Raw genomic sequence first — 72,089 nt, 5'->3', positions numbered from 1 at the left:
TCTCTAAGTGTGAGCTTCATATGCCCTGAAGACATCTCCTGCAGAATACCCATAAAAAGACCTCTTTTTGCATTGGCGTGGTTCCACAGTGTACTGCTCGCGCCAATGGGGGAAATCCTCTAAAGAGGGTGCGCCATTGGCACTCTGTTTCAGAGTCGCACTCGCGCCAACCGAATTGGGTAAAGTTTTTAACAAACAAACTTCTGAAGGTTCTCCTTAACCCATTCACCAACTGAATCCATGTTGAGATAGGATGGTTTGGCTTCGAATCTCCATAGAAGGGAAGTGGTTTGCCACCTTTCATGGAAGCTTCTTAGTGATAAAGCCAATCCCATGAATATTGTGGTTGATCCTATCTCCTTCCCCTCTATCTATAAAAGCTTGTTCTTTTGCCTTGAGCAAGCTAGTTCCAGGATAGTGATAGAGAATACGAAGAGTTCAAGAGTTTGAAGCTGCAAGAGCCTTCTTTGCACCCATAAGGCCAAATCTAAGTGAGGAGATTCTTGTCACCCAAGAGAAAGAGGCCTGTTTCCTATCCCAACAAGCTTTGCAAGACTTGTGTAGCTGACTACCCAGCCAAAGGAGGATTTGACGTCAGAACAATGGTTGTATTCTTCTTTGTTATTTATCAATAATAGATGACTATCATTATGGTTCCACTCTCATTGTCTTATGATTGATGTTGAGTTATATCTTTTCTGACTGATATATAATTGCATCTACTGGATTTTATGCTTGTATTTGTGTTGTTCTTTGCATGTGCAGGTGTCCAATCACGGAGATCGTGGGGATCGTGACCGGCCGAAGCAAAGGAACGAGAGCGACGTCTCTTCTACAAATATTAGCGTTGGAATCCAAGTAGGTTCTCATCATCCACTTTTGATTTGCAATTAGGAACTTGCGTGATAGCATTGTTTGATTGCTGCTAGACCCGGTCTAGGCTAGTAGGGTTCGTCTCTGTCCGTAGAGAGGATTTACCTCCACAACAATTTGGCGACTCCACTGGGGAGTTAACTTGTTGTTTGATTTGTAAACTTTAGACAGAGCCTGAAGTACGGCCAGATAGCCTTCGAAACGCTATTGCTTTGCATTAGCGAAGTAGATCAACGGCACTTCAGTCAATCTCCGGTTTGGTTTACGAACTAAACAACTTGGAGTTTGTCTTGTCTCGTTGGTTTCTCTTGTTTTGATTGCTTAGATAGCTTTCTGGGTTGGATGCTCTGTTATCTCTTGCTGCCTGGTCTATCTGGATACTGTCGACCAAGCCTTGGACTGCTTGTTTTTATTTTTAAGCTAGCAAACTTGATTGGCGCTCTTTTTTGCATGACAGTCACGCCAATTGGTGCCACTTGCCAGTGTATAGCCTGCACCAATCCTCAATTGGCGCTAGTTTTCAGCCTGACAGTCGTGCCAGGCCTGGCAACTTTTCCATTTTGCTTGTTTGCAAGCCTTCCGAGCTTGGATTTGTATCTTGTCACATCTTTTTCAATTACTGGAGTGTGTCAGAGTCTTGTTTGACTGGTTTTGAGTCTCTTTTTTGAGAAATTATTAATTTGATTTCCTTTGATCATTACTTGGAGGTTTGTCTCAGTCTTTTCACAATTTTGCATCTTTTTGCTTTTGTTTTTGCAAAAAAAATTCTCCCTCATTTGCTAGGGGGGCTAAATTGTGTATGAGTGTTAATCGCCTTTGAGTGTTTTTAGTTTATGATCTTTGGAACTCACACCCGTTTTTCTTGATTTTCACTTGATCAGTTCTTAGATTACATTAGAATCATCGTGTGTTTGAGAATTCTCTTGCATAGATCACACTTTCACAATTAGAATTCTCATTTTCAGGATATGAATGAAAAGTGTGCATAGATTACATTTGCATACTTTGGGTGTTTGCCATTTTCTATCGATTTCACGTTTTAGCCCTAGGACATCTAGTGGCTTTGCGTGTCGAATTTTTGGTCTTCTATCATTCTGGTCGACTTTTTGGTTACTCTTTTGCACTTTCTCAGTGGTTGTCAAAGCTTTTTATTGTTATTCAAGTGATTTGCTTCTTTTTCACTTGGGTTTTGATTGGCTTCGTTTGGGCTTAGATCACATAGCTCATAGAGGTCTTTGTGCTTTCTTCTTGGTTTGAAAGACTGTCTTGGTGTTTTGGGGATTTGATTGTGTTCTCATTGAGTGAAATTTGTCTCTTTTACTCGGTGTTATTATCTCTCAAAATTTGTTTAGTGCACTTTGCCATTGAAAAGAAAACGAGCAAGTCTCTTTTGCGTTGAATTAGTTAATGGAAATTAGAGCTTTTCATTGATTAGTGATCTTGGAAAAAGAAAAAGTTTTGTTTATTGCCATTAGCTGCATTAGAGTGGTTCTTGATTATTTGTGGTCATTTTGTTTGATTGAAAAATTCTTAACTCTCTCGTAGTTAGTGTTCATCGAGTGAAATGATATTCTTTGGCATATAGCTTGCATCTGAGGAATTGTTAGAGATTAGATATGGTAGGACCTGGAAATCGAAACCTAATCAAAGATCAACCATAAAATGAACTGAATGAACTTAAAAGCGCATTGGAACATAACGCTCACTGTTTAGAGGTCTAGGCTAGAGACGTGCTCCGGCGTCGTTAAACCTAGTCACTGTTGTTTCACATTACGATTGGGTGATTCCTCCTCTTGTGACTCGATAGTGGTCTAGCACGGACTTGAGCTCCCACGTACCGTCGTTTATATAGGGGAGACCCCACTAGGTTATCATCCTTTATCCACAGGAAGCCGTGTCTGCCGCCTTACAAGCCCTAACGGACCGAACAAAGCATTCATGAAGATTGACTGCCGTACGGGAAGTCCTTGGTTTTCATCTAACTGCTAAGGTGTATATGCAGTTTTACGGATTTGTTTGGTAAACCTTTTTGCCTAGCTCTCCAGAGTAGTCACTTTTGATCCTTTTCAGACTCCTTACACGAAAAGGCTCATCTGAGCATTTGTCACTTCGGGCTCACTAAACATTCGAAGGTGACTAGAGTCATCTTTTTGTCCTTTTCTCGACTCTTAAAACATAAAAAGGTCAAGTTGTGCCCTTGCGTCTTAAAATTTATTTGGCCGCGATTAACATTTACCCTGTTAGATCTTGTTTGCGTTAGCTTGAGTAGGCTTCTTTTCGTTCTCGATGGCAACTTTTCTGGGGTTCACCAACCCCGGGATCCCCTCTGACGGGAACCGTGGTCATTTCGCTCCTTTTGGAAATGTTGGTGCTCCTTATATGGCAACGTTGTCCCTCCCAGGGTTAACTGTTGGGTTGCCGGTTTGGTTGTTCTCAACCTCTTTGGTCCTTGTCGTCTCACCGTCTAGTCAATCAGTCCCTCCACCTGAACAACATCATGTTGATTCTAAGGTGGACCTCTCCCCTTCTACGCCTACTGCTACGTCCTCATATTCTACTTCACCTGGTGAAAGTGTAGATTCGAGTAACCAGGTGGCTAAGAAGAAGAAGAAGAAGACGAAGAAGAAGAAGGCTCCTAAGGGAGAGGTTACAAGTGCAGCTTCCCCCTCAAGTACACCTGAAGTCGGGCCCCCTTCCGCTCCTCCGCGGAAGGTCAAGTTTCCTTGTCGATTATGCAAGGAGGACCATCTTCTTCGCGATTGTCCTGGCATTCCCAAGGTACTAGAAGTATGGTCTCGCGATCCAGCCCACCCCTCATCGTCCTCTGAAGCTCACGATGATGCTACCTTATTAGTCGGGAATGGTAAGGGAAAAGGGAAGATTCGAATCCCCTGTAGACTTTGTGAAGGTAATCATCCCCTTCACTTTTGTCCACTCATGGATAAAGCCTCCGTTGTCTTGGAAAGTCTTACAGCTCCTTCACCCCAACTTCCCGCTGGTTATCAATGTCTCTCTGTAGCTGCAGATCATCCCCCTGCTGACAAAGAGATTGCTTCAAATTCTTCTCTTGTCCTGGCCCCTCTTCCCGAACCCGGCTGTCCCCAGCCTGTTCCAAACCAACCATTGGTCGGAAAGAGTGTCGACTCGAGTCCGCCGCTCGCTCACTCTGTTTCGAAAGAGAAGCACGCCCATGTTCTTCTCGTCTCTTCAGATTCTCCTAAGTCCTGAAATGACTCTCCTAACCTAGCTGCTCCTGAAGGTTCTCCTTCGGCTCCTTTAGCACATTGGGGAAACCATACGATTCCCCCACCAAGTTGTCTGGTCGCTTCCTTTGATTAGAACCGCCTAATCGTTGGTTGCCTTCCATCCCATATGCCTTTCCAGATCACAGTACATGCCTCTACTAGGGCAGTACCTGGCACTGTTTTTTATGAAGGGGCGTCTGTCAGTCTTATGCCGTACACTACTTGGCAAGCTTTAGGTTCCCCGCAGCTTGGGCCAGTCACTCAGAATCTGTTGGCCTTCGACGGAGGAGCCTGTCCATCTCTAGGAGTTCTACTAAAGTTCCCTATTACTTTGGGAGGCAAAACCATCTATATAGATGTCTTAGTTACCCAAGGTGTTTTAGACTTTAGTCTTCTCCTTGGTCGCGACTATGTTTACAGCATGGGGGCCCTCGTTTCTTCGCTTTTCCGTATGGTTTGCTTTCCACACGATGGAAGAATTGTGACTGTCGATCAAGTATCATTCGTTAGTCCCCCGAAGCCTCCTGCGCTATTGTCGTCCCCTCCTAGTTTTCATCCACTAGTTGCATCTACCCCACCACAGATCAACTACATGGCCACCTATCCCATGCCTGGATCCAGTGATGCCGCCATCGTGCATAGTGTCCTGGGGGCATTGGGCCCTGACTTCCAAGATGTTTCCCTTCCACCGGGAGTGGCAATCTTGGAAGCCCCGACTTTCTATTCATTATGATGAAGTTCGGGTGGAGCATAGTTCCTTTCCGGTGTCAAGCTCCTTAAAAAATGAAACTAGGCCTGGTTGGAGCATAGTTCGTTTCCCTCTGTCAAGCTCCTTAAACAATGTAACTAGGTGTCGGAGCACAGTTCCTTGTCTTGTGTCAAGCTCGTTAAAAAATGAAACAAAGAGTCTCGAGGATAGTTTTGATCTTGTGGCGACCTCGTTAAAAAACGAAACAATGTGTCCCGAGGATAGTTTTGATCTTGTGGCGACCTCGTTAAAAAACGAAACAAGGTGGTCAAGCATAGTTCCTGATCTTGTGTCAAGCTCGTTAAAAAAATGAAACAAGGGTTATGAGGATAGTTCTTTTACTGTGTCAACCTCATTAAAAAATGAAACAACTCCTCCTTTTCCAAATCGAGTCTTTGATTAAGATCTCGTAAAATCCAAGTCGAGTCTTTCCAAGATCTCGAAAGTGAACCTTCATTCCATCCACTTTGTTGAATGCAATGAAGCTTGGGGGGCATGTACCTCGTTTTGCGTTATTATGCTGGGGGCATGCGAACTTATAACAAGCATAGTTTTTCGTTTCAAGCTTGTGTAAACATGAAACCGAATCCAAGCAAAGTTCTCCATGGTTCAAGCTTGTGTAAAAATGAACCCATACCCGATTTACATATCGTGATTGCCATTTTTATCCGCTAAATTCTGTTAGATGAGCCTTGGTTGTTTCATTCCATCGCCACCATCTCTTTGGCCGATCATATGCTTTCACTTGGTTGTTTTTCCTTTCCTGAGGAACCGCAGTGATGAGTGGTTTTATTAGCCAGCCTCTTGACCATTACATGTTTTGAGCAGTTCCACCATTGCCGGAACCAGTTGCTACCCTTTATACCACTCGTTCCTCTAGGACGAGTCACCTTTAAGCTCTTTTCTGACTCGTAAAAGATGAAAATATTGCCGAGTATTTTTCCCTTTTTGACTCGTTAAAGAGAATAAAAATGGAGGTCTGTTTTCAACTCTTTTCTGACCGTCTAAATATGAAAAGATTGTCGAGTTATTCCTCTTGACTCGTTAAACGTAAATAAGAGGCGGTCATCTTTAAACTCTTTTCCGACCGTGTAAAGATGAAAAGATTGTCGGGCCCTTGTCGTTTCTGGCTCGTTAACGGTTACGAAACGACGTGATTTCGGTTGCTTTTTTACTTTTTCAGGTCGATGTCACTACATATGAAAAGTACTCCTCGATCGTAATGATCGGGCGGTTCTTTCGAGCATTGTTTTATACTTTTTCGGGCTCACGAGACACAACTTTACGAAAAAGGACCCCCCTGGAGTTTACTTTTCTGCTGTCTTTTTAGACTCTCTAAACATGAAAAGGCGCCGAGTTCTTCCTTTGTCAGGCTCGTTAAAACCTGATGACATCGGATCCCGTCAGAATGACGCCTCACAAGCATATGCTATCCCCGTCAAGCTTGTTAATAAAAATAACTGGGGTACTCGCTAGAAATGGTGGGGGAAAATGGAACCATAATTATTGTTGTGTTGGCAATATGTCGCTCTTGAACATGGCACTTGTCTGCTTTCGTGTCTAGGTGGGGACATCTCATCTCACGTTACACTAGCCTCCGTGGGTTTGGGTGATCCTGTTTGACCTCTCATCTACTCATTGCCTCGTCACCATGACCTTTGATCCGTTGATGTCAAATACTGCCAAGTCCACTGTCGTGCCGCCAATATGTTCAAGAGAAGTTGACCTCTGCAACATTACAACCTCCCTCTGATACCTCACATAATTCTGATTCACCACAACATCTTTCCTCTGTCTCGTGTCAATGATGTGGGAAACATTATTGTTACCGGGAAAAGTGTCTATTTAGAATGACTCTATCCCACTAAGGTGTGACAGTTACCTTAGAAACAAACAGAGAAAACTACTTTTTTATTTCATTTATGAATTAAAGATAGAGGGGGATAGAAAGAACCGACCTGTGTCTTGCGCTAATCCTTTGATCCAATCCCTCTCTTCTTTGACAGCTTCCAGCTACCTGCTTCCTTACTTGCCCAACTTCACCAAGTTCCTGTAAGATCACAGAAGAAGAAAACTACACAAAGACATGGATCTATATTCATAAACAGCTTAGGATTAGATTTAAGCTAAACATACAAATGTAACAAGAATCAATGATACACAAGCATGTAGGAAAAACTCAAATAGTTTTATTGATATAACAAGAAGATCCAGGAGGAGTTACAACCAATGATTCCTGATCCAGCATCAACCTCCCAGCAAAGAAGCCCCTATTCACCTCCAACAAAGCATAAATCACCCAATACTCTGATCTCTATCTCAAAATCAACAGCAATTCCTTGCTATGTACAAAATTCCAGCCTCTGGATCTCTGGGATGAGGGATCCATATATAGATGTATGCAAGGAGGATGAGTCAGCTTATGATTTGATTAGTGTCTTCTCTCTGTCAGTTCTTGCTTCCACTTGGAGACTGAAAGCCTCTTACTCATCCTTGGTCGAATTTAGTGAGGCAAGTGTCATTGGAGAAGATTCTGGAAGCTTCCATTGTCTTTCCACCTCGCGGGATGGCACTGCCATTTGTCATTTCCCGCTCAACGCACCCTGATATTGCATCTAGGTGTGTTGCAACGCACCTAGCTAGTGTATTTAGGTGCTATGCAACACAGTTAGCCAATGGAGCAGCTGAAATGATCCTGATTTGACTGATTCTGAGCAATTTTTGGTGGAGAACTTCTGGGAGAAGCTGTAATTTGTTGACCTTGTTCCTTTAGGGGTTGGAACAACACTTTTAGGGACTTAGGAGCCCTTGGTTTATGGACATTTCATGCTTGGTGCTGCAAGGCACAAAAATCTCTATAACAGTTGCCCCCTAAAGTGTGAGGCCGTTAATCGGGTGAAATGATTTATTATGAGGATCCGAAGTTCTTTCAATGCTGGGAGGAGACCTGTAATAAGATACAATACAATACATTATCTTCATACTGTTTTTCATGATCTAGCTGAGGCGGGCATTCCCATGCTCAACTTTATAAATTCATTTTTATGTACATAGGACAGACAATCGTCTGAGTGTAGACTGATGATTCTGATAGAGCCATCATCCTTTTGGTAGGATGATTATCTGTGCTGCAATGTTGTACATTCAATGTCTTTATATTCCTGAATATATATCGCAGCCCGGATGGATGAAACTAGATCCGGGGTCTTCAATCTCGTCCGATCTTCACTCGAAGTACAAGTCGATCCATGTGAGAAATGTTCTGAAGTCGAACATGGAAAGACATCGCTTGATTACCAGTCAATGATGTAAACTGTTAACAAGCGCGAGAGGAATCACCGATAATGATAATGACCCTCAAGGTACTACAGTACAATTCACGTGGTGTGAATAAAGGACTTGGCATCGAACACCACGCAAAATCTTTTGGTCGAAGGCCATTGATGTAAACCTGTCGCCGGAAGTGAGAAACTTGCCATTAAGGCATGTAAGCTTCAAAGTACTGAATGGGGTGTTCCTAGACCAACTTCTTGGATAATGAGCTGATGTCGACAAGAAGTGATCCGTCAAAGGAGGGCCTTAATGAATCCCACATCAATGACACGGAATGGAGCAAATGATTTTGATGGAGGTGAAAACGATCTGATGATGTATGGTTCAGGGTGGCGGTCATGAAAGAATGGAGTATAATGTATGGTAGTGGGTGGGACACAGGTGACTTCTCTGGATGACTTCTCTTGAACATGTCGGCGACACTTATGTGATGGATTGGTAGCATTAACCCCAAATGTGGATGGTATGGCATGACCATGGTGATGTGACCGGTGAATGAAACAACCCAACCCGACTTGGACACGGAGTGGAAGTGTCATGTTCAAGAGCGACTTGCTACCAATAAAGATTCTTTGAGTTTTCTTCCCAATTTTTCCCCAGTCATTGCTGACCAGTACCTCTTTATTTTTGTCAAGCTTGAGGAGGATAACATATGCTTGTTCTATAATTTTCCCTTCGGGCAAACCCATCGCTATGTTTTAACAAGCCTAGCGATAGTGAAACTCGTTCTCGTCTAAAGACAAGTTTGTCGCTATTAATGTTTTTAACGAGTTTAACGACAAAGATAACTCAGTCCTTTTCATTTTTAGAGAGTCTGAAAAGGTACGTAAAGGTAACTCCAAAATTCCTTTTTCATCATCTAATCCCTTAAGTCCGAAAAAGTATAAAACAATACAGAAGGGATGAATTTTCGATAGTTTTAACGAGCCGAAGAAAACAAGCGCTCGATCTTTTTGTGCAATAATCCCTCAGGTCCAAAAAGATTAAAATCTAGAGGAGGGATAGAACTTCCTGTCCCTTTAACGAGCTGGAAGGCCAAGGACTCGGAAATCTTTTCATATTTTACGAGTCAGTTGAAAAGAGCTTAAAGGAGACTCGTCTTTTGAGGAACGAGTGATAAAAAGGGTAGCAGCTGATTCCAGGTAAGGTTTGGAATTTTCCAATCACGGCAGTGTCACAAGGATGGCTAGTGAAATCACTCTTCGCAGCTGTTCCTCAAAATGGGTAAACAATCAAATGGAGGTGAATGATCAGCCAATGGAAAAGTGGAGGTGACGGTGCAAACACGACCAAGGCTTTAATGGCTGAAGTACTACATTCACGGTGGTTATTTACCGGGGAATAGTTCATTTTTTAACGAGCTTAAACGCGGGTGGAAACATTTGCTCGGTTCGGGTTTATTTTTTAACGAGATTGAACCTCGCGGTAAACACTGCTCGATTAATCCAGTCATATGATAAGAATGTCTCATATAAAAACAACAATTTTTAGAGTTTTGCCCCACATCCTTTCTTTATGCAAGTTAGGAAACGACTAATCCAAAAAACAGATAAATAATCGCTCTTTGCTTGCACTCCAAAAGGTTTGCATGCCCCCAGGTATAAAACAGAGTTTCAAGGTTACCCCTTCTTTAGTCTGTTAAAACATTCGTTTTACTGAGAGAGGCCTACCTCTTACAGGTTACCCAAAGATTGTTCTATTCGCGGCGCAAACAAAACACTTCTTCAGCGATGTCTACCGAGATAAACAAAGGTGAGTGGCGGTGCTCGCCAACCCACATAACTTTGACAAGAGAATCCTGTACTAGAATAACCCCCTCTTCCACTCATGGACGGGAGTACAGACTAGGCATATTCTCTCGCGGAAACCTACCCTATACCCGAAGTTTTCCTGCCGAAGCAGACCAGGATGCATGCCCCCTGGGTTTCAGTCATATCCCTCCGAATTACTCGCGCTCATCAAGAGGACGGACTAGAGATTGAGACATTTCTTGCGTGAAAAGACCATTTAGGGATGGTATATGACTATTTGCTCTGCATGATCCGGGGAATGAAAGCTGGTCCACGAGCTTGACCACTCTTCCTTCGTGCGGAAAACACATTACTCTAAAGAGTGAGGAGACAATCGCTCCCATGCAATAAATATAGTCTCGTCCAAGGAGTAGATTGTAATCTAGGGGTCCTTGAACTACCATTACGTTCAGGTGAATGGTTTTCCCTCTCAATGTTATGGGCACATCGGGAAGGATCCCTAAAGGTCGACTGGTTCCTTTATCAAAGCCTATCAGATTTCTCATCTCAGGCAAAAGCGATGGCGAACCAAGCGCTTTCCAAGCAGTCGAGGAAAGGATACTCACAGAAGCCCCCTCATCTATGATGGTACCAGCCATAACCATTCTATATATTTGGATGATAATTCGGAATGGTATGCTTGCTAGTAAACGGGGTCTGCCTAGTTGATTCCAGTCGAAGGAGACAACTAGGTTGCTTGGAGGTGGGACCGAATAGACGGCCGAGTACGACTCTGATGAACTTCCTTCCCGCGGTAAAGGAATGGGTATATTGCCCCCATGTTCGTTGGAGTCTGTGCTTATGAAGAGAATTTGGACGGTGTCATCCTTGTTCTCCTCAGTGATTGTATCATCTGAAGATGAAACCTCTGAAGGCAAGACCGGGTCAATGGCCGCCTCGACCTTTTGACTTTCATCTATTATGGATCTAGATGGTTTATCTTCAATGATAGGTGCTTCAGCTGACCACCTGAGCGGGCCAGCTGGATTTTCGACTAGTGACGGACTCGGCAAGAGTTTTTTATATCCAGGAGGAAGTCGTAAAGGTGAAACCGGACGATCATCCAAAACTCTTTTGGCTTCGTCTAAGAAGGGACAACGGTGGACGGCATGATTGCCTTCACACAGTTTACAAGGAAATCTATGTTTTCCTTTTTGTCCTGGGACTTCACTTTCACTAGTCGACGGTGTGCTTTCAACATGATCACCAGAGGTTAACGACACCGGGTTGTGCAATCTAGGAGACCAGTCCCTTAATATTCGAGAGATGCAAGGACAATCTCTGTGAAAGTGGTCTCCTTTGCAAATGACACATGGCGATTTAGGCCAGGTCGGTGCAGTGTGTGGATTTTCGTTAGACAACACTCGTTTTCCCCCATTCGCCTTTGGCTCCTTCTTCTTCTTTTCTTTCTTCTTCTTTTCCTTCTTCTCCTTAGGAACCTGACTTTTGGCTTTACCAGCCCCATCAAGCAAAGAGGAAGGAAGAGAGGAAGAATTAGATGAAGTAGAAGGTTGGTGGGCAACTCTGGACTCGTCTAATTGCTGATTCGATTATTCAGGAATAGTGGTGTTCTGAACGACAGCGGTTGAGAAGAGCCATACAGGCAAACCAATTGTCAGTCCTGGAAGCGACAATGTGGCCATATGGGGTGCACCAACATCTCCCCAAGAGGAGAAGGGACTAGGATTTCCTCCAAGGGGAATTCCTTGGTTGGTAGACTCCATTTTCTCAACCCAAGATCAACATAGGAAAGGGGTAATGAATATTCCGTTTAAAATAAATTTTTAGACGCTTTGACACAACTTGTTTTTTCAGTTTTTAAGAGTCGATAAAAAACAAAAGATGACTATAGTCTCCTTCGATTTTTAATGAGCCTGAAGTGACAAGTGCTCAGATGGACCTTTTCCGTTAAAGAGTCTAAAAAGGAACGAAAGGGACTGCTCTGGAGATCTAGGTAGAGGGAGTACCAAACCAATCGCAAAACTGCAGAATACTTTTTACAGTACGGCAGTCAATCTTCCCGAATGCTGTGTTCAGTGCATTGCGATCGATAGGGCGGCAGACACGGCTTCCTATGGATAAAGGATTTAAGCCTATAGGGGTCTCCCAATATATAGGACGAGTCCCCTTTAAGCTCTTTTCTAACTCGTAAAAGATGAAAAGATTGCCGAGTATTTTTCCCTTTTTGACTCGTTAAAGAGAATAAAAATGGAGGTCTGTTTTCAACTCTTTTCTGACCGTCTAAATATGAAAAGATTGCCGAGTTATTCCTCTTGACTTGTTAAACGTAAATAAGAGGCGGTCATCTTTAAACTCTTTTCCAACCGTGTAAAGATGAAAAGATTGTCGGGCCCTTGTCGTTTCTGGCTCGTTAACGGTTACGAAACGACGTGATTTCGGTTGCTTTTTTACTTTTTCAGGTCGATGTCACTACATATGAAAAGTACTCCTCGATCGTAATGATCGGGCAGTTCTTTCGAGCATTGTTTTATACTTTTTCGGGCTCGCGAGACACAACTTTACGAAAAAGGACCCCCCTGGAGTTTACTTTTCTGCTGTCTTTTCAGACTCTCTAAACATGAAAAGGCGCCGAGTTCTTCCTTTGTCAGGCTCGTTAAAACCTGATGACATCGGATCCCGTCGGAATGACGCCTCACAAGCATATGCTATCCCCGTCAAGCTTGTTAATAAAAATAACTGGGGTACTCGCCAGAAATGGTGGGGGAAAATGGAACCATAATTATTGTCGTGTTGGCAATATGTCGCTCTTGAACATGGCACTTGTCTGCTTTCGTGTCTAGGTGGGGACATCTCATCTCGCGTTACACTAGCCTCCGTGGGTTTGGGTGATCCTGTTTTACCTCTCATCTACTCATTGCCTCGTCACCATGACCTTTGATCCGTTGATGTCAAATACTGCCAAGTCCACTGTCGTGCCGCCAATATGTTCAAGAGAAGTTGACCTCTGCAACATTACAACCTCCCTCTGATACCTCACATAATTCTGATTCACCACAACATCTTTCCTCTGTCTCGTGTCAATGATGTGGGAAACATTATTGTTACCAGGAAAAGTGTCTATTTAGAACGACTCTATCCCACTAAGGTGTGACAGTTACCTTAGAAACAAACAGATAAAACTACTTTTGTATTTCCTTTATGAATTAAAGATAGATGGGGATAGAAAGAACCGACCTGTGTCTTGTGCTAATCCTTTGATCCAATCCCTCTCTTCTTTGACAGCTTCCAGCTACCTGCTTCCTTACTTGCCCAGCTTCACCAAGTTCCTGTAAGATCACAGAAGAAGAAAAATACACAAAGACATGGATCTATATTCATAAACAACTTAGGATCAGATTTAAGCTAAACATACAAATGTAACAAGCATCAATGATACACAAGCATGCAGGAAAAACTCAAATAGTTTTATTGATATAACAAGAAGATCCAGGAGGAGTTACAACTGATGATTCCTGATCTAGCATCAACCTCCCAGCAAAGAAGCCCCTCTTCACCTCCAACAAAGCATAAATCACCCAATACTCTAATCTCTATCTCAAAATCAACAGCAATTCCTTGCTATGTACAAAATTCCAGCCTCTGGATCTCTGGGATGAGGGATCCATATATAGATGTATGCAAGGAGGATGAGTCAGCTTATGATTTGATTAGTGTCTTCTCTCTGTCAGTTCTTGCTTCCACTTGGAGACTGAAAGCCTCTTACTCATCCTTGGTCGAATTCAGTGAGGCAAGTGTCATTGGAGAAGATTCTGGAAGCTTCCATTGTCTTTCCACCTCGCGGGATGACACTGCCATTTGTCATTTCCCACTCAACGCACCTTGATAGTGCATCTAGGTGCATTGCAACGCACCTAGCTAGTGTATTTAGGTGCTATGCAACGCAATTAGCCAGTGGAGCAGCTGAAATGATCCTGATTTGACTGATTTTGAGCAATTTCTAGTGGAGAACTTCTGGGAGAAGCTGTAATTTGTTGACCTTGTTCCTTTAGGGGTTGGAACAACACTTTTAGGGACTTAGGAGCCCTTGGTTTATGGATATTTAATGCTTGGTTCTGCAAGGCACAAAAATGTCTATAACAATTATGGCCCACCTTTGATCAAGGTCTCTTCTTGTCGACTTCAGCTCATTATCTAGGAAGCTGATCTAGAGACTCCTTTCCGGTGCCTTAGAGCCTGCATGCCTCAATGGCAGGTTCTTCGTGTTCGACGCGAGTTTTTCATTATTGGCCTCTGATCGAATGATTCTACGGGTGTTCGATCCCAGCTCATTCATTCTCACGCGGTAGATTGTACCTATAGTACCTTGAGGGCCATTGTCATTATTCGTGGTACCTCTCGCATCTGTTAACAGTCTTCACCATTGACTAGTAATCAGACGATGTTCATGCGTGTTCGACTTCAACTCACGTATTCACATGCTTGAACTTGTACTCTGTTCGGGTCGAGATGGAGCGCAAGACCCTGGATTTTGTTTGTCAGAATCCAGGCTGCGATTTGTGGCTTATTATTATCATTACATGACTCATTCACTGGATGGTTGCGACCATGTCTGAGTCTATTTATCGATCCTCACTGGATGGCTGCACCCATACCTTGGATCTAGATTATTATGTACTCTGTTATGGATGGCTGCGCCCATACCACATATCATGTGCTTGAGATATCAGTTGTACTTCTTCACGTAGGTTCTCCGGCGACAGTGTTTTCAGTTATGCATGTTCTTGTAAAGCATTTCACCCCTCTCTCTCCCTCGGGCCTCATGCTTTAGGGGGCATCTGTTACACAGTAATTTGTCACCCGTTTGTCACCGTCCCTGTTACCCCTCTCCCGCACGCTAGAAGACTCATTCCAGGACCTGTGAGAAGTGGCATGACCTGAAACCACTTGCATTATATTCCTCTAAGTGTGAGCTTCATATGCCCTGAAGACATCTCCTGCAGAATACCCATAAAAGACCTCTTTTTGCTTTGGCGCGGTTCCACAGTGTACTGCTCGCGCCAATGGGGGAAATCCTCTAAAGAGGGTGTGCCATTGGCGCTCTGTTTCAGAGTCACACTCATGCCAACCGAATTGGGTAAAGTTTTTAACAAACAAACTTCCGAAGGTTCTCCTTAACCCATTCACTAACTAAATCCATGTTGAGATAGGATGGTTTGGCTTCGAATCTCCATAGAAGGGAAGTGGTTTGCCACCTTTCATGGAAGCTTCTTAGTGATAAAGCCAATCCCATGAATATTGTGGTTGATCCTATCTCCTTCCCCTCTATCTATAAAAGCTTGTTCTTTTGCCTTGAGCAAGCTAGTTCCAGGATAGTGATAGAGAATACGAGGAGTTCAAGAGTTTGAAGCTGCAAGAGCCTTCTTTGCACCCATAAGGCCAAATCTAAGTGAGGAGATTCTTGTCACCTAAGAGAGAGAGGCTTGTTTCCCATCCCAACAAGCTTTGCAAGATTTGTGTAGCTGACTACCCAGCCAAAGGAGGATTTGACGTCAGAACAATGGTTGTATTCTTCTTTGTTATTTATCAATAATAGATGACTATCATTATGGTTCCACTCTCATTGTCTTATGATTGATGTTGAGTTATATCTTTTCTGACTGATATATAATTACATCTACTAGATTTTATGCTTGTATTTGTGTTGTTCTTTGTATGTGCAGGTGTCCAATCACGAAGATCGTGGGGATCGTGACCGGCCGAAGCAAAGGAACGAGAGTGACGTCTCTTCTACAAATATTAGCGTTGGAATCCAAGTAGGTTCTCATCATCCACTTTTGATTTGCAATTAGGAACTTGCGTGATAGCATTGTTTGATTGTTGCTAGACCCGGTCTGGGCTAGTAGGGATCGTCTCTGTCCGCAGAGAGGATTTACCTCCACAACAAACCCTATAGGTATTTCCCTTGTCGAGGTGGACGGGTTGGGATCTGGGGGAGCTTCATAACATCTATTTCACGTTTGCAGGAGGATAGTCTCTCCTATCATGAAAATATCATGATTAGAATTGTTATGGGGTTTCCCTACAGAAGGATGAGAGTCACATTATTGTTGCTGAGTGTTAACCACTCCCTAGTGGGGGAAAGGGTTTTGCATTACTATAGTTTGTTGACCTCCTTGCACCTTATTGTCATGTATCCTTTTTAACTCATGGAGTTGAGGAAAATGATGGGTATATTTACTGTATTCCCCATAGGTATCACATAAATGATTAGTCAGTATATTTGTGTTCTTACTTTGTTTCTGTGGGTTATTGTTGGTTGATCCCTGGTTTTGATTCCTAGTGCCCGTGGGGTTTGCTAATGGTTTCTGCCCCCTTGTTTCTAGGAAAACTAGTGTCTTTTCGATCTGCTAGTCACACTAAGAAGGCTAGCTATCTTAGAAACAAACAATCAAAGAAATTTGCAATTTCTTTTATGTATGATAGATAAGAGAGAAGCAAAGGAGACCAACCTGGATCTTCTGCTTGAATCCTTACTTGATTTCTCTCTCCCTTGATAGAGCTTGCAACTCCTCTCCTACTTGTCTCGCTTTAGAGAATACCTGTAGAGTCAAAGTAACAAAACACCATCAAAGAATCTCGATCTATAATATCATAAATAATGCAGAATCAGAAATACATTGAACATACAATTGCATTCACAAATAACAAGATTCACAAATACACGATTGGAAGGAGGAAAAATCAAAGAACTTTATTAATAGTAGAAATAGAAGAGAGGATTACAACCTAGCTGTCTGATCCAGCATCATCCTTCCAGCATCAAAGCCCTCTTCACCTCATGAAAAGCAAGATCACCCAACAATACAATGTTCCTTCTCAAAGAGAAACCAACAACACTTCCTTACAAATTACAAAATTCCAGCCTCCAGATCTCTCAGATGAGGGATCCATTTATAGATGTTTTGCAAGGGGGTGAGTCAGCTCTGGGTTTTTTATTTGTGTCATTCCACTGATAGTTCTTGGTTCCACTTGGATATTTCATTGATCTCTTACTCATCCCTAGGCGAATTCAGAGAGGCAAGCGTCATAGGAGAAGTTTCTAGAAGATTCCATGAGCATCCACCTAGCAAACTGTCTTAACCATTTGTTCATTCTCACTCATCGCACCCTAAATAAGGCCTCTTTAGTATTCATCACACCTGGCTAGTGTAGCAGCCAGTATGCATCACACCTTGACTATGGAGTAGTTAGTATGGTCCAGTTTTGGCTAGTTCTAAATGGTTTTTCAGGTGGAACTTCTGGGAAATTATGTAATCAATTGACCATGATTCTTTAGGGTATGAAACAACACTTTTAGGGGTTAAAGAGGACTTGGTTTATCGACATATATGATTGGGGTTGAAGTTCCCAAATATGTCCATAACAGTTGCCCCATAAAGCATGAAGTTGTAAATCTTTTGATGGCAGGTGAAATGCTTTATCATGAGGATCCGAGGTATTTGAACTAGAAGGTGACTTGTATAAGATACAATACAATACATCATCATCATATTATTTTCATGATCTAGCTGAGGTGGGCATTCCCATGTTCAGCTTTATAAACTCATTTTTGTGTACATAGGACAAATAATAGTCTATTGTTGCAAACTGGTGATTCTTTATATGTAGAGTCATCATCCCTTAGCATGGATGACCATCTCTGTAGCTTCCATGTACTTTTGATATCTTTATTTTCCTGAATATATCGTAGCCTGGATGGATGAAACTAGATCCAAGGTCTTCAAACTTGATCAATCTTTGCCTGATGTACAAGTCGATCCACGTGAAAAGATGTTCTAAAGTCGAACATGGAAATACATCGCCTAATTACCAGCCAATGATGTAAGCTGTTAATAGGTGTGAGAGGAATCACCAATAATGATAATGACCCTCAAGGTACTGCAGTAAAATTCACGTGGTGTGAATATATGAGCCGATGTCGAACACCACATAAAATATTTTGGTCGAAGGCCATTGATGTAAACCTATCGCCAGAAGTGAGAAACTTGCCATTGAGGCATGCAAGCTTCAAAGTACTGAAAGGTTTGTTTCTAAGTCAACTTCTTGGATAATGAGCTGCTGTCGAAAAGAAGTGACCCGTCATAGGAGGGCCTTAATTTATCCCCACATCTACGACATGAAACGAAGAAAATGATTTTTCTGAAGGTGAAAATGATCTGATGATACAGGGTTGAGGAATGGCGGTCATGAAAAATGGAGAGTGAAGGTATTGCAGTGGATGAGGTGTTAGCTAGGCGGTAAATTCTCTAAATGACTTCTCTTGAACATATCGGTGACACTGAGATGGATTGGTAGCATTAACCCCAAAAGATGGATGGTGTGGAGGACCAATGGTGATATGACCGGTGAACAGAATAACCCAACCCGACTCAATCATGGTGATAGAGTCAAAGTGTCATGTTCAAGAGCGACCTACTACCAATGAAGTTCTTCAAGTTTTCTTCCCTTTTTCCCCAGTCATTACTGACCAGTACCTCTTTATTTTTGTCAAGCTTGAGGAGGATAACATATGCTTGTTCTATAATTTTGCCTTTGGGAAAACCTGTCGCTATAGCGAGCCTAGCGATAGTGAAACTCATTCTTGTCTGGGTGGACAAGTTTTTCGCTATTGTTTTAAAGAGTTTAACGACAAAGATAACTTGGTCCTTTTCATGTTTAGAGAGTTTGAAAAGGGACAAACAGGAAACTCCAGCAGTCCTTTTTCATAGCATAATCCCTTAAGTCTAAAAAAGTATAAAATAATATGAAAGGGATGATTTCGATCGTTTTAGCAAGCTGAAAAAGATGAAAAAGACAAGCGCTCGATCTTTTTGTGGGATGATCCCTCAGGTCCAAAAAGATTAAAATGTAGGGGAGGGATGGCGCTTCCCTTTACTTTAACGAGCTGGAAAGGCCAGTAGCTCGACAATCTTTTCATATTTAACGAGTCTAAAAAGAGCTTAAAAGAGATTCGTTTTTGAGGAACGAGTGATGTTTTTGGGTAACAACTGGTTCCAGGTAATTTTGGAACTTCTAAAAACATGGCAGTGTGAAGAGGGTGGCTAACAGAATCACTCGTCGCAGCTATTCTTCAAAAGGGTAAACAATCAAGTGGAAGCGTATGATTGGCCAAAAGAATGGAGGTGATGGTAGAACACAACCAAGGCTCAAAAGGCTGATAGCATGGCAATCACAGAGGTCATTTACTGAAGGCGGGTTAATTTTTTTAATGAACTTGAACCTTGTGCCAACATGTGCTCAGTAGTGGGTTTATTTTTTAACGAGCTTGAACCTTGCGGAAACATTGCTCATGATAGTGGTCAAATATGTTCAATTTACCTTTTAACACATTAGATTATTTCGATGGTCGTACAAACTACTGAATTGCTCCATCAAATTGATTAGAAATACGTATACATGCCCGAAAAATGAATTAAAACTAACATTTCACTTGAAGTACGTGAATAGTAACATAAAAAGTAGTTTTACCTCTCATTTTTACCATTTCATTTCAAATTTGGGATTTTGGAGCTCTGGAGTGGTTTTCCCCCTCAAATTTCATCAGCTGATTTCGGGAGATTCGATGGACTATTCTTTGCGCTATTAAGACCAGGTAGGAGCTAACCCTGAGCTCTTCATTTTCATTCCATCCTTTTCTGATTTTGAGCAAGTTTTTCCTTGCTTTTGGGCCCTTGGGGTTTGAGGAATTCCTTCTCCATCCATCGCACCTAGTCTGCATCAAAAGGTGTGATGCATTTTGAGCTGGACACCGGCCAAGAAGTATGCATGTCACCTTGCTCAAAGGCAGGGTGCGATGGGCGCATAAGGGAAACTTTGCACAGTGATATTTCATGAAAATTTTTCCTGTTTTTGCTCAAAAATGAATCCTAATTTATCTTTTGTCTATGTTTTAGACATTTTTTAGATCAAGATGGTCGTTACATGGCATGAACGCGAACATGAAGAAGATGACATGGTTGCCTTACATGATCAGGGCACAGTTACTGCTCACGAAACTGTGGTTTGCTCAAATTCTTCCGCATATCCAACATGAGGCAACAAATCAGTTTGTTACAATATTTTCTCGATGCATGGGATCTGATCAACTAAGTATTCCAGATTAGAGGCAAATCCATTCCATTGATAGTCGAGGATATCTACTTTTTGACAGGGTTGTCGAGGGGTGGTTCCCCTCTCTCACTATCATGATCCGCCCGTGGGGGAAAATCCATGAGGGATTACATTCGTTAGTTTTGTAGAGATGGATCTCAGCCCAACAAGGATGGCAAGATCAATATCCGGGATGTCACAGATCAGCCCTTGAGGACAATTTTATTAACCTTTGCTAGATTGGCTGGTAGTGTGGCTCTTCATTTGGCAAACAGATCTTATATGCAGTATGCCCTGGAATTCCTGGAACCAAATGTATTCAACTGGTGTGAGGCGGTACTTCCGGTCATAAAAGAACAAATCTCCAAGGTAAAGAATGGAAGATCCAAGAATTTTGGCTATGGTTCCATCTTGACTGCTTTTGCCTTCGAGAGGATTCCACTGATGTAGCCTCAGTACATTTCTCTAGGATTGTGAGCACCGAAGGAACCACGGATGCAAAGATTGGTTGATCTCATGGCAAGACATGTTGGTTAGTGACAGATTTCTTTCTTTGATGCCTTATTTGAGTGTTTCAACCGTTAGGAGATGATCTTTACGGAGTATCCATATGTCGAGATGGATTTCCAAGGCAACCTGGATTTGGTGTTACCAGCTGGTGAGAAGTGGAGTGTTATGGGTAAAAATATTTGACCATATCTTTGTTTATCAGTTTTTTAATGTATTAGTGTTTTTTAAATGTTATCAAGACTAATCAAACTCATATATTTGTGCAGATGTTGGGCCAGTGCGACCAGCAGTATGCCCAAGGGCGAGAGCTAATGTTCCAGTAGGAGAGGCTATAGGGAGGGTTGTCCTTCGTGATTTGGACATAGTAGAGACCCTGGTAGTGCTGCAGGATCAGGTCGAGGGCCTCACTCTTGGTATTCAAGATGTGAGGACCGACGAGTTACCTCTGAGGTTATAGCGCCATACTAATGGTGTGATGAGTCGATGGACTAGGCTCTTGCATATGATCACATAGGCGGTGACATGTTATCACCAGCACCATTAGTCTAAGGTGCTTCTCTGCATTCATTTTTGAGTGTCTTGGTCATATGACCGATTTTGTGTTGGACACAAAACATTTTGTAAAAACTATAAATGGTTGTATATTTTTTATTTTTGGAGTTTTATCTTGGTTAAGTTATGTGATCCTGATGCAAATGTTAATGTGAAATGCTTTTATTTACAAATGTTGCAAATATCTATCTAACACATAATTTGCTAATGAATCAGTTAATGTGTTTAAGTTTCTAGAAATGTGTTGATATTGAATAGAACCAAACTGCCTTTCCAAAATCCTAACTCTTAGGAACATATGATAGATATCTGAACGGAATAAACACTAGTAAGTTGTAGAATGACGAGTTGCGAATCTAGCCTGAAAACAAGTCGGTGCATGCCATGTGAAATGGCATCAGAGAGAAGCTCCATCAACGCATTGTACTCAGTGGTGTTGTTCGTTGATCGACCAATACATATCCCCCTGAAACTCACTAACTCGCCGCTTGGAGCAAAAATGGCCCAAGCTACAGAAGATAGGTTCTGCGTACTACGACTAGCTTCATTGGCATACTCAATGAATGTTTCCAAAAGGCTCAACATCTGCAACAAACGCAAAGTGGATTACCTAACCAAAATTATAACTCTTGACGAAAACAAAAATGTAACAAAAGAACATCTATAAAGAGATTACTACACTTAATCAAGCATAGTAACGCTTAAGATACAACCCATTTCAGGGTTGCGATAGTGGAATCCCATCATAATCTACAAGCTCATAGGCTCCTTTTTCTAATACTCATTTAACAATATAGGTACCCATCCATAATGGTTCGAACTTACCTGCTCCCAATTTATCAGAGTCCTGATTGTAAAGCAAGACCAGGTCACCTTCTGAGAAAACACGAGGCTTGACATTCTTGTCAAATTGTGCTTTGACACATTTCTTATGTGCTTCGTTAGCTAGAGCGGCATCATGACAGGTTTCATCCAAGTGGATTAATTCCAAGAAACGAGCCTCTTCCTTCGAAGTTTCGGGAAGTAGATCGATTGCGAGCTTGAGGGATGAAATTTCGCACTGAATGGGTAAGACAACTTCCAAACCATACACCAACTGAAAGGGCATAAATCCGGTTTCATTTCTTACCGATGTTCTATATGCCCACAGAGCTGAGTACAGGATTAAATTCCAATTCTGTTTGTGGACACCAATCATCCCTTGCAACATGCGCTTTAGGACTTTGTTGATGGCCTCAACTTGTCTGTTAGCCTACGGATAATATGAAGTAGAATTGTCCTGGGACAGTCCTAATTTGGCAATCAATTCAACCATCATGTGATTGTGAAAATGTGATCCATGATCGTTAACTATAGCTTGTGGAACACCGAATCTAGAGACTACATGATTAAAAAAGAAAAGAGTAGCTGTTTCACCATTGTTGTTTAATGTAGGCATTGCCTCGACCCATTTTGTAAAATAGTCGATAGCGACTATGATATACCCATGCCCCCCGGCCGAGGTGGGGTTACATGTCATGAAATCTATGCCCCATTTATCAAATGGACCAACAACAACTACTGAATGCAGTGGTGCAGGTGGTAATCTGGTTTTGCGGTTGAAAATTTGACAAGCATGGCAACTTATAACGATGATTATGCAATCTTTGAATATAGTAGGCCAGAACTAACCAGCTCATAAGATATTTTGTGTAGTAGCATGCCCAAATAAATGTCCCCCACATGTGCTTAAATGACAGTCATTCAGGACTTTTTCGGCCTCCTCATGCGTGAGGCACCTTCGCAGAACTGTATCGACACCATGATGGTAAAGTGTATCACCGACGATCATGTAGTCTTTGGCTTGGTATCGAATACACCGCTGTTGGGAGTGAGAGGTGTTAGGCCTAAATGTTTGGGTTTGGAGATAGACTGGTATATCTCTGTACCATGAATCGTTTGACGATATCAGAAACAGAGTTTCATCCATGATTGACGCTTTAGATGTTAAATCGTTGGACAATGATGGGAGGTCACAAAGTAACTCCGCGAAGACTAGACATTTCTTTGATTTGGATTTGGTGAATTCCAGATCAAACTCTTGCAAAATGTCTATCCATTTGGAATATTTTACCCCTAGTAATTGATGCAACAGAATGTAGGTCATAGGGTTGCAATCTGACAAAATGGTAGTTTTGCGAAAGAGTATATAGTGTCAAAATCTCTGCACGGCTTGAACAGCTACTAAAGCCAGTTTTTCAACATAGGAGTACTTGCTTTCTGTATCATTTAAGTTGTGGTTTAAATAATACACAGGATGTTCTATTCCATTGTCTTCTTGTACTAAAACCATGGTGATGGTTGTATTTGTAGCGGAAATATATAGGTTAAAGTCTTTTTTATAGTCAGGAGCATACATTAATGATGCTTTTACTAGGGAATCTTTTAAAGCTTCAAAGGAAGCTTGTGCAACCTAATCCCAGTTGAAGAGTACTTCTTTTTTCACAAGACGCGTATAACATTTAGCAAGTTCTGCATAATTTGGAATGAACCTCCTTAGAAAGTTTTCTTTCACTTGGAGTTTCTGAATTTGAAGCAAATTTGAAGGTGTAGGCATGTTAATGACTGTCTGAACCTTACATGGGTCAAGTCAAATTCTATCCTTAGAAACTATGAAACCAAGTAATCTACCAGAACCAGCACAAAAAACACAATTGTGTGGATTGAGTCGTATCTTGTAGTGTCGGCAACGCAGAAATATAGCTCTCAAATGCTGCGGATGTTCAGTCTGCTTTCGCGAATGAGTCGGTAGATCGTCGAGATATGGTTGAACGATGTGCTTGATGTCATGGAAGGCATAGTTCATTGCCCTCTGAAAAGTTTCCCCTGCGTTCTTCAAACCAAAAGGTAGTTTACGGTATGTGAATGTGCCCCATGGACATATGAATGCAGTATTCGACTGGTCCTGTGGGTGGATATTGATTTGATTGTATCCAGAGAATCCATACATGAATGAAAATATTTTGCATCTAGCACATTCATCAATTATCTGGTCGATGAAGGGTGTAGGGTAGTTGTCTTTTGGACATGTTTGATTTACATCCCTATAATCGACGCACACTCTAATTGTTCCTTGCTTTTTCATTACAAGAACAATATTCGATACCCAATCAGTTAGAGGAACAGGGTAAATGAAACCACCATGCAACAGTTTTTCAACTTCTGCCTTAATGGCAGCGGCTTTCTTCGGGTGAACCAGTCGAAGCCATTGTCGTACTAATTTGACATCTGGATATATCTTGATCTCATGTTCAACAATGCTCGAGTCAATGCCTGGAGTTTCTTCATATGATCATGCAAAGACATCTCTAAATTCGCGAAAGAGAGCGCAATATATTTCCAGTTCTGAAGGAGAACAAGTTTTTCCAACATGAATATTCTCTACAACATTAGGATTGGTCGAGATATTTATGGTGATAGTCTCTTCAATATTGGACAAATTTCGCTCGGAATCCACTGTATTTATAGTATTTGATAGAAAATAAAAAACTAAAGGATGATTAAGGTCACTGGAATAATCTTCGTTGTTATATTGAAGATGGGAACGATGGTGGTAATCTTCCCATGGTGCCTCTCCTATCATCATTGATTGAATGATTCCTTTGTCTATAGAATGTACGCGAGACCAAGGATCAGAAGAGGTGCCATACTCTAGAGACTTGTCTATCTAAACACTTGCTGAGTGTTGATTTGGGGTTGCCACCCATGCCCAAAAAATTGATTGCTACAAAGATTCTATAGGGCTTGGGGGCGATACCTGGCGATGATCCATGCTATCAAAATGGATAGAGTTATTCTTAATATTTGTTGATGTAGAAGATATCATATGACAGGTTTCCACTGTGGCCACTTCCGCCAGATTAGTCGGTGGCGGGAGGGAAAAAGTACCCATTAAGGTGGGGTCTTTTAGGAGACCTACTCTGACATTTTGAAGCAATTGAGAGATTCCATGGATCATTGGAATTCTTCCAATATCTTGTGAATTGTTGGGGAAAAAGGTTAGTTGGTCAACGATTTTAATTCCTCCTTGGAAGGGAAATGCAATCTTTCTAAAATATGTTGACACAACAGTAGCCATAGCATAAATTCAGGGCCTGCCTAGTAAGATATTGTAGTCAAGGTTTCCATCAATGACCTCGACTTCAATTTCTACTGTCTTGTCCCCCAATTCAACTTGCAAGTTACTTAATATCCTGTACAGTGTGTATGTTCTTCCATCGAATGCTTTAATGTCATTGATGATCATGACAAGGGTGGTGGGCCTAAAGTTTTCCAGCAACTCATTGACATAATATAGGTAGATGCCCCCTCATCAATAATTGTTCGATGAATAGTTTTGTTGAGGGTCTTTACCTGTATGAGGAAAGCGAGTTGGTCTAGTAACTAGGGTTCGTATCCTTTATGGTTAAAGGCCACAAGATTGGAATCCGCTGGGTCAATCCCACCTATTGCTGATAACAAAGCCTGCTTTTGGGAGGGACAATTTTGTAGTACTTCAAGTGTCAACATAGTGGATGGAGATTGAGCCAGATCTTCCACTATATTATAATTCTGTGTTACTTGGGCACGGGGATTAAATGTTGATTTATGTACTACTCCCTTTGGCAGATTTATAGTTAATTCAGGAATGATGGGTGGCACAACTTCTGACAAAGTTGTTGTTGAACTACTGGGTTGATCTATAGCTTTGTTGTTCGACATCTGTGGATTCTCATAATCTTTATTCCTTGTCAATATCAAAGCATCATTTTGTTGTTTCAAGATAATAACATAAGTACTTGGGATGGGGAAGCATTATCGATAGCAACCAAATTTGTTTCTAGGTTTGGAAACGAATCAGTCAATACTGCGAGGTAGTTGAAGTTTTTAAAAACTTCACAACCTCAGCTCGATGTGGACAATATCTCATAAAATGATCCTCATCACATATGAAACATGGCTGATTAGGTTTCCTTCTCCCAGTAGGGTTTCTAGAAGATTTCTCAGGAGTCGAATCTTCCTATTTCTTCTTTTTGTTTTTCCCTTTCTTCTTGCCCCCTGGTTTCTTTGGTTCTTTGCCCTTGTCAGATGACACGGCATTCACCTCCGAGGCAAGTTGTTTATCATTTGATTTTTGACTAGAAACTGCAAGGGTTTTACCATATGGATCCTTTATGATTTGCGTACTTGAGGTTCCAATCACGCCATCGTCGGCATGAGAGTCCCTGTTCAATTTAGGAAGGGGAGGAATGGAAAACTCTAGTCTAGGAGCGTCAGGAATTTTGTCGTAGCGCGTGCCAGACTGAGTATAGATCAAGTCTAAATATTGCTCACGAGCAATGATTTGCTCTTCAATGACAACTCCTCCATTCACCACATCTTCAGTAATAGAAGGTAATAATGACTTAATAAACCACGCAGCTAGAAGCTAATTAGGAACATACGTCATTGTCATTCGACAATGACGTCACCACTCATGAATATGATCAGATATGTAAGTGGTTGTTGTCTGTTTAAAGTTGGTAAGGAGTTCTGTTCCCATTTTGTACCTTATGGGTAACTGAAAGTGGGTTAAAAAGGTAGTGGCGAGGGTGTTGAAGTTGTCAAATGAAGCTCTAGGCAATTCAATGTACCATTTCGCTGCCAGACCTATTGGCATTTGCTGAAAAAGGTGAAGCCTAATCGAATCATCATTGAGGGTGTTAGATTAACACCACAAATGAAAAGTCATTATGTGATTCGATGGATCTTCACTTGGATTTCCATTAATATCATATAGAAGTTTATGAGGAATCACTGGCCACCAAGGGGCGTAAGCAATTGGATCATTCGTCAACTGGTTCAGATCTAATTCTAAAGTTGCTACAAAAGGCAACTGTTGATTTAGGTTTGGCAAAGCATACCCAGGATAAGATGGGATTGCCTGAGCAGTAAGTCTTTGCATACCATCATAATGTATCTGATGTTGATAACTTTGATAAGGTTGATGGGCATAACCATTGTAGTATGGTTGTTGATAACCATTTTGAAAATACGGTTGCCCATTACCTACAAAGCTTTGTTGCTCAGGTCCTCGGTAAGCTTGATGGAATTACGGTTGTTGGTATTGTACCAGCCATGGTTGTTGGACCATTTGCTGTTGTCCAATACTAGATGTTTGACCAAGATGAGGGGTGATAGTACTCGTTTGAGCCTGAGTCGTTTCAATTAAGGAGGCACTAATCTGAGGTTCTGATTGAGTCATAGAGACAAGAGGCTATTGTATCGTGACCTGAGAGACTTGAGGTTGACATACAATAGGCAACGCTTGTACTTGCGACACAGTCACAATAGCAAGTGTAGTGGGAATATTCGACACAGGTTGATTTGGTTGCATTGAATATACAACTCTTGGCTGTTGAGGCAGTATTGGTACCCAAACGCTGGATGTAATTCCATTTTGACCTGAATTTTGTTGTGAACTCTCATATGGTTGTTCCCCAGGAGGGAATAATGAAAAAGCATACTACCCCCCATATGGCAACAATCCAGTGTTCAAAGGATAGACTGGTCTTTGGAGACTGGACTGCCCTACTTGATACTGATGTGCATGATCAATTTTCTGAGTCTCAACATAAGAAATTCCAGATAGGATTCCAGATGAAAAAATAGGAACATACCATGTCGTCGAAACAGTCCCTGGGTGGACTCCATCTAACGGTTGATAACTAGTTGGGATAAATGGTGTACTAGCAAACATCATCAGAGTAGCAACAGGAGGTTCTACTGTTGCTATATCAGACGACACAGTCCTAGATGTTGATGGTTGCTCAGACATATTTAGTCTATCCAAAAGATTTCCTAGCGATTCGATAGGAACTTGCGATGAAGGATGATTAAAAGAACAAACTTCAGTAGTAGAAGGATATAGGTGGATCCCAGTTCCAAAATGTAATGGGGTACTGGATGGAAGATTCTATACAATCTCTTCTATAGAAATTAGTCTAGGTGGAAGAGGTAGCCTGTCAGGTCCATAAAATATTTCTAGAGCTGAAGAAGGTAAAGCTTCTGCAGTAATAGACACTAGAGGGGTGACACCTTCTGAATTCTGGAACTCAACTTCCAGATGTTCGGGTAAGTGAACTTCAGTTTCTGGATCAGCCCTAGATGGAGCTATTTTAGGTATAGAAGTGTCTACCATTACACTAGGATCAGTTCTAATGTCCTTTTGTAACTGTGGAACTTCTTTTGTAAAGGTAGATGTATCAGAAATGATCGGAGTAACTGTAGTCTCTGATGATGTTGAAAAACAATTTCCAAATAAATTAGGAGAATTTGACTCAGTTAAGCAAGACCATTTTTCCTGGAATGGTTTCGTTTCCGGATTCAAGGATGGTTGACTCGCTAGCCTCCACGAACGCTGGGGTTTTGATTGACTTTCTTCCACGATTGCAGATTAATTGATCAACTTAAAAATTAAAGGGAAAATGTTATACTGTATCAAATAAATTTTAAAGACGCTTTGACACAACTTTGCTTTTTCAATTTTTAAGAGTCGAGAAAAATCTAAATATGACTCTAGTCGCCTTCAATTTTTAATGAGCTTGAAGTGACAAGTGCTCAGATGGACCTTTTCTTTTAAGGAGTCAAAAAGGAATGAAAGTGACTACTCTGGAAATCTAGATAGAGGGATTAACAAATCAATCGCAAAACTGCAAAATACACCTTGGTGGTAAATTAAAGAGAAATTACCAAGTACTTATGTATGACAGTCAATCTTCCTGAATGCGGTGTTCAGTGCATTGCGATCAATAGGGCAGCAGGCACGACTTCCTATGGATAAAGGATATCAGCCTATTGTGGTCTCCCAATATATACTCGACAGTACAGGGAGCACAAGTCCGTACTAGCACTTGTCATATCAAAGAGGAGGAATCACCCAACCTTCGATTAAAATGATAGTTACCAGGTTTTACGACGGCGGAATATGTCTCTAGCCTAGACTTCTAGATGTGTTGCATTAGGTTCCAAAGCGTTTTTATGTTCATTGAGATTTATTTTAGTGTTGATCTTGTTTAGAATTTTGTCTTTCAAGGTTCACCGCGTGATGTAGATGTAGAATTCCTAAATATGCTATCTAAAATGATAAATAGTCGTTTATTTTCTTTTAGCAATGAAAATCCTAGCTACTAAGGAAAGAAGATAATGATTCTTTCAACAGAGAGCAAAGAGAACACACTAAATGCACTTTTCCTAAATCATTTTCGGCATACAGTCTAAATGAAAATGCACATGCATGTATTTGTTTTTCCATTTCCTTAATGTGAGAATGCCAAAAATGAAAACTAAGTATAGATTTGAATTATTTTCTTCAAAGCGACACTTCAACAATTTCTTTTCAAAATGAAAGGAAGACTAAAACCACACTTTTCGATTTCGACTAGAAAATTGTTTTTGACACTTCAAATATTAGCAATTCAAATCAATTACAATGACAAAGTACAATTGACTATCTAGAGGAGGAAGACTTTACGACACTTTTATTTTTGACTCAAAATGACAATTACGACACTTTTGCATCAAAAAACGACAGTTCAATTAAGCTACTTTTTTTACTAGGAATTGTAAATGATGACAAATACACAAACGCATCTACTTATCCTAATAAATGGAGGCTAAACAATGTAAAGAAAAGAGGCTTCAGTGACGATACACTAATCATAAGCAGTAAAACAGCTGAATAGAGCTGAAAACAAGGAGGAAAAACCCAAATTTCACAGAGAGAAATAGTAAAACTCAGTCATCGCACTTGTCCTTCAGGAAAACAAGGATGCATCTCACCTGCTACACACAGGAGGTGCGATGCATACAGGCTTCTAATTACAAACAGTGCGATGGGCCAGGGAGCGAAACTGAGTTGGGTTTTTGCTCAAAATTTGCAGCTAAGTTCAATTATTTTGGCTGAGCTATAATGAACAGTAAAAACAAAGTACAGGGGTATGATCTTAGGAGGTTATTGAGCTACCACAAGAGCATTTAGGATGTTTGCAAGTCAGATGTTCAGTTCATAAACCAACTTGGAGATTGACTGAAGCAGCATTCATCTACTTTGCACTTGCATGGCAAGAGTAGTTCGCAGGCTATCTGGCTAACTTTAGGCTCTGTCTGTAGCTTATAAAGTAAACAATAGTAACAAACAAACAAACTAATCGTTCCCCATCAGAGTCACCATTTTGTTTCTGGGAAAGATAGTGTCTTTTCGATATACTAGTCCCACTAAGAAGGGTAGCTATCTTAAAAACAAACAATCAAAGCAATTTGTGATTTCCTTTATGTATGACAGATAAGAGAGAAGCAAAGGAGACCAACCTAGATCTTCCACTTGACTCCTTGCTCAATTTCTCTCTCCCTTGATAGAGCTTGCAACTCCTCTCCTACTTGTCCCGCTTTAGAGAATACCTGTAGAGTCAAAGTAAAAAAACACCATCAAAGCATCTCGATCTATAATATCATAAACAATGAAGAATCACAAATACATTGAACATACAATTGCATTCACAAATAACAAGATTCACAAATAAATAATTGTATGGAGGAAAACTCAAAGAACTTTATTAATAGTAGAAATAGAAGAGAGGATTACAATCCAACTTTCTGATCCAGCATCATCCTCCCAGCATCAAAGCCCTCTTCACCTCATGAAAAGCAAGATCACCCAACAATACAATGTTCCTTCTCAAAGAGAAACCAACAACACTTCCTTACGAATTACAAAATTCCAATCTCCAAATCTCTTAGATGAGGGATCCATTTATAGATGTCTTGCAAGGGGGTGAGTCAGCTCTGGGTTTTTGATTAGTGTCATTCCACTGATAGTTCTTGGTTCCACTTGGAGATTTCATTGATCTCTTATTCATCCCTGGGCAAATTCAGAGAGGCAAGTGTCATAGGAGAAGTTTCTAGAAGATTCCATGAGCATCCACCTAGCAAACTGTCTCATGCATTTGTCCATTCTCGCTCATTGCACCCTACAGAAGGCCTCTTCAGTATGCATTGCACCTAGCTACTGTAGCAGCCAGTATGCATTGCACCTTGACCATGGAGCAGTAATTATGGTCCAGTTTTTGCTAGTTTTGAGTGGTTTTTTAGGTGGAACTTTTGGGAAACAATGCAATCAGTTGACCATGATCCTTTAGGTAATGAAACAACACTTTTAGGGGTTAAAGAGCCCTTGGTTTATCGACATATGTGATTGGGGTTGAGGTGCCCAAATATGTCTATAACACCCCTTGTTCGAGTTTTCTCTTTGGTCTATTCTTAGTTTTTTTCTTATCAACATTAGGTGGGTTAGCTAGATTCATCTACTCCTCTGATTGTTGTTGTGAAGCGAGAGAACATTGAACTAGATTAACCCTTGCATTATTTTGCATTGGTGGGTTATTTTGTTATTATGCAGGGAAAGGAGAATATTGTTTCCTTGTCCATGATTGGTATATGGATTTTGGGAAGAGGAAATTACGTTTGTATTCTTTGAGGAGTATTGGTTTCCCTGTGGGGGAGGGTATGAGCCTCCACGAGTGGGTTTATATTGGTTAACCCTACTTACCGTATTCTACATCAGTGCAGGTTGATTGGGTTAGTATCCTGCATGTTGCAATGGTGGTGCATTTTGTGTAGCATCAAATTCTTGGCCATTGAACGAGTATCTAGGGTACTGGTAGTTATTACTGAGTTGGTTTTTGGTTATGGAACCAATCAATCCATCAATGACATTGAGTGCACATGGTGGCTCTTTATAACTTTTTAGGCATGGGGTGTCTAAAAGAACATGATAAATGTATCAGTTATGGTTGTAGATAAGATCCAACTATTGAGCTTTACTAATGGCTTCTTCCTCATTCTGTGGGGATGAATTTGCCACATATTTGGATATTTTCGATGTGAAGGATCTCAAAAACAAGTCCAAGAGGACTTTATCTTCAAACTAATATTTACACAAGCTATGGTGTTTCTGCCATTCATGTATATGATCTTATATGTGGGTAGCAGGTGTTTGTTTGATGTGGGTGAGGAGTTACAGGCCCGAATCATGGCAAACCGTGAGCTGGAAAAGGGTGAGGAAATTTGTAGCTAGTGAGCTAAAGTTTCTATGTGACGTAGGAGGTTGATCAACCTAACATTTCATTGCATACCCAATAAGGGCGCATTGAAATAATCATAATCTAATATTATTTACGGTGATACCATTATATGAACACCATAGGTGAAAAGTCATGAAATGGTTTCCTGGGTCTTCACCCTATTTCCCTTCGAACTTTGGAATGTTCGAAGGGATCTTGGTGGGGATAGACGGCCAATTTTGGGCATGGGCGATCAGGTCATTGGTTAATTTGCTTCAATCCAGTAGGTTTAAACAATATAATAACGGGATTTATGAGTTATCTGCCATCATGAAACGATTTGGATATCTATATGTAAAAGGGTCCTCCGTGTGGAAGTTTCAGGAGAACTACCTTGATGGGTGTCTCGAAAACTGTCAAGAGGGGTGGTGTGTGGGCTCTCCAAAGGAGTAGTATGTGGGGACCCTTCTAGGGTGGTGAAGGGTGCACTTTGACAGGGAGGAGTCCCAAGAAAATATGCACCAATAAAGGAAGATCCAATAATGGTGGCTCCATGACGTCCTCTACGCCTAAATGGCAGGAGTCCTAGCACACCTCTCGGTAATGGGGGGAGGTTTAAAAAACCCTCTAGATTGATGGGGAGTCGTGGGGTCCCCTATTGTGCCAATTAGAGTGTGTGCTAATTTGTATATGGTGAGGGAAGGAGATAAATATCAATGCAATAACATCACATACATAAAACAAAAGCGAAAATATAAATGGTTACTTTCCTTTTACAATTAATCTATGTGATCAATCAAACAAAAAATGGTTTTTGTTCATTGCATATGATAAAAAGTAATATGTAGACGTAATTGTCCTTTCCACTCTTAAAGTAACTGGGCCTTGCAAATATATCTTTTGATGGGTCTTGGGCAACATGCCGAAAGAATTGGCAACACCTTCGAGCAGTTAAAGAATCAACCAAGGTAATGGAAATGAGGCTCAAATGTTGTCTACACTATCACCTATAGGTAAAGGAAGCCCTATATTTTCTACACTAAAGTACCTTCATCCCACGTGAGCATTCAATTCTTTATCTTCTTGGTAGTTAGTTACCATTACTGAGGACTAGTTGGGTCAGGTAGCCCCTAAGAGTACCGCACACATTGGACCTAAGCTGAACCCCCTCTAAATCGATTCTCTAACATGCTCAGATACTCTTTTTGTGGAATTTTTTAAGGATTTTAAGCTCCCTAAAAAGTAAAAACATATGTTTCAATGGTGCAACATGACCATGGTGTCTTATGGTATGCCTACCCTCAATGGTCTTAACCTGAACTATAAATTTCTTGGTGAACCTTGTGGGGAAACTTAGTTGGTTCAAGTTATGGTTGTTTTTGAGGAGTCTTAATTCACTTATGGAGTGATTTTTTAAGAAAAAATTAAGGAAGTACACAAATATTCGGGAACTGGATGCCTTCTAGTACAAAGCTTATGGAATCTTAGTGTGTGATGCAAGTGAACATACAAAGTGTGGTAAGATGCAGATATGCAATGATCCTTTACAATATCCTTCTAATTACACTAGGTATTGATTGTTCCCTGTATTGAAAAATAAATATCTGGTGGATCATGGGCCACTTACTCTTTTCCTCTTAAACTATGTGAATTTCAATAAGAGAGATGGAAATTCAAATACTTTAAAAAATTGTTCATGTGCAAACCCAGGTTCGTCTAAGGGACACAAGGGAAGTAGAGATTACTTACTTTCTATAATAACACTTTCTTCTAGTCCCATAAAGTGAAAAGTATGATTTCTTTGGTTAGTATTAAGATTTGTGGATGATGGGCTACTTACTTCTTTACTAGTTAGCCTACTGATTTGCAGAAAAATTTAGCAAAATAGTTTGAAAAAATGTATGTCAAATTTGGCAACTTACTTTCTCCCTAATTAAGCTATGTGTGTTTTGCAAATAAGAATAAAAATAAATACTCTAATTTCCCAACTAATTGAGGTTAGTAAATAAAATACTAAACAACAAATAAAAATGCAGAGGTGAAGGAAATTCACTAAAGGCTGCCAATCACCTAAGAAAAGAGAAAATACAAGGTTCTTTTTAGTTTTCTAGTGACCGTGCGATTTTAGCCACACATAAACGTGAAAGTGTGTCTGTCAGATAAAAATTTGCATGGGTGAACAAAGAAAAATGAAAATTCAATTCCGTGGGCTCAGAATAGGTTCCTGAGGTCCTGCAAAAATTCCAGAGAGGTGTTGAGCACCTTGTATAATAGTTATGTAGAGAGAAGGTTACGCAAACATAATCCTTAGATTAATGAAAAGAAAACAGTATGGTCATCATTCATGTGGCAATGAGGTACCAAAAGACACCTCCTTAATAGTTGATTGTTCCCTATGAAAGATGACAGATAGAGTTGGTGTTATTAGTGGATAGACTTAGATAAACACAACATTGTAAATAGTGGAAACAATGCATACATGAATGTAAAATAAAACAATGGGTAAATACACAAACAATGCTCAATGGAGCAAACAAGTCAATAAAATAATGGAAAAATCTCCATTTATTGACTGCTGATAGTAGATTTTGAATACAATATATGAATATTAGGCACATGAAGAGAATTCTTTGAGCTATGGTGCTAAAAAATCCAAAACAAGGGGGGTTCTTTTCCTCAATCTCTTTGCATGTTTCTCCTCTCTCTCTAAGAAGTATGAAGACTCTCCAATGGTGGATTCCTCTTTTCTCACTAAGACGATGAATTTCTTAGAATAAATATGTCCAACATGCTAATTCTCTTACTTTATTTGGCTTCAACAATGAAATGGAGATTTTCTATGATAACAATTTGGCCACCATAACAATGTCTCATATTTTGTTTCTCCCATGGCCTGTTTATATAGAATATTTTAAATCCTTCTTCCATTTCTTGGGTCTTGCATGATAATGACACATGAGTAGGAAAATATACTTCCATTGAGGGTTGCATATATTCAGGGTGAATCGACTTTTGTTGTCCTAGATTGAGATATTTTCAATGAATCAGCTCCAAGTGTGTGGAGTGGTCTTGAATCACTGAGTCATCCATTTCTTTGACCACGCATATTTTGAAAGATATTCTGCATGTGGGTGACTATCGAAGAAATAGTCATAGTGTCCTCAATTTTTTATCTTTACAAACTTCGGACCTTAGGAGAAATTAAATAATTATCTTCTAGCGTCTTCTGGATTGTGAAAACATGTGTACGATTTTGTGGTCTTAACAATTTCCTTTGTCAAAATATCTTCATCTTACTCCTTTGTAGGAATGTACTCCAACAACATGATTCTCCTCTGCACACAATATCGTAGATGGTGATACTGGATGTCGATATGCTTGGACCAATAATGAAAAAATGGATTCTAAAAGAGTTTGATACAACTCTGATTATCACAGTAAATCACTGCAGGATCCATCTACTGGTGAAATAACCCAAAAAGGATCTTCTTCAACCATATAGCCTCACAAGCTTCTTGAATAGAAACCATGTAGTCTATGTTTTCTGAACCAAGTGCAATGTATCTTTGCTTCCTGCTGTACCAAGAAACTATTGTTGACCAAATACTAAAGATTCCCCCTAATGTTCTCTTCCTGACAGATGCAATCCTTGCCCAATCTACATCTATCAATCCTTGAACCTTCACTCCCTTTATCCATTTGTATGAAAGACCAAATTGAGTGGTGACTCAGAGGTATCTCAACACATGTTTAGATGCCTTCCAATAAAGTTTGGTTGGATTAACCATGGCTTGACTAAGTTGGTTAACTACAAAACACATGTCTCATCATGTGTTCACCAAATACATAAGTGAACCCACAATTTTTCTATAAATAGTAGCTTCAACTACCTCACTTGAAGTAGCATCTTCCTTCCTCCAATTACCTACTAGAGGAGTCTCCATGTGTTTGTTGCTCTCCATGTGGACCTTCTTCAGTATCTCGTTGGCATAATTTCCTTGAAAGACAAACAATTCCTCATCTCCTTACCATAATTCCATACCAAGAAGCTAATGCATGAGCCTCAGGTCCTTTATCTCTAATTATCTTGCAAGATCCTATTTTGAATATTTTATCATCTTCTCATTACCTATTAGAATCAAATCATCATCATAGAATACTATAATAAACAATTTACCTTCAACCACATATGGTAAAGATTTGCATTTGCTTCACTCTTGGTGAAACCCAACCTAGTGAAATAGATGGCAATCCTAGTGTACCAAGCACGAAGTGCTTGTTTTATTCCATACAATGCTCACTTGATTTTGCACACATGAAACTCTCGGTTGAAGGTCTCAAATCCTTTCATCTGCTCAATATACACCTCTTCCTCAATCATGCCATTGAGGAATGTTGTCTTCACATCCATCTGATGTATATTCCATCCCATCTGCATTACCAGTGCTAGAATAGATCTGACTAAAGAGTATCTTTCTACTGAAGAAAATGTCTCATCATAATGAATTCTCTCCACATGAGAGAACCCTCTAGCCATAAATCTAGCCTTGTGTTTCTCCACACTCTCATATACTACTTGCTTTACCTTCTAAATCCATTTAGAACTCACCACTAGATTGTCTACTGTCTTGGGACTATTATCACTCTATATTTTTCCTAGGCTGAGGAAGAAAGCTACAAAGGTAACCACAAACCACTTTTAAAGTTGGGACCTATCCCTTTCAACTTCAAAGAAGGCTCTCTTTTTATGATTTAGATTTAAATTTTAAGATCTTAGTCTTGTTATTAAAATTTGAGGTGGGTTTTTCAAAATTTCGGTTGAAAGATGCTAGAAAAGTCCATTGAGCATGGAGTCATAAAATTTTGGGTAATCAATTACAAATTGACAGAGTAGCTATAACAGGGTAGGGTAGGAAAACTCTTGGATCGTTTCAAAAATTTATGGTGTGGATGAGATGAAAAAGTAGAAGATCAATTAGATATAAAGCATATTTAAATGAATTTTATATTTAATCTCATGAGGGTGTTCCGTAGTTGGGAGTTTCAGTTGTTTCCTGAGGGCTTGAATATCTACATTATTTCTCTTGAATATCTCCTCAACTTCCTTGACACTACAAGGATCATATCCTAGTTTAATAACTAAATCTTCTAAAGTCTTAATCCTAGTTTCTTTGTCCAGAGAAGACATTCTCTCAATCTTTAACTATGAGTGCATATTATTTAAAGAAACCTGCAATTTAGAATTATTCATGGTTGAGTTGGTTAGAGTTGAGTATCTCATCTCACCTACCTGCTTATGAAAATTGATCTGATCAATTGCATGAACCTTCTTAGTATCAACTAAAAATATGGAGGCCTTATAATCTTCAACACTTTTGGGGGCTAGCACTATGTGTTCCAAAAGGGCCATTTGAAAGTGTCCCTTTTTTTAACCAAACGCAGACAACAACATGTGTTGAGTGGTGGCAGTTTGCTTCCAGAATTTTGAGTATTTTGATGCCTTGAGTGCTTCATTCTTCAACTTAATCTCCCTATACCTTCTAAAAATGTTCTTCTTTAGTGGAACCTAAGGTAGAAGAGATAGGAGACTCAATTTTTGCTTCTACATATTGGAGAGAAATGGTAGGAGTGCCTGTGAAAACCAAAGTAGTTTTCTCCTATGCATCCCTTTCTTCTGAAGATTATTTTTGAATAGTGATTGCTCGAGGTTAAATCTTTGTAGTCTTATGTGGATCCTTTTTTCTTCTCTTGGACACAATGAAATTTGTATCCTGAGTCTCTGAATCTGTAGGGGACATTCTTTCCCTTGACATCTTGATCTCTTTGTCTTTAGGAGTAGGAGTTTGAAAATAGGGTTTGGGTTGACGCAAGATGTTGGTAAAAACTCAGAGCTAGTGTTTGAATCCTAAAGGGTTCCTTTACCAGTTAATAATGGTGGAAATAATAACATGAAAAGAATAATGGGAGCTGAGGGGATTCGGACCTTGGTCACCAGAAAGAAATAAGAGCTAGGTCCAGTCACCCTCAGGTAACCCTGTTAGTTTTAGTTAATTCAGAGACTATGTCAAACAACTTACATGAAAATATCATTGTATATTGGATGAGCATAAGGCTTGAGATCCTAAACAAGTTTGAAGACTCAAACGGTTGAAAAAAAAAATGAGGGTCTGGTGGCGGACATCAAACTCGAACCATGGTCTAGGGTTTCAATGATTTTCGGTGATGGCAGCCTGCCCATCGACCTGGACAGACTCTACTAAACCATGTATTGCATTTTTTGGGCTATCACCTTATCACTAACCTAGTGACCACCTCCCTTTCAGTCCATCCAGTCCATTTTTTATTTTTTGCGATGACCTACTCTGCAAACCCTCCTAACCAGGAATTTGTCAGTTGTGGTCTTGGGATGATTATACAACTAATTTCAGTTATCATGGAGGACGACATCGTTGATTATTCTGAGGACCCCTCTCCACTGGACCCCCACTGGACTATTTTCCCCTTGCATCTACCTATTACCTCCTTGAATCTTTCACTGGACATACCCTCTACCCTGGTTGGGTCTTTTAGGGTTTAATCTATTTTCGAATATCCTTCTTTCACCATTCTAGCTTATCAGAATCTCCATAATACTAGGTTGTCTTCCTCCACCTTGTCGTTTTTTGACTGCCCTGATGTGGTGGAATTCCCACCTAGTAACGATCTACCTTCGTTATCCCTGGCCTCTCTACAATTCATATAAGCTTTCCTTGGCCCACCTATTCCCCCCCGTATCCTTTGCATTCTCCATCTACCTCTTCACCTATATCTTCCCACATCCCTCCACCTTTGACTTATCAATTCTTTTCAATCCATCCACTAGACCTTGCAGTCACCTTCCCCCCTCCTCCCACCCACGAATCTCCCACTTTCAGATGTTTTTCTCATTCATCTTCTCCCCAACCTGGTTTGTCTAGGAATACTAGCTCAGAGGCTACAATGAATCTGCCTCTTTCTCAGCAAGTAAGAACACCCCCTATTCGGGTGGGGTGTCGTCAAAGCGATTCAAAGGTGGTAAGGTAGGAAATAAAAATATATACCTCACTTTTAGGGTTGATATACAGATGGGGGAAGTTATGGATACCTCTGATCGGGTTCTGGTTGGTCGTGTGCGGGGTCAAGAATAATTGACAATGCGTTTGATGTAGTGGGTGCTAGAGATTTGGAGACAAATCCTCACAAAACTGTCAGCAGTGGTAACCTTCTCTCGGGGATCGTTCACATTATGATTTTAGAGGCCTACGTTTATTTCATGGGTCTTATCAAAACATTGGCACATTGAATTAGCTTCGATCCTCCTTAAGCGTTGGAGCCCCCTTTTCGATCCTGAGCGTGAACACCTTGGGGTTGGACCCATCTAGGTCATATTATTTGGACTCCCTCTACATTTCTGGTCAGAAGACATTTTCAAACAGATTGTGAATGCACTTGGAAGGTATATGGACTTTGATAACTCTTACATGTTGACTAGGAATATTTCCATGGTGCACATTCTAGTCTTCCTTGATACCGGAGAAGGATTGGAGGAAAGTATGCAGTTTTATTGGAGGGACACTTGCAGGATATAGATATTGGAATATGAGGGAGTTCCATACCGATGCAGGAGATGTCACAAAATCAGACATCTTTATAAGGATTTCCCCCTTCTTTCATCCAGCTCAGCTTTGGCACCTCTCTCTAAACATGTCTTGCAAATCCATATTCTGATCGATGTGGGAAGGCACATGTTAGTCATATGGGTGAACAATCGATGGACACCCAAGCTGCCTATGGAACATGCACTCGCAAGGAGCAGTTTCATCCCCCATCCCCATGTATCACCATATCACATGCGTTTGTGGCATTGGCTACCTCTTATGTGGGTACTATCTCTAACCCTCCTCTCCATTTGATGTCATCTATTTGTTCTCCTAGCTTATCATTTTGTAATTTTGGCTTTGTGCATTGTCCCGCTATTTTTTTCACTTTTCTTCCCATTGTACGTATTTACTCCCCCACCCATCCTACCATCTCTGGGATTGTGGATACCCTCTCCCCTTCTGAGCCATCCAATGACTCAATTTTGGGACATGGTTATTTCCTTTGGTCATTATCCCGTATTCCTTCAGGAGATGGTAGTGGCCTTGGCATTACACCCCATCTACCTCCTACTATGACAGCCCGAGGTCAACAATTTAAAATCTCCAAAGCCATCCTTAAGGCTGGACTAGAAGTAGCATCAGGGCGACAACTCCATATTGATCAGGTCCTTAGAGCATTGACATCCCCCCTGGTTCCCCATGAAGTGGCACTCTTACAACTGTAGGGGGTTGGCTAGCCCTGTAAAGAAATTAGCCTTCCATCATTTGATTGAATTGGAACTGGTGGATATTATATTCTTACAAGAGACCCTTGCGACTGGTTTGCAAATTATTCCCATCCTTGAGGTTATGTTACCTGTATGGTATTGCACTACACTGGATTCCCATGGGCAATCTGGTGGTTTATTATTGGGGATTGACCTTAGATCCATTAGACTATTAAATTCCTAGGGGGATGGGCTTCGTCGGTGCAGATGTTTACTCAACAGAGCTTGGTAGAGAGCTAACAATTATCAATGTCTATGGACCCTGCAACAACAAGCTCAATTTCTGGTAGAAGGTACTCGACTTTGAACACTTCCATGCTGAGAACATTATTATTGACAGGGATCTTAATTTTTCTCTGGGAAATACTGAGTCTTGGGGCATGAATGATCAAATGGACTCACTATCAGATGGGATATCACACCTTCTGGAGGATCACCTACTAATTGATATCCCCTTGCCTTGCTTAAATCCCACTTGGAGAAATCGAAGGATCGGGGATGCAGCATTATGGTGGGCTGGTTGCAGGAGTTAAGGATAATCATTCAAAATTAGAAACTATTCCTTCAAGTTCAAGTGGAACTTCTTCTCAGGTTTCCTTTGGAGTATCAGTCATCAACCTCCAATTTTAGTTATTCTGCTAAAATAGTAGAACTATTTAATTTACCTAATTTATGGAAAAACTTCAAATTTTCCACGGAGCCAAAAGGAATTAAAACCCCAGTTCATAACCTTATCATGTTTGTATCTTAAATTAATTCATTTGCATATTCTGACGTGATCACCATCGAATCTGACCCCTCTAATTGAACAGCTATCGCGTCACCCACTTGCCAACTAGCTTGACCAATCTCCACCATCGATTAATCTCGCTTGATCCAATGGCTATTACATAATCTCACATGAAATCTTGCATGATGCATAACAAGTTGTGAGTGTGTGAGAAAAGTGGTTTTCCCATTCTACGTGTCAACCGCTTAGGTTAATCGCGTGAATTTGCAAAATGCCATTTACCACTTTGAGACCGTGTGAGATACTACTTACATCTATGAAGACCGCTCTTCTATTTTGATTAACATCTGTGCTTGTTGGCATGCGATGACCATTAGATCTATTTGATCTGTTGATCAGACGATTCAGATCTTCTCCTGGGTTTCTCATGAATTTGTTAGGGTTTCCTCATTCCGCTAAGACTTAGCACTTTCACCAAGTTTAGTCTATCTCTAAATTATTTTTTGTGATTTCAAATACATCCAAGTTATGTCAATGCATAGTGAGTGAATATTTAGATGTGACAGCACAACATTATATAAAATCTAATTCTTAAGGGCCAAACTGGAAATCAGCAAAACTCATAAATATTTCGAAGGAAATTAAACCCTTTTGGATTTGACCATTTATGCAGAATATTCACAAGATACAGAGAGATTCCAAATTCTACATTCCAATCCTCCTCAGCCAAAAATCCCATTCTACTAATTTAAAACTTACATAAATACCTACTCATACAAAAATCAGATACTAAATCAATGGATCGAATCTACCTAATCCTAGATAATATCTAATCTGCATGATATTCTCCTCAAGAATCTCAACTAAGCCTAAATAATTGAATTAATTACAACATAATTCAAATCCCTGAATTCTAGCTCAAATTCTATCTAGAAAGCTTTGTAAAGTGACAGCTAAAGGATCCCGCTCCTTTGCTTGTAAACTTTTTTTGTATTTTTGGAATAAAATTCAAAGTCTTTTGTCTTCAAGCCTCATGCTCCTGCATCAGAGTCGTGAGGACAAAATTCTTCATGGGCTCCTGTCCATGAGCTCTTCTACAGAACTGCCCAACATCTGTAGCATGGCATATATCATCCAAGTAGCATTAGAAATTGGTTGATCATTCCACTTAATCAAATACTGAAATACTATAGTCCTCTTGTCTTTTTAAACAATATCTTATCTAAAATCTTTTATGGCTGCAATGCCTTTGTTGTAGGTAACTGTTTTACCCAATCAACCTCTTGTTTTTCTTTATCTTCTGTTGTATCATATGCATTTCTATTTTTATACCTGTACAAATCAACAAAATTGAAAATTGGAGATATTCCAATGTCAAGGGGTAATTCAATTTGATATGCATTTGCAAAAAATTTCCTTAAGACTTTGCATGGTCCAATTTTCTTAAATTTTAACTTGTTATACTCCCTTTTTGGAAACCTTTCCTTCCTTAGGTGTGCCAAAACCAAATCTCCAACCTCAAAATTAACTTCTCTCTTCTTCAAATCTGCTCTGCTCTTGTACTTTATGTTGCTATCATGTAACTGTTGTTTTACCTGTTCATGTATTGCCTGAATATCTGAAGAAAAATGTTCTCCTTTAGCACTTCTCATTTTAGCTTTTCCCAAGTCTCTTAATTCAGACACTCCTCTTGGGTGCATTCCATAAACTATATGGAATGGACTCTGCCCTGTACTCATTTTAGGGGAATCATTATAAGCATATTCAACCTATGCCAAAATTGGATCCCGCTGTTTAAGATGTTCACCTACAAAACTCCTCAGAAGATTACCCAACCTTATGTTTACAACTTCAATCTGTCCATCAGTCTGAGGATGATAAGCTGAACTAAAACTTAGTTTAGTACCAAGTTTCTTCCACAAGGTCCTCCAAAAATGACCAACAAATCTGGTGTCTCTGTTTGAAACAATGCTCTTTGGTAACCCATGTAACCTTACAATCTCCTTAAAAAACATATTAGCAACGTGAGTAGCATCACTGGTTTTATAACATTGAATAAAATGTGCCATTTTAGAAAATATGTCAACCACAACATAAATTGAATCATTTCCTCTTTCAGTTTTTGGTAGACCCAAAACAAAATCCATACTTACCGTATCCCAAGGTCTATCTGGAACAGGTAATGGAACATACAAACTTGTGTTTTGGCTCCTTCCCTTTGCATACTGACATATTTTACAATTTTTTACATACTTCTCCACTTCAGGTCTCATCTTTGGCCAGAAATAAAACCAATTCAACTTCTCATAAGTCTTGTTTGCGCCAAAATGTCCTCCAAGTCCACCACTATGTTTCTCCTTGATCAAATTTTCCCTCATAGAGCAATTTGGTATGCATAGTTGATTTCTTTTAAACAAAAATCCTTCTTGCAAGAAAAAATCCAGCCACTTACTTCTTCCTAAAAAAATAAGATTTTTACAAGATTCAAATGCCTCTTTAAAATCTAAATCTTTCTCATATAATTCTATAAGAAAATCAAAACCCAACACTTGAATTTGACTTTCTTGGACTAAGATGCTAAAATAAACCTTTGAAGATATTCTACCCATTTTGCATGTTTCTGTCTAAGATTTGGTTGTTGCATAATGAGCTGCAATGCATGATTGTCTGAATAAAGTATAAACTCCTTAGACATCAAGTAATGTCTCCACTTTTTCAATGATTGCACAACTGCATAAAATTCCTTATCATAAGAAGAATATTTCTTCTTTGATTCATTTAGTTTTTCACTGAAATAAGTTACAGGTCTGTCCTCCTCACTTAAAATAGTGCCAATAGCTTCTCCACTAGCATCACATTTCATTTAAAAAGGTTTATTAAAATTAGGCAAAATTAAAATAGGTTTTTCAGTGATCTTTCTTTTCAAAAATTGGAAGTTCTTTTCTATTTCAATGGTCCATTTAAATGGTTTTTTATCATTCTTTATAGTGTTAATAATAGAAGCATTGATCTTACTAAAATTCCATATGAATTTTCTATAAAAACTAGCAAGACCATGAAAACTTCTTACCTAAAAAACACTTTTCAGTGAAGGCCACTCTATGATTGCTTTTGTCTTCTCTTGATCGATCTTTAATTCATCAGCAAAAACAAAAAAGCCAAAATATACCAACTCTTCCTTCATGAATGAAAATTTCTTTAAATTTAGCAGTAATTTTTCTTGTTCTAGCTTCTATAAGACATAATTCAAATGTCTCATATGTTCCTCTTTAGATCTGCTGTAAACTAATATATCATCCAGATATACTATTACAAATTTACCAATAAATGCTTTCAGCACTTCATTCATAAGCCTCATAAATGTACCAGGAGAATTTGATAACCCAAAAGGCATTACCATCCATTCATGCTGTTAGCTCTGCTACATATTTCAAGAGTTGAGGGTCAAAATACAGATCTGGCCGTGTGTTCATGCTGAAAGGGAGCTCACAGTAGTTTGTTTTATTCTTCCCCTTCATTTTCCTTACACTCTCATTACACCCCGCCACCTTTGTTTTTCCTCCAAAACTCTGTATAAACCCTATTTCTCCAAGCCTTGAGTGCAAAGCTTAAGCCCCCGCAAAACCATATTCATGTGATCCCGTGCTCTCATAGTCCATCACCACATTTTGATCCCAGCCATTGATCACCACAACTTGATCTAACGATCCCCACTGCAATCAATGAGTGATCCACCTATTTATTTCCCCCACCATCCGATCATCTACTGTGAGATCCAACGGTATCCACTTTCCCCCACTGCCATAGCCTAACCACTCATTAACTCGCTAAAAGGTGGTTTTAGTCTCGTCACATCCGCCACGCATCATGTGATAAATGTGATCACGGGCCTGTGTATGAATACCGTCGTAGGCTCTAAAGTGGTGCGATCAATACCGCCCGCCGCTCAAACCATTTTTCCCAGCCGTTAATCTTCTGCCCCAGGTCATCGTTGGATCTGACCGTATGAGATCCAAGGACCCTCATTCATCCTGCCCTCATATCTCTTGATAGCTTCTGTGAACCAATTGCCACCATTCATCTGCACAATCCGATGGCCAGCCTCATTCCTCCATTCAGTTTGTCCACTCGCCATGAAGTCCACTCTCCTTAACTGCTCTGTGTGCCCAGAGGACGAGCATAATCAATTCTCGGTACCGTTTGTAGTAGATCCTCAACCACTGCATTCAAGAAACAGAATGGCCAAGAAGGAAAGGATAAGACTTGGGCATATCAACACATCCAGCAGTTAAGGAATCTCATCCTTTATGACACTTCACCTGCTCGAGGAGTACAACATAGCACCAAAGAATGTCAAATTAATTCATTGAAGCAAGTAGATTGTAGTAGAGACCCATATTAGATAGTTAAAGTGGTTGGTAGTCCATTATGACCTCTCCACGCATAGAATAGCAGAACATTTTGTAATGAAACTCTATATATATCCAGAACACAAAGGTAATTAGGGTTGATGGTTGTTGTTTTGATGTAAGGTTCAACTTCTGGAGATTGTAACTACTTTGATACTTGTAGCGTCTCATCGGCATTTTCAGCTAATACAAGCTTCTTTTGTTGTTACTTGCTCACTTTCCATTTCTATTCTGTTCTAGGCTGTGCTTGATTTGCATTCTTCCTGAACTCTTGATGTTTAGCATTAGAGGGGCTGTCATCCCACCTCTATGTTTGAATATTGTATGTATTAATGAATCTGTTAACCAGGTTTCTTTTCACTTAGTGACAAAGAGCTATCATCTTGTCTGTGCACTAGGGAATTAGATTTGCAGAGCTCTTTATTGGTTGCAGCCAGCCATCACAGGGTCCTGTGCATCTACTGGTGTGGTCAATATTCTTCATATTCACCAAATCCTTAAACTGTGAGTAATTGGTGGTTTAAATCCTTGTAGCCTGGGGGTGTCCACACATGTCTAGAGTCAAGCAAAGTAGGAGTGGTTATTTGGCTTGAATATGCATCATTCCTTCCATTCATCCATTTCCAACATTAAGTTGAGTTTGTGATGTCCCGAGCATCTCCGAGCTACAATCTAGGAGAGTTTCTTGGGGTGATAACATCGATTATCATTGTTGTTGGGGAAAGGAGATTGAAGCTCAGCTTCCCTGGGAGAACGACACAGTTCCATGCTTTGATGATAGACAAAGTCTGGACACATTTTTGGTTGTAATCATCTATCTGGTGACTCTACTGGAGAACCTACCTGGTGGTGACTCCACATTTCAGTTCTGGCTCAGTTTGTGAGGCATACCAGGAGAAATCCTCAGAAATCACCAGCTGACCCAGTGCCTGACCCTGAGAAGATTGCTAAGAAGAAGAAAACATCACAGAAAGGAGCACTAGGATCAGGTAAGCCCAAGAAGTCTTATGCATCTCTGAAAGGAAATATTACAGCCGAGAATACACAGTTTGAATATTTAGAGCCCAGCACTGCCAGTATATAAATACCTTCAGAGATTCATACAACTCCTTGTTCAGTTAGTTCCCCTTTGGATCTTAGTCCAAAGAGAGCCTCCCATACAGTCCATCAATTTCCTTCGTTTCTGTCAACTATTTCATTACTTCCCACCATTAAATCAACCAGTGCCCTTCCACATATCCCAATCATGGTAGGCCAGCAAGCTCACACGAAGATGAAAAGAATTATAGCTGCTAGGTATGGACCCCTGGTCTTGCTTGTTCCTTTGAATGCTATGCCTGCAGGCGAATATCAGAAATATATGCCCAAATTCACTGGTATAGAGGGGATAACATCTGAAGAACACCTTTAATCTTTTTATAGCTATGCTAATAACCTAGATATCAGTGAGGATGAAGTGTGGATGAGGGTGTTTGTTCAGAGCCTTGATGGAGAGGCTAGAAAGTGGTTCAAAGAATTTCCCCATAGGTCCATAACAGACATTGAGGCATTGGATGATGCATTCCTGAAGCAATGGGGAGATAGAAAAGACCTGCTCTACTACCATACAGAGTTTGGAAACCTAAAGAGGGAGAATGGGGAATCTTTGCCTGATTTTAATAAAATATTTAACCGTATGTATAGTAATGTTATAGACAATTTTGTGCCTTACAGCATCAGGCATGAATTGTCGATAATCCAAGGGATCCAAAGTCCCTAAACATGATGTTCCTACCCCTAGAGGAACAAGGTCAGCAAACCAACAGCTCTCAGATCAGTTCTCCACCTGAAAACACTCAAAAACAAGCAATCCTGAAATCAAAGCAAGTGCTCCACTAGGCTTCTGCGCTGAAACTCAACTCCTCCATGGTGTACCTGCGTTGCAAAGCAGGTAGAACAAAGGCCACCTGCGCTGAGCGAGATGGGACAAGTGGCACACTGAGTCATTGCTCTGGAATCTTCCAAAAATGACACTTGGATCAGGGATTTCGCCTTGTGATGAGTCAGAGGCTCTGTTTCTCCAAGTGGAAGCAAGGTTCTCCAAGTGGACTCAAGAACTGAAGATCAACTGAAGAGAGAGAGGACACAAGGCAGCTACACATCAGTTGCAAGCTGACTCATCCTTTCTCAATTCATCTATATATTGAGCTCTCTCCTATGAGCTCAGGAGGCTGGAATTTTGTGCAAAGTAATGATATGCTGTTGGTTTCACTATAGAACTATTGGGTGATTGCTTGAAGGAGGTGAAGAGGAGAAATTCTTCCTGCTGGGAGGTGTTGCTGGATTGGGGCCTTCAATGGTTGTAACCTTCTCAGAACTTTACTTCTTCTATTAATAAAAGCTATTGAGGTTCTTCTATATGCATTTGTTTCAATGATGTATTGTGATGATTGTATATTTGATTTATGCTAATCCTTGAATCAGTTATGAATGCATGCTTCTTGTAGTTTCCTCCTTTGTTATTTTGCAGGATCTCATTGTAGCTGGGCCAGCAAAAGAGCAAAGAGCTAGGAGCAAGTAGCAAAGAGAAGAGATTGGAGCAAATATTAAGCGCAAGGCAACGGTTAGTGCATTTCTTCATTCTCTCTTGCTTTCATAAAGAAGTAAACCTTAAGTAGTTTTCTTTACAGTTGTTGCTGAGGTACTATCACCCTTAGAGTGGGATAGGGTCATCCAAATCGGATACTTTTCCCTACAACAAACTGGCGACTCCGCTGGGGATCGTATCTGTTTGATTGTTTGTAGTATTTTGCTACTCATTTCCTGAACAAAAGAGTACCAAATCGAAAAGCTTTTGACTATATCAAAAGCGAAGTAGAGGGCAGCTACTCTAGCTCATTTCTGAGCATGTTCATGATTTGAAGAGCTGATCTACAAGGATCCTTGTAAGCTCTTAGTGATAGATTTTCATCTTCCTTGTCATCCCTTAGTGTGTGCTTGACTGATAGCTTCTGATTTGAGCAAAAACTGTGAATTTTTGAGAAAATTGTGACCCGGAAACTGAGAAAATGCAACTTTCGTTTTCCAAAGCAGGTAGTACACAGGCTACCTGCTTTGCAACGCAGGTCCCGAAGGGGCTACCTGCGCTGAGAGCCAGACTGGCTGTGCAGCACCTGCGTTGGCCCAATTTTGCCTTGTGCATTTGGGGTTTCCTCCCTTTTTCTTGCCTATTTTCACTATAGATTTTGCAGCCAGTTACCAGTCTTGTACCTGTTCTGAAACCAACCTTACTTGCCATCATTCCGCCTCTGTTATATAACGAAATTGTACTTGTTCTTTTGTATTTACATCATTTACAATTTCCCATAACGAAAGTGAACTAGTCGTGCTTTGGCCTCTTAGATCTGAACCTGTGTTAGGCATTTTGCTGGTCTAAAGAGTTAGCTTGTTTGCTGTCCATAGCTGATTAGTCTTTTTACTTTCGTCATTATGGTTTGATTTCATGCATTTCCAGTGTTTAAATAAGTAAATCTTAAGGTGTCTTTTGATTTTGGACTAGCTTGTTTACTTTCGCTTGAAATCGAAATCAAAGTTATATAACAACTTTCTTTTTGTAATACATCAACATTAAGAAAGGGAAAAGAAAATACATGCATTGTGCATTTTGCATTTGACTGTTTGCATGCTGATTTAGGAAAAATTTCATTAGTGTGTGCTCTATGATCTGTGTGAAAAGATTTGCCTTTCTTCTCCTCAGTAGTTAAGATTTTCAAAGTTGAAAGATTGAAAAGTTTGATTCTCATCTTAGACTGCATTCAGGAATTTGTTACATACATCTCGTGGTGATCCTTAAAGGCAAACTGCTAAACAAGATCAACATTAAAATAAATTCAATTTACATAACAACGCTTTGTAACATAACGCAAACACATAGAGGTCTAGGTAGAGAAGTGTTCCGGCGTCGTTAAACATAGTGACTGTCGATCTCTACGAAGGTGGGTGATTCCTCCTGAGAGTCGGTGGCACTAATACGGACTTGTACTCCCACGTACCGTCGCGTATATATTGGGAGACCCCTATAGGAACAAAGCCTTTATCCATAGGAAGCTGTGTCGGCCACCCTACTGATCGCGATGCAGTGAACACAGCATTCACGAAGATCGACCACCCGTACCGTAAAACGTATTCTATGGTTTCGCGAAAAGTTTGGCACACCCTCTGCCTAGAACTCCAGAGTAGTTTCTTTTGGCCTTTTTCAAACTCTATAACTGAAAAAGTCCATCCGAGCATTTGTCACTTCGGGCTCGTTAAAACATCGAAGGAGACTAGAGTCATCTTTAGCTTTTTCTCGACTCTTAAAACATGAAAAAGCAAAGTTGTGTCTAAAGCGTCGTTAATAAAATTTATTTTAATCGGAACATAATCACCTGTTATTCCCACGTTGATCTTTCAGTTGAAAAGTATGGAGCCCACCAACCAAGGAAGTCACCTTGGTGGAAGTCCCAATCCCTTCTCCTCTTGGGGAGATGTTGGTGCACCTCATATGGCCACATTGTCACTTCCAGGATTGACAATTGGCCTACCTGTATGGCTCTTTTCAACTAATGTAGTTCAGATCACCACTAATCCTGAGCAGTCGAATCAACAGTCAGACCAGTCTAGAGCTACCCACCAGCCTTCCACTTCTTACAATTCTTCCTCTGATCCTTCATCTTCGCAAGGTAGAGCCGGCAAAAGTCAGCCTCCCATGGAGAAGAAGGAGAAGAAGAAGAAAGAAAAGAAGCAGAAGGAGCCTAAGGCGAAGGCGACTGGGGGCAAGCAAAAGACATCTGACAAAAATCCACACACTGCACCGACCGGGCCTAAATCGCCATGTGTCATTTGCAAAGGGACCCACTTCCACCGTGACTGTCCTTGTATTCCCCGGATACTAAGGGACTGGTCCCCCAGGTTGCACAATCCGGTAGCATCAACCTCTGATAGACATGTTAATTGCATTCCGTCAACTAGCGAGAGTGAAGGACAAAGAGGGAGACCAAGATCACCCTGCAGACTGTGTGAAGGCGATCACGCCATCCACCGTTGTCCATTCTTAGATGAGGCGAAGATAGTTTTGGAAGATCGTCCGGTTTCACCGTTACGACTTCCTCCTGGATACCAAAAACTCGTGCCAAGTCCCTCGATAGTTGAAAATCCAGCTGGCCCGATCAAGTGGTCAGCTGAAGTGTCGGTCATTGAGAATGAACCTACTGAATCCAGACCAGACGAAAGTCTAAAGGTCGAAACGGCAGTTGACCCGGTTCTTCCTTCAGAGGTTTCATCCTCAAATGACACTGTCGTTGAAGATTCATCTTCAAATGACACCCTCACTGAAGAGAACAAGGATGACACCATCCAGATTCTTTTCATCAACACAGACTCTGATGAGCATCAGGGCAACGCGCCCATTCCTTTATCGCAGGAAGGAACATCGTCAGGGTCGTATCCGGCCGTGTATTCGGTCCCACCACCAAGCAACCTGGTTGTGTCCTTTGATTGGAATCAACTAGGCAGACCCCGGTTACCAGCCAGTATCCCATTCAGAATCATCGTCCAAATCTACAGAATGGTGATGGCTGGAACTATCATTGATGAAGGGGCATCTGTGAGTATCCTTTCCTCTATTGCTTGGAAAGCACTGGGTTCCCCGGCGCTTTTACCTGAGATGAGAAATCTATCAGGTTTTGATAAAGGAACCAGTCGCCCGTTAGGGATTCTCCCCAATGTTCCCGTTACATTGAAAGGGAAGACAGTTCATATGAACGTCATGGTCGTCCAAGGACCCTTGGTGTATAACCTACTCCTTGGACGAGACTATATATATTGCATGGAGGCGATAGTGTCCTCACTCTTCAGAGTTATGTGTTTTCCGCACGAAGGAAGAATGGTCAAGCTCGTAGACCAACTTTCATTTCCAGGATCACGCATCGCAAATAGTCAAATACCATCCCTTAACGGTTTATTCACTCAAGGAATGCCTCCACCCCCGGTTCTACTTCTCGATGAATGCGAGTGATTCGGAAAGATGTAACTGGGACCCAGGGGGCATGCACCCTGGCCTGCCTTGGGCAGAGGAAACCTTGGGTATAAAGTTAATTTCCGCAGAAGAATGGGACTAGTCCGTACCCCGTCCGAAAGAAGGAAGAGAGGGTTGTTCTAGGATAAAGTTCTTTTGTCAAAGTTATGTGAGTGAGATAATCAGCTTCTCGCTCCCTTTGTCTAAAAAGTAGGCTCTCCTGAGGGAGGAGATCCATTTGTGGCGGCAAGTAGCCACCATCTTTGAAGGCAAGCCTCACCCATTAAAACATATGTTTTGAAGGATCAGTAGGGGCAGCCTCCAAAGAAAGAGATGAAATTGCTGCAACAAGTAGTCACCATCCTTAGCAACCTAATGATAGACATCGCCGAAAAGAGAGTTTAGTTTGCGGCAGCGAACAGAACCATTTTTCGGATAATAAGTAAGAGGCAAGCCTCCCTCCGTAACACCAATGTTTTATCTGTTGCGATCTTGCAAAAATCTAAAAGTGAACTGATGGGAAGACAAGTACCGTCGGCACCGAAAAATAGCAAGACGACAAGTAGAAAAACAGAGGTGGGACAGAGGAGGGGTAGCCTTGAAATTATACTTTATACCTGGGGGCATGCAAACCTTTTGGAGTGCAAGCACGGGACGACTATTTATTTTTTAAATTTTTAGGTCCTCCCTTTAAACCCGTAGGTCTAACCCGTTAAACTCGTAGGATTAGCCGTTTCCAGCTTGCATAAAGAAAGGATGTGGGGCAAAAGTCAAAACTTGCCAAATAGGAGCACAGCTTCGTGAGATAAAGCTCCTTAAAAAAAATAGCTATCTCACCTGAGGCGTTTCTTTTATTATGACTGGTATAATCGAGCAGTTTTAGCACACAGTTCATGCTCATTAAAAAATAAACGCAAGATCCGAGCAGTTTTAGCACATAGTTCATGCTCGTTAAAAAATAAACATAAGTTGTGAGCAATCTTCCCCTAGAGTTCAAGCTCACCCAGAAAAAATGAACCGGTAAATAACCTTGGTAAATGTAACCTTTGACAGCCATATTAAAGCCCTTGGTCGTGTTCTTGCAGTCTCACCTCCATCCGTTCATTTGTCCAATCGTTCATCTCCATATGTTTGTTTACCCATTTTGAGGAACAGCTGCGAAGAGTGATTTCACTTAGCCATCCTTGTGACACTGCCGTGATTGGAATATTCCAACCTGTACCTGGAATCTGCTGCTATCCCTGTTTATCACTCGTTCCTCAAAAGACGAGTCTTCTTTGAGCTCTTTTCTCCTGACTCGTAAAATATGAAAAGTTTGCCGAGTTTTGGCCTTCCAGCTCGTTAAACGACCGGAAGAGCTATCCCTCCTCTAGATTTTAATCTTTTTGGACCTGAGGGATTATTGCACAAAAAGATCGAGCGCTTGTTTTGTTCGGCTCGTTAAAGCAATCGAAAATTCATCCCTTCTGTATTGTTTTATACTTTTTCGGACTTAAGGGATTAGATGACGAAAAAGGAATTCTGGAGTTGACTTTATGTACCTTTTCAGACTCTCTAAAAATGAAAAGGACCGAGTTATCCTTGTCGTTAGACTCGTTAAATTCATTAAATAGCGACAAGCTTGTCTTTAGACGAGAACGAGTTTCCCTATCGCTAGGCTCGTTAAAACATAACGATGGGCTTGCCCGAAGGGCAGGTTATAGAACAAGCATATGTTATCCTCCTCAAGCTTGACAAAAATAAAGAGGTACTGGTCAGCAATGACTGGGGAAAAATTGGGAGAACCTCACAGCTTTAATGGTAGCAAGTCACTCTTGAACATGACACTTTGTCCTCCGTATCACATCGGGTTGGGTTGTTTCATTCACCGGTCTCATCACCATGGTCCTCGCCACACCATCCACATTTGGGGTAATGCTACCGATCCATCACATCAGTGTCGTTATATGTTCAAGAGATGTTGTTCTGCAAAGAGTCAACCGTGTCCCATCCACTGCCATACATTGTCCTTCATCCATTTCATGACCGCCACCCTGAATCATACATCACAGTTTGTTTTTCACCTCATCACAATCACTAGCTCCGTTCCATGTCACTGATGTGGGATTCATTAAGGCCCTCCTTTGACGGATCGCTCCTTGTCGACATCAGCTCATTATCCAAGGAGTTGATCTAGGAACAACCCCTTCAGTACTTTGAAGCTTGCATGCCTCAATGGCAAGTTTCTCACTTCCGGCGACAGGTATACATCAATGACCTTCGACCAGAAGATTTTGCATGGTGGTCGACGCCAAGTCCTTTATTCCCACCATGTGAATTCTACTGCTGTACCTTGAGGGTCATCATCCTTATCGGTGATTCCTCTCGCGCTTGTTAACGGTTTACATCATTGACCGGTAATCAAGCGATGTCTTTCCATGTTCGACTTCAAGAAATTCTCACATGTATCGACTTGTACATCGAGTGAAGATCGGAAGAGATTGAAGACCCCGGATCTAGTTCCATCCATCCGGGCTGCGATATATATTCAGGATATAAAGACATTTGATGTGTACATCATTGCAGCAGATGATCATCCTTCTCAAAGGATGATAATTTCAGCAGAGAATTATCAGTCTACCATCAGACAATCGTCTGTTCTATGTACCAAAATGAATTTATAAAGCTGAGCATGGGAATGCCCGCCTCAGCTAGATCATGAAAAAGTATGAAAAATAATGTATTGTATTGTATCTTATTACAGGACACTTCTCAGCAGATTGAATGAACTTCGGATCCTCCTAATAAAGAATTTCACCCGATAAACGACCTCATACTTTAGGGGGCATCTGTTATAGACAATTTTGTGCCTTACAGCATCAGGCATGAATTGTCGATAATCCAAGGGATCCAAAGTCCCTAAACATGATGTTCCTACCCCTAGAGGAACAAGGTCAGCAAACCAACAGCTCTCAGATCAGTTCTCCACCTGAAAACACTCAAAAACAAGCAATCGTGAAATCAAAACAGGTGCTCCACTAGGCTTCTGCGCTGAAACTCAACTCCTCCATGGTGTACCTGCGTTGCAAAGCAGGTAGAACAAAGGCCACCTGCGCTGACCGAGATGGGACAAGTGGCACACTGAGTCATTGCTCTGGAATCTTCCAAAAATGACACTTGGATCAGGGATTTCGCCTTGTGATGAGTCAAAGGCTCTGTTTCTCCAAGTGGAAGCAAGGTTCTCCAAGTGGACTCAAGAACTGAAGATCAACTGAAGAGAGAGAGGACACAAGGCAGCTACACATCAGTTGCAAGCTGACTCATCCTTTCTCAATTCATCTATATATTGAGCTCTCTCCTATGAGCTCAGGAGGCTGGAATTTTGTGCAAAGTAATGATATGCTGTTGGTTTCACTATAGAACTATTGGGTGATTGCTTGAAGGAGGTGAAGAGGAGAAATTCTTTCTGCTGGGAGGTGTTGCTGGATTGGGGCCTTCAATGGTTGTAACCTTCTCAGAACTTTACTTCTTCTATTAATAAAAGCTATTGAGGTTCTTCTATATGCATTTGTTTCAATGATGTATTGTGATGATTGTATATTTGATTTATGCTAATCCTTGAATCAGTTATGAATGCATGCTTCTTGTAGTTTCCTCCTTTGTTATTTTGCAGGATCTCATTGTAGCTGGGCCAGCAAAAGAGCAAAGAGCTAGGAGCAAGCAGCAAAGAGAAGAGATTGGAGCAAATATTAAGCGCAAGGCAACGGTTAGTGCATTTCTTCATTCTCTCTTGCTTTCATAAAGAAGTAAACCTTAAGTAGTTTTCTTTACAGTTGTTGCTGAGGTACTATCACCCTTAGAGTGGGATAGGGTCATCCGAATCGGATACTTTTCCCTACAACAAGTAAGATACCAGCTGAAGTAAAGCCCACCCCCACCTCTACCAAACTCACTTATGCCAATGCTTTTGACTCGGATTTCTGCCTACTTTTGAGAGAAAGAAGATGTGCCACTTTAGCTGACATGTAGGATGCAACACTAGAGGTGGAATCAAACATTATGGCTGCAGAAAAGCTTAAAACACATGCTGATAGAAGAAGGTAGAGAGGTGAGGCTTCTTCTTTCTTTTCTTCATCTTCAGAACCTAAGCTGGATAAAATGACTAAAATGATAGAGTCATTGGCTGCTAAGATATCTAAGCTGAAAGTTGAGCATAGTTCTAGGAAATCAAGGTCTCAAAACACATTTGTCCCAAAAAATCCAAATCCATTCAGAAGAGCGAATGAGTAGTTGAAAATCATTCAAAGGGGTAAAGAAGCAAATGAAGAACAAAAGGTTAAGTCTCCTATCCAAAATGTGGTCATGGAGGAGGAGCAGTTTGAAGAGGAGGATGAGATCCGTTGCATGGAAGATAAAGGTAGTGCGACCTTTTTGACATTGGTTGCATATGAAGAATAATTACTGTAGGACCAAAACAATCAAGAGTGGGACAGAGAGGCTATTCTGCAAACTGGTGAATAGCAGAGATACAATCTTAGGTCAAAAGCAAACAATGTCCAGGAGAGTCCTGCCCAAAAAGCTGTTGTCCAGACAGAGTCATAGAATATTAGACAGAAAAGATCAGCAGCTGATCCAGTCATCCTCAAAGCACTAGCTCAAGAGGTAAGAGGTTCTGATAAGTCCCCTTCCCCTTTCAGTTTTGAGTCAGAAGTCCAGAAGTTAAAAATATCTGTGCCTCTGTTAGAACTGGTAAAGAGTGAAGTTTTTAGAAAGCCTATCCTTGAGGCTCTTGAGCTGGAAGCCACACAAACTGCCACTGACTATGTCAATTTGCAAGATGACAAACCTGCAGTTGTGCTTAGCCCTATGATCGAACCTGTTGTTAATAATTCCCCATCATTTTATGTCTCCTTAACCATTCATGACAAAATCCTCCACAATTACCTGCTAGACACAGGGGCCAGCCACAATCTGATGCCTAAAGCTATCATGGAAGAGTTAGGCCTTGATATCACTAGACCATATTGTGATTTATTCTCATTTGACTCACGAAAGGTAAAGTGCTTAGGATTAATCAAAGACCTAGCCATTACCCTAACTCAGCTGCCCATGAAGAGTATGATGATGGATATTGTGGTAGCAGATGTCCCTCCCAAGTTTGGCATGTTGCTGTCTAGAGGGTGGATTAAGAGACTAGGTGGGACATTACAGAATGATTTATCTTATGCCACTATCCTAGTTTTTGGAGGAGAAAGCATGAGATTGTATAGAGAAGCACAACTGGCATACATCATCAGTGATGAGAAGAACCCTTATAATCATCCCATATATGTTGTGGACACTGATTTTGGAGCATGTATCCTCCAAATAGAAGAATCCCAGAAGGCCTCAATGCAGATCAAGAAACCAGTCAATCAGGCCTAGGGAGAGTAAGGAAGTCTAGTTTGGGAGATGTTCTTTGATGGAACATGTTCCAGGGAGACTGCAGGAGCGGGGGTTGTGCTAATATCTCCAAAACAAGAAAGCATCCATCTGTCTTTCAAGCTAGCTTTTCAAGTCACAAACAATATAGCAGAATATGAAGCTCTGTTGTTGGGCCTTAATGCAGCCAAAGACAAAGGAATCAGGAACATAAAGGTGTTTGGAGATGTTGAACTTATCACTTAGCAAGTAAACGGAACATTTCAAGCAAAGCACCCAAGGTTGAAAGCGTATAGAGATGATGTATGGAGACTCAGAGACTCTTTTGATGATTTTTGTATATCATATATCCCTAGAGCCAAAAATCAGCGTGCTGATTCCCTTGCTGTGTCTGCTAGCATGTTTATTCCTCCCATGCCTCCCAGACTAGTTTATGAAGTCCAAATGAAATATAGACCATCCTTGCCTGATAATGTCTAGCATTGGAAAGTTTTTGAGGATGATGCTGAAGTAAATAGATTCCTACAAGTCATTGATGAGTTTTTTGAAATGTAAATTGACCAAGAAAATGAAGCCTTGGAAGAAAGTCCCCAATCCTAGCTTAGAAACAGGATTGGTGAAGATAGCATTGTCCAACTGCCCAACAATCATATACCTAGGGATCTGGTTCCATTAGAAAAGTTATTTGACCAAAATGATGTGCCTTATAAGGTTGCCCAAAAATAAGACCAATTTGTAGTCTGTAAGCACAATATAGGGAGTTCAGGTCAGCCAAGATATATAAATCTGTCTACTCACCTGTATGCTGCCAAAGTGCTGAATACTGCAATTTAATGAAGCAATTTGCTGATGTCTTTGCCTAGGAATATAGTGACTTGAAAAATTATGATAAAAAGATTATCCAACATAAAATCCCTTTAGAGAAAGACACCCTCCCTTTCAAGTAGAAGCTGAGACCAATAAATCCTTTGCTCCTTCCTCTAATTGAAAAAGAAATAAAAAAGTTGTTGGCTGCCAAAATCATAGTCCCTCTCAGATATTCAAAATGGGTAGCCAACTTAGTGGTAGTGAGGAAGAAAAGTGGACAAATCAGACTCTGTGTTGATTTCAGAAACTTAAATAAATGCTCTAAGAAAGACAATTACCCTCTGCCCAAGATGAAGCATTTGCTGCAGAAGGTCTCAGGAGCCAAAGTAATGTCTTTCCTAAATGGATTTTCAGGCTATAACCAGGTTGCTATGCATCCAGATGACCAAGAGAAGATTGCATTCACCACTCCTTGGGGCACTTTCATGTATTCCAAGATGCCTTTTGGGTTGATGAATGTCGGAGCCACCTTTCAGAGGGCTATGGATATAGCATTTGTGGGAGAGAAGGATAAGTTTGTCCTTATTTACCTTGATGATATAACAGTATACTCTAGCAGCCATCATGACCATTTGCAGCATTTGAAGAAAGTTTTCTTGAAGTGCAGGAGGTTTGGGATTTCAGTCAATCTTAAGAAGTCACACTTTGCTTTGGAAGAGGGCAAGCTGTTAGGACATATTGTTTCTACTACAGGTGTCAAAATTGACCTAGAAAGAGTGAGAGAAATACAGACTTTGTCTGTCCTAAGATCAAAGAAAGATATCCAGTCCTATCTGGGCAAAATAAATTTTGTGAGGAGGTTTATACCAAATTTTACAGAGCTGGTAAAGCACATTACCTCCATGTTGAAAAAAGGGTCAGAGATTAAGTGGACTGATTCAGCAAGAAAATCCTTTGAGTCCATTAAGAAGGCTATTATGGAGGCTCCCACTTTAATAAGTCCGGACTACAGCAAGGAGTTCCACATATTTTCTTTTGCCTTTGAATATACCCTGGAAGCAGTTTTATTGCAAGCAGATGAAGAAGGCTCAGAGCATCCAGTGGCATTTTTCAGCAAAATATTAAGGGATGTTGAGCTGAGGTATGATAGTATGGAGAAACAAGCATATGCTCTTGTCAAGTCTTTGAAAGCTTTCAAAGTTTATATTCTGCATTCCAAGATAATCGCATATGTACCCTCTGCTTCAATAAAAGATGTCTTAACATAGCCTGATGCCAATGGAAGAAGGGCTAAATGGATTGCAAAGTTAATTGAATTTAATATAGAATTGAAGCCCACCAAGCTGGTCAGAGGTCAGGGCCTGGCCAAGTTAATGGGTGAAGAAAATTGTAGGACATTGGACATACATTTAGTGGGCATAATCTCAGAAAATGGTCAAACAGAAGAACAGGAAGCAGCTGAGCCAGAAAAGAATCAGACACTGGCCGAAAATCTAGCTTCTTTTGATTGGTACTCTGCAATAGCTAAATTCTTGTTGAAGCTAGAAATCCCTCCAGGCTTTACTCAAATTCAATCCATAACTATTAAGCTCAGGGCAGCAAAATATTGTATCCATGAAAATCTTCTCTACTGGAGGGACCCATCTGGAATGCTTTTGAGGTGTCTGGACAAAGAACAATCTATTGAGGTTATGCAACATTTTCATTCCAGCATGTGTGGAGGGCATAATTATTGGAAAACTACAGCCCACAAAATTCTCAGATCTGGGTACTATTGGCCCACCTTGCTTTCCAATGTCTTTTCACTTGTTAAATCTTGTGACAGATGCCAAATATTTGAAGGAAAACAACAATTGAAGTCCCTGACCTTGAAACCAATACATGCAAATGGACCTTTTCAACAATGGGGCTTAGACTTCATTGGAGAGATCAATCCACATTCTAGTGGCCAACACAGATGGATCTTAGTAGCCATTGATTACTTCACTAAGTGGATTGAAGCAATCCCTACCAGAAAGGCTGATCATAATGTGGTCATCAAGTTTTTAACAGAGAATATCTTCACCAGATTTGGGTGTCCATAGAAAATAATCACAGATAACACAGCAGCCTTCAGGGAAAAAGAGTTGGTGGATATGTGTGATTCAATGGGCATTAAACTGGTTCATTCTACCTCAAGGCAATGACCTAACAAAGTCTTCCAAAAAAAGCCTAATAAGAATAATTAAAAAGTTGTTGGAAGACAACAAAAAGAATTGGGATTCTAAGCTCAAATATGCACTGTGGGCTGATAGAGTGACCGTTAAGAAATCCATAGGCAATTGTCCTTTCAAGCTGGTATATGGCACTGAGGCTATATTCCCAATTTAGTTAACCCTCCCTGTGGCAAAATTCCTTCAAGAAGAGCAAAACGAGGAAGAGGACATGGAAAAAAGGATCACTGATTTAGCAGAGATACATCAGATCAGAGAACAACTGGTAGAAAAGTTTGTAGCTCATCAAAAGAAGATCAAGGAAGGTTTTGACAAAAAGACAAAATCAGATAATTTTCAGGTTGGAGACCTAGTTCTGAAATGGGACGCATTGAAAGAAAAGAAAGGCAACCATGGGAAGTTTGATGCCTTCTGGACAAGGCCTTTCATTATTTCTCAGATCCAAGGGAACAATACCTTCCTACTGCACAGTATGGGAGGAGAAGCAGTTTTTGATGGCCCAGTCAATGGGCGTTTTCTGAAAATTTATGTGATTTAAGGTCTTTGGCCTTAAAGATGTAAATATGTTGCTTTATTAGTTTTAGCTAGACCCCATGCCCAATGGAATACTATAAAATTTTGGCTAATTTGTTTTTACAAGAAAGGCATTGATCCATGAGTTCTTGAGACCTCACAGGGAGGATCTCATCCCCAGAAGGAGCCAGTGTTAGCTCTACTACATATTTCAAGAGTTGAGGGTCAAAATACAGATCTGGTCGTGTGTTTATGCTAAAAGGGAGCTCACAGCAGTCTGTTTTATTCTTCCCCTTCATTTTCATTACACTCTCATTACCCCCCCCCCCCCCCCCCCCGCCACCTTTGTTTTTCCTCCAAAACTCTGTATAAACCCTATTTCTCCAAGCCCTGAGCGCAAAGCTTAAGCCCCTGCACAAACATATTCATGTGATCTCGTGCTCCCATAGTCCATCACCACCTTTTGATCCCAGCCGTTGATCACCACAACTTGATCTAACGGTCCCCGTTGCAATCAATGAACGATCGACCCGTTTATTTCCTCCACCGTCCGATCATCTGCCGTGAGATCCAATGGTATCCACTTTCCCCTGCTTCCATAGCCTAACCACTTTTTAACTCGCTAAAAGGTGGTTTTAGTCCCATCACATCCGCCATGCGTCATGTGATAAGCGTGATCACGGGCCCGTGTATGAATACCACCGTAGGCTCCAAAGCGGTGCAATCAATACCGCCCGCTGCTCAAACCATTTTTCTCAGCCGTTAAATCCCAACAGATCTTCTGCCCCCGATCATTGTTGGATCTGAACGTATGAGATCCAAGGGCCCTCATTCTTCTTGCCCTCATATCTCCTAATAGCTTCTGCGAACTAATCGTTGTCGTTCATCTGCACCATCTGATGGCCAGCCTCATTCCTCCATTCAATTTGTCCACCCGCCATGAAATCCATGCTCCTTAACTACTCTGTGCACCCAAAGGACGAGCATAATCAGTTCCTGGTACCATTTGTAGCAGATCCTCAACCACTGGATTCAAGAAATAGAATGGCCAAGAAGGAAAGGACAAGACTCGGGCAGATCAACACATCCAGCTATTATAGACATATTTGGGCACTGCAAGACCAATCACACATGTCCATAAACCAAGGGCGTCTAAGTCCCTGAAAGTGTTGTTTCATACCCTAAAGGAGCAAGGTCAGTTGATTACATCATATCCCAGAAGTTCTCCATGAAAAACTACTCAGAACTGGTCAAAGCAGGACCATACAGACTCCCCAGTGCTAAAGGTGCGATGCATCTCACCCACCACATGCAAAAAGTGAGATGCATACTGGAAATCCCTTCTATAGGGTGCGATGAGCGAGAGCGGACAAATGGTACAAGTAGTTTTCTAGGTGGAAACCCAGAGAATCTTCTAGAAACTGCTCATTTGACACTTGCCTCTCTGAGTTCGCCCAGGGATGAGTAAGAAATCTGAAAGCTCCATGTGGAACCAGGAACTATTAGAGAGATGACACTAATCAAAATCCCAGAAGTTGACTCACCCCCCTGCAAATATCTGTAAATGGATCCCTCATCCCAAAGATCCAGAGGTTGGAATTTGGTAATTTGCAAAGAGGTGCTGCTAGTTTCTCTTTGAAGACATTGTTGGGTGATCTTGCTTTGTGTGAGGTGAAGAGGGCTTTCAAGCTGGGAGGATGGTGCTGGGTCATACCAAGTGGTTGTAATCCTCTCTTCTACTACTTTTACTAATAAAGCTATTTGAGTTTTCCTACATATTCTTGTGTATCTCTGAATATTATGTTGGTATATGCATTTGTATGGTCAATATATATCTAATCCTATATTGTTTACAGTGAAAGATCTCTATGCTTTGATAGTATTATGTTGCTGTGAATCTGCAGGTGCTCTTTGAATCGGGACAAGTAAGGAAGCAGCGGCGAGATTTTGTCAAAGGGGAAAGGAAACAAGCAAGGAGCCAAGTGGAAGACTGAGGTTGGTACTCTCTGCTTCTTTCCCATCTCTCTCTCGTAAAGGGAAAACAAGTAACTTTAATCTGTTTGTTTCTAAGATAGCTACCCGTCTTAATGGGACTAGTAGCTCTGAATAGACATTATATTCCCCATGCTCAGCTTTGATAAATTCATTTTCATGTACATAGGACAGACAATCGTCTGTGTGCAGACTGATGATTCTAGTAGAGCCATCATCCCTTAGTTTGTATGATTATCTGTGCAGCAATGATGTACATTTGATGTTTTTATTTTCCTAAATATATTATAGCCTGGATGGATGAAACTAGATCCGGGGTCTTCAAAACTCGTCCAATCTTTGCCTGAAAGTACAAGTCAATTCATGTGAAAAGATGTTCTGATGTCGAACATGGAAGGACATCGCCTGATTACCAGCCAATTATGTGAGCTGTTAACAGGCACGAGAGGAATCACCGATAATGATGATGACCCTCAAGGTATTGCAGTACAATTCACATGGTGCGAATATATGAGTTGATGTCGAACACCACGCAAAATCTTTCGGTCGAAGGCCATTAGTGTAAACCTGTTGCCGGAAGTGAGAAACTTGTCATTGAGGCATGCAAGCTTCAAAGTACTCGAAGGGTTGTCCCTAGGTTGGATTCTTGGATAATAAGCTGATGTCGACAAGAAGTGACCCATCGTAGGAGGGCATTAATGGATCCCACATCTACGACATGGAATGTGTAGACATTTTGAATAATATGACACATATTCACAGAGATTATCCTGATTATACACTTATAAGCAGAACATGCATAATACATAACCTCCTCTACGTTGATCATCAATTTACAGAAGCAGAAACAATAACATGCGCACATAGAAGCATCAATCACACATAGCAACACAGTATTTTCCCGGGGAAAGCATCTCGCTAAAAACCCCAACTATCTGTATATTATATTGATTGAGAACATGTAACAAACATAGTACAATACTCCTCACAAGTATCTAGCACTATCTCCACCTGTTACACACAATACAGCTCAGATCTGATCTCCAAATCTCCTCCGCTGCTTGCCTGCCTCCAATGCACAATACCTGCTCAAGAATTGATGAGAATGGTTTACCAAACTCGTATTTGACCTGCAAATAATCACTCACACTGTGTTGGATGTGAGCACAGGCTACAATTCTTGGTATTGGCCAATTCATTGGCCTACTCAATCCCTCTGATTGTGCAAATCATCATGCACAGCTATAGTCACAACTGATATCAATCTAATCCTCTAACACCTGTCCCTGCTGAACTGAACATGCACTGACATGCAACTGAGTTAACTGATGTATTCTATAGTTGCATTATGAGTTAATAACTTTTGAATTAATTAATAACTAATTCACCCAACTCATCTCTAGTCTATTGATCAGTTAGACTAAATACAACCAGTTTAACAAAGCTAAATTGAACACAACTCCATCAACTGCACCTCCAGTCCACTAAACTCAACTCACTTGAGTTCTAACTGAAGTCCTGCATGCAAATATTAGTCATCCCATAGGTAACCACGTATTTCTTTCTAGGATCTGCATGTACCACATCCGTAGCTCATCCTGAAGTGCTCCAAGAGAATAAGATCAAGTTTATAGTCCAAATATTATTATGAGACAATAATATTTGACTTTTCTATTTTTGACAGCCAGTCTAAAAATAGACTTTGATCACTCATACTGTGATCACCCATACTGTGGTCACCCATACTGTGATCACCCATACTGTGATCACCCATACTATGATCATCCCTGCTGTGGTCATTCCTGTTGTGATCATCCCTGCTGGGATCCAAAAATAGAACTTGCACCATAATTTGCCTGCGGTCCCACTTAGTGAAGGCAACTCTTTTCACTAAGCTCCATCATCTTGTTGCATTCTCAACAAGCATTTCTTGTTGCACACTTTTCAACACTCCCTCTCAACAAGAAAGGCTTCCTCTCAAACCCGATCCTGTAATTCTGGAATGTTCTCCATGCAACACATCTGGCTGGTCCACTTGCTCTACCATCAAAGTCTTTGACTGCTATTGTCTCTGTCGACTGAAAACTCTGCATCTCTATGCTCTTCAGTATCTGACTGCTCTAGCCTCTGTCACTTTGATCTCTGACTGCATCTGTGCTACTGCTAGTTCTATCTCCCAGCATTGCATCCTCACTGCACCTCCCAACTGACCTCCCTGTTGGGCTAGAAACACCCTCTGATGCTGAAACTCTACCTGCTGCTGACAAGTGCTCCCTCTCTGACATCTACGCTACTGCAACATCTCCATGCATCTCGCACCATTGCACACCTCTCTGTGCCACCTAGCACTGTGCAAAACACTTGTGCCTCTTGCATTGCTGCAGCCTGCTAGCTATGCGCTGTCCTGGGATTCCTTGCACTGTCGCTCTCTCTGCCACTCCATCCGCATCTGTCTCTACCCAATCAGTCAGTTCCTACTACTACACATCTAGGCTCCCGTAGCAAGGTCTCATCCAAGAGGTTGGGTACCTCAAGGATCCTGCCCCTCCTCCTTGGGACGATCAATCCACATCACCCCACCTCCTACCTGGAGGTATGGCTGCATGCGATCCCTCAGCCCACCTGGCTCAAAGTTTCCCCTACTGGAGGTCTCTGGATGAGTAGATGTCTCTACTTGATCTCCTCTCAGCTTCCCCTGTTGTGGCTCCTCCACAACCTCTTGAAGCTGCTGCACCAATCGTGGCTCCTCCACAATCGTCTGAGACTTCTTCTGGCTCTGCATGTTGAGAGGTAATGTATGCTCCCTCTCAACCACCAAGTCTCCATCATGACAATGAAAGCATCACACTTTTGATTTGTCAACCTTCTTCCCATCATTGGAAGAACAAGATTCAGAAAGAGAAACCTTCTCCTTCCCCTTCTTCACCTTACTCGCTAAGGAACAGTTCTCCTCATCCTGCATGGATGAAGAACCATCTCTGGTGCTCTGTTTAATCTCCTCCTGCATCAAATCTGACCATATTTGTTCCCAATTTGGCAGTTTCTCCCTTCCATTCACCGAGTCCTGGTAGCTATGCCATCTCTTAAGAAGGTCAAGGAGTGCTAGACTCACCATCCTCATCCGACAGTCACCCCCACACTTCCCAGCTCATCCCAACATTGGGTGAACTTTGTGAGATACTGGGGCATACTATCTCCATTCTCACATTGAATGTTTCTAAGTTTTATCTCTTGCCTTGAAATTAAATTCGAATTCCACCAGCTCAAAACTCAACCGCTTCTGATCTAGAATTCGTGAGAACAAAGTATTTTTTGTACAGAGATTGACTGTCTGGGCATTCACCGGGTATCTCACCTTCCAAAAGAAGGATGAATCCAGAGGCTACCTGGCCCGATTACAGACTCTGCCTGAAGAAATAAAATGTAAACACTTTCTAAATAATAGATCCGATGATCAATCCTTGCTTGATATCCTGTAAAAATCTCTTCTACAAATCAAGTAGCTCCGATACCATGTAGAAATTTTGAATAATATGACACATATTCACAGAGATTATCCTGATTCTACACTTATAAGTGGAACATGCATAATACATAACCTCCTCTATGTTGATCATCAATTTACAAAACCAGAAATAATAACATGCGCACATAGAAGCATCAATCACACATATCAACACAGTATTTTCCCGGGGAAAGCATCTTGCTAAAAACCCCAACTATTTGTATATTATATTGATTGAGAACATGTAACAAACATAGTACAATACTCTTCACAAGTATCCAGCACTATCTCCACCTGTTACACACAATACAGCTCAGATCTGATCTCCAAATCTCCTCCGCTGCTTGCCTGCCTCCGATGCACAATACCTGCTCAAGAATTGATGAGAATGGTTTACCAAACTCGTATTTGACCCGCAAATAATCACTCACACTGTGTTGGACGTGAGAACAGGCTACAATTCTTGGTATTGGCCAATTCATTGGCCTACTCAATCCCTCTGATTGTGCAAATCATCATGCACAACTATAGTCACCACTGATAGCAATCTGATCCTCTAACGCCTATCCCTGCTAAACTGAACATGCACTGACATGCAACTGAGTTAAATGATGTATTCTATAGTTGCATTATGAGTTAATAACTTGTGAATTAATTAATAACTAATTCACCCAACTCATCTCTACTCTATTGATCAGTTAGACTAAATACAACCAGTTTAACAAAGATAAACTGAACACAGCGCCATCAACTGCACCTCCAATCCACTAAAATCAACTCACTTGAGTTCCAACTAAAGTCCTGCATGCAAATATTAGTCATCCCATAGGTAACCACGTATTTCCTTCTGGGATCTGCATGTACCACATCCGCAGCTCATCCTGAAGTGCTCCAAGAGAATAAGATCAAGTTTATAGTCCAAATATTATTATGAGACAATAATATTTGACTTTTCTATTTTTGACAGCCAGTCTAAGAATAGACTTTGATCACTCATACTATGGTCACTCATACTGTGGTCACCCATATTGTGATCACCCATACTGTGATCATCCCTATTGTGGTCACTCTTGCTGTGATCATCCCTGTTGGGATCCAAAAATAGAACTTGCGCCATAATTTGCCTACGGGCCCACTTAGTGAAGGCGACTCTTTTCACTAAGCTCCATCATCTTGTTGCATTCTCAACAAGCATTTCTTGTTGCACACTTTTCAACAGAACGGAGTAAATGATTTTGTGGAGGTGAAAACGATATGATGATACAAGGTTGAAGGTGGCGGTCATGAAAGAATTAAGCGTGAAGGTATTGTAGCAGATGAGACACAAACTGGGTAGGTGAATTCTCTGCGTGACTTCTCTTGAACATATCGGCGACACTGAAATGGATTGGTAGTGTTAACCCCAAAAGTGGATGGTATGGTGGACCAATGGTGGTATGACCAGTGAACAAAATAGTCCAACCCGACTCAATCATGGTGATGGAGTGAAAGTGTCATGTTCAAGAGTGACCTGCTACCAATAAAGTTTCTTCAAGTTTTCCTCCCGATTTTCCCTAGTCATTCTGACCAGTACCTCTTTATTTTTTTCAAGCTTGAGGAGGATACCATATGCTTGTTCTATAATTTTCCCTTTGGGAAAATCCATTGCTATGTTTTAACGAGCCTAGCAACAGTGAAACTCGCTCTTGTCTGAATGGACAAGTTTGTCGCTATTGTTTTAATGAGTTTAACGACAAGCATAACTTGGTCCTTTTCAATTTTAGAGAGTCTGAAAAGAGACAGAAAGAAGACTCCAATATCCCTTTTTCGTAATATAATCCCTTAAGTCTGAAAAAGTATAAAACAATGCGAAAGGGATGACTTTTTGATAGTTTTAACAAGCCAAACAAGACAAACGCTCGATCTTTTTGTGTAATAATCCCTCAGGTCCAACAAGATTAAAATCTAGAGGAGGGATGGCACTTCCAATCACTTTAACGAGTTGGAGAGGCCAATTTCTTGGCAATCTTTTCATATTTTATGAGTCAGATGAAAAGAACTTAAAGGAGACTTGTTTTTTTGAGGAATGAGTGATGTTTCCAGATAGCAGCTGGTTCCAGGTAAGGTTTGGAACTTTCCAATCATGGCAGTGTAAAGAAGGTGGCTAATAGGATCACTCGTCGCAGCTGTTCCTCAAAAGGGGTAAACAATCAAATGGAGGAGAATGATCGGCTAAAACAGAGTGGAGGTGATGGTAAGAACATGACCAAGGCTCAAAAGCTGATGATAATCATTCACAATGGTTATTTACCGAAGGTGGGTTCACTTTTAATGAGCTTAAACTCTGGTGGAACATATGCTCATTGCTAGGTTTAATTTTTAACGAGCTTGAACTTCGCATGAAACTGCTTGTGCCAGTCGTATAATAAGGATGTCTCATTGATAGGTTCATTTTTTAGGGAGCTTGCACCATTCAAAATTATGCTCCGACTCCTTTCATTATGTAAGCTAGGAAAAACCAATCCTACAAGTTTAAAGGGTTAAGAACGTACAAACTAAGAAAATAAATGGTTGCTTTTCACTTTCACTCAAAAAGGTTTGCATGCCCCTAGGTATAGCGAAGTAGAGTTTCCCAGGTTAACCCTCAATTTGCAGACAAAACACTTGTTGTATCGGGAAAGGCCTACCTTCTCTAGGTTACCCTTCAATTTGCAGACAAAACATTTGTTCTATCAGGAAAGGCCTACCTTCTAACAGAGGTATCTTATTCCAGTCTAATCCCATTTTCCTAAATGGACGGGTGTGTCAGACCAGTCATATATCCTCTACAGAAACCTACCCTATACCTAAAGTTTTCCTGCTAAAGTTTTTCAGTCTTGACCACTGAATCACTCGCGCTCATTAGGTGGACGGACTAGAGATTGATGAGACATTCCTTGCGCAAAAAGACCTGCTAAGGATGGAATTTGACTATTAGCTATGTGTGAACCAAGGAATGAAAGCTGGTCTACGAGCTGGACCACTTTGCCTTCATGCGGAAAACACATTACTTGAAAGAGTGAGGAGACGATGGCTCCCATGCTATAAATGTAGTCACGCCCAAGGAGTATATTTTAATCTAAAGGTCCTTGGACTACCATTACGTTCAGATAAATGGTTTTCCTTCTTAAAGTTATAGGCAAACTTGGAAGGATCCCTAACTGCTGACTGGTTCCTTTATCGAAGCCTGACAGATTTCACATCTCAGGCATAAGCGATGGTGAACCAAGTGCTTTCCAAGAAGTTGAGGAAAGGATACTCATAGAAGCCCCTTCAGCTATGATGGTACCAACCTTGACCATTTTGTAAGTTTGCACTATGATTCGAAATGGTACATTAGATGGTAAATGGGGTCTACCTAGTAGATTCTAATCGAAGGAAATGACTAGGTTGCTTGGAGGTGGGACCGAATAAACGGCCAGATACAACTCTGAAAAATTTCCTTCCTGTGGTAAAGGAATGGGCAGATTGCCCCCTTGTTCATTGGAGTCTATGTTTATGAAAAGAATTTGAATGGTGTTGTTTTCATTCTCTTCGGTGACTATATCATTTGAAGGTAAATCTTCTGAAGTCAAGATGTGGTCGATTGTCGTCTCGACCTATTGACTTTGGTCTGATGTGGACTCAGAGGGTTTATCTTCAATGATAGGTGTTTTGACCGACTCCAAAGGTGGGTTAGTCAGATTTTCAACTAGCAATGGATTCGGCAAGAGTTTCTTGTACCCAGGAGGGAGTCGCTGCGGTGATACAGGACGATTATCCAAGACTCTTTTAGCTTCGACCAGGAAGGGACAACAGTGGAGGGCATGATCGCCTTCACACTGTCTGCCGGGAAATTTAGATTTTCCTTTCTGTCTGGTTATTTCGCTTTCACTAGTTGACGGTGTACTCTCAACATGATCGTCAGAGGTTGATGACACTGGATTGTGCAAGCGGGGAGACCAGTCCCTTAGGATCCGTGGGATGCAAGGACAATCTCAGTGATAGTGGTCTCCTTTGCAGATGACACATGGAGATTTAGGTTTGGACGGTGCAGTGTGTGGATTTTCGCTAGACGATGCACGGTTGCCCCTTTTTTCCTTTGGCTCCTTCTTCTTCTTCTCCTTCCCCTTTTCTTCTCAGTTACTTGGTTTTTAGTTTTACTATCTTCACCAAGCAAAGAGGAAGAAGGAGAGGGAGAGACAAATGAAGTAGAAGGTTGGGGGAAACTTTGGTATCATCTAGTTGCTGATTTGATTGTTCAAGAATCACGGTGCTTTGAATGACAGAGATCGCGAAAAGCCATATCGGCAGGCCAATTGTCAGTCTTGGAAGGGACAATGTGGCCATATGAGGTGAACCAACATCTCTCCAAGAGAAGAAAGGACTAGGACTTCCCCCAAGGGGAAATCCTTGGTTGGTGGACTCCATTTTCTCAACCTAAGACCAACGAGGGAATAGTGACGTTATTTCAATTAAAATAAATTTTAGACACTTTGACACAACTTGCTTTTCACTTTTTAAGAGTCGAGAAAAAGCTAAAGATGACTCTAGTTGCCTTTCATTTTTAATGAGCCTGATGTGACAAGTGCTTAGATGGACCTTTTCCTTTAAGGAGTTTGAAAAGGAATGAAAGAGACTACTCTGGAAATCTAGACAAAGGGATTGCCAAACCAATCGTAAAACTGCAGAATACTTTTTACAGTACGACAATCAATCTTCCTGAATGTTGTGTTCAATGCATTGCGATCGATAGGGCGGCAGACACGGCTTCCTAAGGATAACGGATATAACCTATTGTGGTCTTCCAATATATACTTGATAGTACGTGGGAGCACAAGTCTGTACTGGCACTTTTCATCTCAAAGAGGTGGAATCACCCAACCTACGATGAAAGCGACAATTACCAGGTTTTATGACGCCGGTATACGTCTCTAGCTTAGACTTCTAGATGTTGTGCGTTAGGTTCCAAAGCATTTTTATGTTCATTGAATTTATTTTACAGTTGATCTTTCTTAAGAAATTTTCCTTTCAGGTTCACTGCATGATGTAGATATACAATTCCTAAAATGCAATCTAAGATGATAAACAGTCGTTTAATCTTCTTTCTGCAATGAAAATCCTAGCTTCTAAGGAAAGAGAAATGAAATCCTTTCAACATAGAGCAGAGAGCACACACTAAATGCACTGTCCTAAATCAAAATCAACAAGCAGTCTAAATGCAAATGCACATGCATGTATTTGTTTTCCGCTTTCTTAATGTGTGAATGACAAAAAGAAAGCTAAATACAAATCTGAATTATCTCTTCTTTCAAAGCGACAGTACTAACGATTTTCTTTTCAAAAAACGAAAAAGAGACAAGACGACACTTTACGATTTTGAATAGAAAACTGCTTTTGACACTTGAAATGCTACTAATTCAGATCAAATACAAGAGTAACAGTATAATCGACTATCAAGAACAATAGGATTCTTTTCTTTGACTGAAAACGACACTTGTGACACTTCCAAATCAAAAGATGACAGTTCGATTAAGCTACTTCTTCGTAAAAGAGAACTGTAAATGGCACACAATACATAAAAACATTCACAATTATTTGTACAATGGAGGTTGGATGATGCAAAGAAAGGGGGTTTCAACAGTGGTCTACTGATCACAGATAGCAAAACTCCTGAATAAAGCTGAAGAGAGTGAAGAAAAAACCAAAATCTAGAGGCAGATTTAGTCTTGTCTGATCATCGCACTTGTAACACAAGGAATGCATCCCACCTACTGCACACGGGAGGTGCAGTGCATCTAGATTGCCAAGAAGACAAGGTGCGA

This window comes from Pinus tabuliformis, chromosome J (genome assembly GCF_031772625.1).
Source record: "Pinus tabuliformis cultivar Carrire ecotype Pingquan chromosome J, CPIR1, whole genome shotgun sequence".
In the NCBI taxonomy this organism is placed as follows: domain Eukaryota; kingdom Viridiplantae; phylum Streptophyta; class Pinopsida; order Pinales; family Pinaceae; genus Pinus; species Pinus tabuliformis.
The sequence above is the reverse complement of the archived record's forward strand: the minus strand, read 5'-3'. Positions refer to the sequence as shown.